This window comes from Drosophila tropicalis, unplaced genomic scaffold (genome assembly GCF_018151085.1).
Source record: "Drosophila tropicalis isolate 14030-0801.00 unplaced genomic scaffold, ASM1815108v1 contig_527, whole genome shotgun sequence".
Taxonomy (NCBI): Eukaryota; Metazoa; Arthropoda; class Insecta; order Diptera; family Drosophilidae; genus Drosophila; species Drosophila tropicalis.
In genome coordinates, this window is record NW_027172999.1 from 1,657,221 (window position 1) to 1,729,309 (window position 72,089).

Below are 72,089 nucleotides of genomic sequence, written 5' to 3' on the forward strand. Positions count from 1 at the left end.
GAACGAGCAGCAATTCTTTTTAATTTCTACTGGTGAAATTCTTTTAATTTCTACGTGAAATTAAATTCACTCTTTCGTAAAGAATTCTGAGCAAATTCTTTAATTCCTACGGTGTAGTAGAGCTACGGAGACCTAAAGAGGAGGGACTAATACAAATCCCAAGGAAAGAACAAATTTAATTTTACCACGCGTAAAATTACGTACATATAGACATGGCAACGACTGGAAACTGTGGTCTGTGCCAGGAGCCGGCCAACCAGGAAATGCTCACATGCTCCAGGTGTGCATCTCAATTCCACTGCACCTGCTGCGGATCGAAAAACAGTGCCACCTCGAGTTCCTGGATGTGCGAGACATGTCGCCACGTGTGTGATGAAAGTGAACATAATCTCGAAACTGAATCCCATTTCAAGGTTAACCACCCAGGCAACAAAGATCAACACGTGGAAGATGAAGCAATGCCGGAAGATCAGCAAATACTTTTGCAACAATTAGAGGACGAAATGTGCCTCGAAAGGGAATATCTGCGCCGTAAGTACGCCCTACTCAACCCGAGAGTACAGTCAAACGGAGAAACGAAGGATCATCCACAACATGCTGCTGGAATACATCGATACATAATGATGACGAATGATAGTGCAACCAATACTCCACAGGCGACGAGTACCAGAGCGCAGAGCATGCCGTGCAAAACCAACGGCATGACACCACAACAAGTAGCTGCTCGACAATCAATGCCGAGGGAATTACCAGTTTTCAAAGGAGATCCAAGAGAATGGCCACTTTTCATAAGCACCTATGAAACTAGCACCCGGATCGGTGGATACAGCAACGAGGAGAACGCTATGCGTCTGCAGAGATGTCTGAAAGGTAGGGCCCTTGAAGCCGTGCGAGACAGCCTACTGTTCCCAGAAATGCTGCCGAGCGTTATAAGTACTTTGAGAATGTACTTTGGACGCCCGGAACACATAATAAAACTGTTGATGGAGAATGTGCGAAATTTGCCTCCTCCAAAGGGCAAGCTAGAACCGCTGATCGAGTTTGCATTTGCGGTGAAAAATATGTGCGCTACCATTAGGGCAAGCAAGCTAGATGCGCACCTGAACAACCCTACGTTATTACAAGAGCTTATCGAGAAGACGTTACCTGATATGATGCTTAACTGGGCTCTACATTCAAAATCCATACCCTACCCGAACATACAGCACCTAGCGGATTGGTTGTTTGAATTGGCGGAAGCGGCGAGTCGCGTATCTACGCCCAACATATTACTAGAAAGCGACAAGAAGAGAATCAACAGAGGAGTGATGCATACACATACCGCAGCGCCTACAGATAGCCCTAAAAACACAGTCTGTGCGATATGCAAAGGACACCACAAACCAGTGTCTTGCGAAAAGTTGTTGCGGATGTCAGTCGAAGCCAGGTGGAACGCGATAAATAACCATCACCTATGTGCTCAGTGCCTCAAAGACATAAATGGCTGCAAAGCAAAACATCACCGTCTCCTTCATAAGGACGTGACGGAAAGCGTTCTGCACAATCATCGTGGGTCACTAACCAACCAGCCAGAATGCTATGTTCGAATCGTTCCAGTCACTTTGCACTCCAATTCGAAATCCGTCGATATCTACGCATTTATGGATGACGGATCGACTCTAACATTTGTAGAAGAAAAATTGGCTGATGCGCTCGAAGTGAAAGGTTTCGCCAATCCACTATGCATTAGATGGACCGGCGATGTTAGTCGGCAGGAGCCGGAATCCAAGCAGCTGAACTTGAAAATCTCAAAACAAGGACTGGGAAATAAATTGTTTAAAGTAAATGAAGTCTGTACGGTTAAGTCCATTGGTCTTTCAGCCGAGACGATGATAGCAGATAGGATAAAACAGAGATATCCGCATTTAAAAAACCTGCCTATCCCGAGCTTTATTAACGCAATGCCTCAAATGATAATCGGCAGTAATAATCCGAATCTCATAGCTTCGCTAAAGGTGCGCGAAGGAAAATGGCAGCAACCAATAGCTGCAAAAACGAGACTAGGATGGACTATATATGGCGGATCGGGACGATCTGGGGGAGGACTCAACCTGCATCGCTGTCAATGCGATCTGGATTTGCATGAGATGGTTAAAAAACATTTGCTAACGGAGGAAAAATCACCGCCGATATTTACCAAGTCCCCTGATGAAGAGCGATCTCTACAGATTCTGGAGGACACTGTTAGTTACAGCTCGCTCAGTACACCACGGGATTGCTTTGGAAAGATGGCCCCCGTGTATTTCCAAATAGCCTGCCGGTAGCAAAACGACGACTCTTATGCATGCAAAAGAAAATGGCAGCAGACCCTCCTTTTGCGAATGAGCTACATAATCAAATACAAAACTTGATAGCCAAAGGCTATGCCAGAAAGTTGCGAGAGGAAGAAATCAGGGAGAAACCCGAAAACGCATGGTACTTACCCATTTTTACTGTACGAAATCCACATAAACCTGACAGGGTCAGATTGGTGTGGGACGCGGCAGCTCAATCATCAGGAGTAGCCCTAAATGACTTTCTTCTAAAGGGGCCCGATTTGCTCGTGCCCTTGCTGCAGATTATGTACAACTTTAGGATGAGAGCAATCGGCGTGAGCGGTGACATCGCCGAAATGTTCCATCGAATAGCAGTACGAGAAGAAGACGCTAAAGCACAACGATTCCTATGGCAAAATCAGACAACCGGAGTCGTAGAAACTTTCCAATTAAATGTGTTGACATTTGGAGCCACGTGCTCACCCTGTATTCTGAATGCTCACCCTGTATAGCGCACTATGTGCGCGACTTGAACGCTAAGAAACACGCGGACGAGTTTCCTGCGGCAGCTAAAGCTATTCAGTCAAGTCACTATGTAGACGACGATTCATGCCATTTAGAAGAAGAAGCCATTACATTAGCGAAGGAAGTTAGAGAAGTCGACGCACGCGGGGGCTTCCATATGCGCAAGTGGTGTTCGAACTCCAAACGGGTACTCGCTGCACTTCACGACACAACAACCTACGACGAAAAACAGTTCTTTAACAGTGAAGAGATACACTCTTATGAGAAAATATTGGGCATGCGGTGGAGCCCACATCAAGATGCCTTCACCTATGCACTAAAGTTTGTACGCCTGAAGCGCAACATAATAGCGACATAGTTGTGATGTCAGTTTTTGAAATACTGCTCCAACAAGTTTGGCGATCGAAGATTGATTGGGATGAGGAAATACCACCCAATCTGCAGGATATGTGGCAATCATGGATGTCCTTCTTACCCTTGATAGAGAACGTGCGAATTCCGAGATGCTATTTTAAAAATTGGCATGCACAAGACTGCCAAGTTCAAATTCACGTATTCGTGGATGCGGGAGAAGACGCCTACTCTGCCGTTGCGTATTTCCGTATCGAACAAAATAACCAAATACTTTTGAGTCTCGTTTCAGCCAAATCCAAGGTAGCTCCGTTGCAGCCGCTTTCGATAACCCGCTTGGAGCTACAGGCAGCAGTAACTGGAGCGCGACTGATGAAAAATATAATAGCACAACATGAAATCGACTTTGAGGAATGTTACTTATGGACCGACTCGAAAACGGTTCTAGCGTGGCTCATTGGAGATCCACGACGATATCAACAATATGTAATGTTTAGGATATCCGAGATATGTGAGCTCACAGATGCCAGAAACTGGAGATGGGTACCAAGCAAACTAAATGTTGCGGACATCGCCACCCAACGACAACATAGGCTTGAAACATATACGCAATGGTTCGAAGGACCCAAATTCCTAAAACTACCGCCGGCTGATTGGCCGACGGAAACTACCAATGAAAGGACAGCCACTGAGGAACTGCGTCCTCGTTTCCTTCACATGCGAAGGGAATCAGTAAGAATCAATTACGAGTACTTTTCAAAATGGAATCGATTGACAAGGGCAATTGCATGTTGGCTTGCCTATAAGAGGAAATTGATCAAGAAAATACGTATATCAAATGAGAATACAAACCGACCGGCATCCCTAATTAATGAAGCCAGAATGTTTCTTTACCGGAACATACAACAAGAATGTTACAACGAAGAGTACACAGCCATCGAAAACGGCCACCACGTTTGCCGGAGCAGTCCACTATGGAGGTTACAACTCTTTCTAAATGACCATGGGGTATTGTGTGTACGCGATAGAGCCAGTCGCTTCGCTGGCATTCCTGAAGGACGAATCGCTCTACCCACCCAACACTGGGTTACAAAGCTGATAGTCCGGCACTACCATGAAAAATATTATCACATGAATCATGAGACAACAGTAAATGAGGTGAGGCAAAAATATTTTATTCCAAAACTAAGACCTCTCCTTAAAGGGATTCGTCGAAATTGCCAACAATGTAAGCTGAGTAGTGCTCCACCCATGGCACCCTTAATGGCGCCCCTACCGAGGGCTAGACTGGGTGCATTCAAGCCAGCGTTTACGTATGTAGGAGTTGATTATTTTGGGACACTAACAGTTATCGATGGAAGAAAGTCATTGAAAAGGTGGGGCATGCTGATAACCTGCCTCACAATGCGAGCAATAAGCATTGAGATCGTGCATAGTCTAACCACAAACTCATGCCTAATGGGCTTAAGACGCCATATATCGCGCCGAGGCATACCAAAGGAAATATATAGCGATAACGGGACTAATTTTCGAGAGACCGATGCCTTTCTTAGAGACAAACTTCAACTGGAAGATGCAAAAATGCACCGAGAATTGTCGCAGCAGGAAATATCGTGGTACTTCAACCCACCGTCAGCTCCTCACATGGGAGGAGCCTGGGAGCGCTTAGTGCGTTCCGTTAAAACCGTGTTATACCGTATAACACCAAATCAAAAATTCTCAGATGAAAGTCTTCTTACCGTAATGGCAGAGGTGGAAATGACGGTCAACTCCAGGCCCCTGACATACGTGTCCCTGGACGACGAAGACCAAGAAGCTCTTACGCCAAATCACCTGTTGCTTGGCTCATCAAATGGAGAAAAACCGATTTGCGATCCGGAACAAATCGACTATAAATGGTCGCTCCGCCAGAGTGAGATGTTCGCCAACCTATTTTGGAAACGCTGGGTCAAAGAGATTCTACCAAACATAACACGAAGGTCCAAGTGGCATAAAAAAGTAAAGCCAATTGGTGTAGGCGATATTGTACTTATAGTGGACGAAAATCAGCGTCGTAATACCTGGACAAAGGGTCGAGCTCCAGTGGCTCGCTTGCTGGGAGGGGAATGTTGCCGAAATTCGGGCCTGCGGATAAACTTCGTACCACTGTAACACAAAACGGAACTCTGTCCGAACAAACAGAATGACGCTCTTTAAAAACTTTAAAACTCTCTCTCTCTCTCATTCTACTCTTGCGGTACTTTATTATACATAAGTAGACACATAAGCGCGAAAATACGCAGCTGCATTGATCTAAGTACATACATAAGAACCGCGTGTTCAGTTGTTTTTTCGTAGCCAACAGGCCAAGACTAGAGTAAGTGGAATGAGATTGTATAATTATTAGTTATAAGAAATTTGTAAAATAACCTGAAATTACTTGCAGAATTAAAAAGCTTACGCTGACCTAACTTGAGGATTAAATGGATTAAATTTATTTCAAAGGCACTGGCGGAGCTAGATTAACTAGTCGAACGAGCAACAAGCAGAATATGAAGAAACAGCTTTTAAAGTCATAAAAACAAAACCAAAAGGGGACGTTAGACTACTGGTAACAATTGAAAACACTATAAATGGTATAGTCCAAACATAAAAAAGATAAATTAAGGGTGAAAGAGTTCAGGTAGCAGAGGCATGATTAATGAATTTAAAACAAAATGGTAAGAACGCAAGCCATTTTATGTCAGAAATAGAAAATCTCACTAAATCATTAAAACGCGCGTTCATAACAGACAACGTAAATCCTGAAACAGCAAATAAATATGCAACTCAGATAGCAGTGAAATCAATTGTAAAGAACTGCGAAAACGAAAAACAACTGAAATGAATGATGTAAATAAATTTGTAAACACATCTACAAATATGGAACAGGATCACAGCGTGTTTTATACTAAAAGAAACAACTACACAAATAGAAACTCGTACAATAATAATAGAAATTATAATAATAATTACCAAAATAAAAACCCAAATAACAATACTAACTATAACAATACTAGGAACTACAATAACTATAGTAATAATTATAATAGAAGAAATTATAACAATAGAAATACAAAAACTAATTATCCTCCTAAAAATAATAATTGTAGACTTACAAACGTAAAAGAAATCTTGGAAAACTCCGAAAGTCCTCTGATGTAAAAAATCGAACAAATAAAATATACAGTTTAAGTCACAACCTTAATAGCTACATAACTTTAAACTTTGACGATGTAGGGACAATAAAATTACTATTAGACACAGGAGCTTACGTATCACTAATAAAACAAAAAACAAAAAAAGATAATACAGTTGACATACACAGACGGACAAAACTTAGTGGAATAGGCAAAGATGTTCTATTTACATTAGGTGAAACCTAACTCAAGGTCAGCAACCTCTCAACGAAACAAACCTTCCAAGTAATACAAAACGATTTTCCCATCCCATGTGACGGAATCCTGGGGCTTGACTTTATAAAAAAATTCAATTGCACACTCAATTATTCCACCAACAAATTGATAATAGATCCGTATAAATCAAGATACAAAATTATAATTAACATAGGGATCAGTCAAAACACACATGTATTCCATGTACCACCTAGAACAGAAAAATTTGTACGCATTGCAATATCCTCAAACAATAATAACACCCTAATCAAGAATTACACCCGGGGGTATTCGTCGCAAACATAATTGCTTCTAAGACTAACCCATATGTCCGCATATTAAATACTAACAACACAGACGTGCAAATTACAAATATAAACCTATTAAATGAAAACCTGTCCGATTATGAAATCCTAAAAATAGACAAACAACGTGATTCAAAACATAAAACCACAATATTGAACAAACTAGCACCTCATTTTCCCGACTTCGTGAAAGAATCTCTACATAAATTATGCTCAGAATTTGATGATGTATTCGCAATAGAATCTGAACAAATATCCTCCAACAATTTCTATAAACAAAAATTAAGACTCAAAGACATAACACCAGTCTACACTAAATACTACAGAATGGCGCACAGCCAAAACGAAATCAATAAACAAGTAGACGAATGGATCAATGATGATATTATTGAACCATCAATGTCTGAGTTCAATAGTCAGATTTTATTGGTTCCTAAAAAGTCGCTACCTGGCAGCAAGGAAAAACGGTGGAGATTGGTAGTTGATTATAGAAAAATTAACAAACAACTAGTAGCGGATACATTCCCACTACCCAGAATGGACGATATCCTCGACCAGCTAGGATGCGCTAAATACTTCTCTTGTTTAGACTTAATGTCATGATTTCATCAAGTAGAATTAGAAGAAAACTTTTGGGATATAACATCATTTTCCACAGATAAGGGCTCATTCAGATTCAAGCGATTACTTTTCTAGGACACAAATGCACAAATAAAGGAATTTTACCAAAGCAAGTTCAAAACGATTCATGATTACCCGACTCCCAAGAATGGCGACGAAGCCAAAAGATTTGTAATTACTACCGCTGATTCATTCCAAACTTTGCATATCATGCACAATTTATCAATAAACTATCAAGGAAATATGTAGAATTTAACTGGGATGCAAACTGTCAATCGGCTTTTGAATACTTAAAAAACAAATTATTAAGTCAAAATTACTCCAATACCCGGACTTCAATAACTGATGCAAGCAAGATCGCATGTGGAGCCGTTCTCAGGAAAGAATTTGATGGACTCCAATTACCCATATCATACGCATCTAAGGCATTTACAAAAGGTGAAAGCAATAAATCAACAATCGGTCAAGAATTAACAGCAATACATTGGGCAATTCAATATTTCAAACCATACATATACGGAAAAAAAATTCCTAATTAGAATTGACCATCAGCCATTACCTATCACCTATTTTCTAAGAAACCCATCGTGAAAGCTTACTAGAATAAGGCTAGATTTAGAAGAGTTCGATTTTACTATAGAATACATCAGGGGACAAGAAAATTTCGCAGCGGATGCTCTCTCCAAATTTGAATTTGAAAATATAAAAAACATAGAAACTAATAAAATACTTAAAATAGTAAAGTAGTAGTAGATCAGAAACAAAAAAATTAACACATAAGGAAAACAAAATTAACAATAATAGAATAGAAACACCAAGAATATATGTAATAATAAATCCTAACGAAGCCAAAAAATACGCGCAAATAAAATTCAAATAATGCAAATGTTTTATTACCAAAAATTACTCTCCTTCAACATAGGCGATTTGATCATTAGTGGAAGAATAGATCTAGATCGATTCCTTCCAAGGCTTGAAAAAGAAGCCGGTGCTCAAAAAAATCTATAAACTGAAGATAGACATGTCAGAAAAACTATTAAGGTCACTTACACCTAATGAACTAAAACAAAAAGGAAAAGACACATTAAAACATTTAGAAATAGCAGTTCTACCCCAAGTAAAAGTTATAACAAATAAAGAAGAAATAAGAAATACATTAAATAAATATCATAATGACCCAATAGAGGGAGGTCACTGCGGGGTAAACAGAACACTAAGAAAAATAAAAAGAGATTTCTTTTGGAAAAATATGTCTCGGGATGTTGCGACATACATCAAAAATTGTGAAAAGTGCAAACTAGCCAAAGTAACCAGACACAACCACTCCCCATTGATCATAACACAAACCCCTGCAACCACTTTTGACACAATAATAATAGATACAATTGGACCATTACCAAAAACAATGAACGGTAATGAATACGCAGTTACTATTATCTGCGATCTGTCCAAATATCTCATATCAATACCAATACCAAACAAAAGTGCAAAAGCGGTTGCAAAGGCAATATTCGAAAAATTCATTTTAATTTACGGTTCAGTGAAAACAATTCTAACAGACATGGGAACAGAATATATGAATTCAATACTAATAGAACTTTGCAAAAATTTTAACATAACTAAAATTAATTCCACGGCCCACCATCATCAAACTCTTGGAACAGTAGAAAGAAGCCATAGAACTTTCAATGAATACATCAGGTCATATATATCCATAAAAAAAGACGATTGGGATGAATATCTAGCATACTTCACATATTGCTTTAACACCACCCCATCCACGGTACATGGTTATGCACCTTTTGAACTAGTCTTTGCAAAACATCCTAAAACTATCCCATTCTCGTCTGAAACGGTAGAACCCATTTACAACATTGATGATTTCAATAAAGAAATAAAATTTAAATTACAAATAGCACAAAATAGAGCGAAACTGCTTATCGAAAAATTTAAAGCATTACAAAAAGAAACATATGATAAAAACACAAAAAAAGTATCGCTAACTGAAGGACAAGAAATACTTTTAAAAAATGATACAGGACATAAATTAGATAACAAATACACAGGCAAATATACAATACAGAGCATAGGTCCTAACAATAATATAGTAATAGCGGATGATAAAAACAAAAAGCAAACAGTACATTTAGATAGAATAAAAATAAAAAAATGTAAACGTTCTCCTATAAATACCGGGCTTGCGGCCCCAATAAATCACTTCAAGTCAAACCTTGCCTTCGCCTAATACAGTACAGTCATTAAATCATCCATGTAGAACTCATCTCGGATAATTTTACTAACCAATTCATCCTGACACCTGTTTGCTATCTCTGCAAATACCCTTGTAGCTAAATAAGGTTCTGATGCAGTACCGTACGTTACCGTTGTCAATTTATATTTTCTTAATTTTTTCTGCTTTGAATTTCTCCATAAAACATGCAAATATTTTTGATCATCTTGATCAATGTTTATCTGTCGATACATTTTCTCAATATCTGCAGACGCTACGAACTGTCATTTTTGCCATTTTAAAATTAGGTCGAATATGTACTTTTGAAGTCGTGGCCCGATCCACATTACGTCATTGTTATTTGTTGTCTTCGCGGATGCGTCAAATACAACTCTTAGTTTAGTAGTCAGACTTGTTTCTTTAACTACTGCTTGATGGGGCAGATAATAGATCCCTTCATCCTTGGTTTCGATCATATGACCCAAGTCCAAATATTCCTTTATAAACTTTTCGAGTCGTTTTGTTAAAATTTTCTTCACATTCGTTAGCTTCTGAACCATCTTTTTCATCTGCCTCCATCTCCCAAAAACGCTCCATATCTGTAACATCTATTGCTGTAGCTACTATAGTGTTGTATGTTGTATGCCAAATGAGCATATGCCCACAGTATTGTAGAGTATACAATATAACAAGTGGTCATATGCTCAACATTAAAGTAAGAGTAACATACCAACACTTTGTTGCTATGTTTATGCACCCATTCATAATAGTAATATGATCCGCCACTTATGCGGACTGGCCGCTGAGCGTGGGATCGCTAGCGTAAGCACTTTTGACTATGTACCCTCAGTACATATATGCTAATACGTACAAACATATATACTGCAACACACTCTCTCTCTCTGCCAGCGCCCTAACATACCAACACTTTGTTGCTATGTTTATGCACCCATTCATAATAGTAATATGATCCGCCACTTATGCGGACTGGCCGCTGAGCGTGGGATCGCTAGCGTAAGCACTTTTGACTATGTACCCTCAGTACATATATGCTAATACGTACAAACATATATACTGCAACACACTCTCTCTCTCTGCCAGCGCCCTACACGGCAGAGTGTATTCAATACATATAAGATGTATAGGCTAAGACTAAAATAGGAATAAACTGTCCAGACATTCTGGATCACTGCTCGAACAGAACAGTTGCGTTTCATTTAACTAAAACGGATTTATTAAAAGAACTTAATGCGCACATAACATGGCAACCGTGACACGTGAAAAAAAAAGAAATAAATGAATTAACATTTCAACATAAACTAAAAAACACGAAAATAATTTGTGCAAATTGTGAAATGTATTTTCAATTGATTGCGAACCCCTGTGCGCGCTATGAACAAAAATGAAACAAAACAAAAAGAAAGATTAATCTAGATACTGGAATTTATGTGATTTTTCTACTATCAACTCTTGGGTACTGCTCCAAGGTGCACTCCCATAACACACACATACGTTTCTCCAATTATTTACAAAAAAGAAGGGAAATTAATTGGAATTTAAAAACAATAATGGATTAAAAAAAAAATTTTTTTTTTAACCAAAGTAAAAAAAAAATTAGTTAATTAAAAATAATATGAAACATTAATATGAAACCAAATAAATCAACAACAAAATACTGATGTCCACGGAACCCTCCTTCAAGACCGCTGTTCCTAATGAACAAAGAGATTTGCCGACGTTGCAAGAGGCTTTGCAGGCAAATCCAATCGATGGACCACGGCCACTAACAATAGAGGAGTACAGAGCCCGGCAGCAGACGGGAATCCCCAAAAAGAGGCGGGATTATTACAATTATTACAAGCATTAAGGTTATGATTTTCAAATCAACCGAGACAGTTTCAACATTATTTATGACATTCGCGGTTGAATCCGCTACTTTAGATTCATGATCTAACATATTGTCAACTTTTTCTATGTTTCTGTCTTTTGGAATCGCATTAGGGTGCATATAAAGAAAAAAATACTAACTCAAGAATATATATATATATTTTTTTTTTTAATTAAAAAAAAAAAAAACAAAACTTTAATTGAAAAATTAAAAAAAAAAGTTGACAATATGTTAGATCATGAATCTAAAGTAGCGGATTCAACCGCGAATGTCATAAATAATGTTGAAACTGTCTCGGTTGATTTGAAAATCATAACCTTAATGCTTGTAATAATTGTTATTCTTTTATTAAATAACGTTTTAACAAAACTATATAAGTTGCACAATAAGTGCCTTAAGAAAATTATTCCAGTAGGGCAGATAACCTAGATGTTGTTTAAGATGATAGACATAGTAGAAAAAGTGTATAATAGAGAACTCAATTTTAGAATAAATTCTTTGATAATATTGAGTAAATATTACGATTTTATAAAAATTTGTGATTTCGAAGACGAGTATATAGATACTTTTAATTGTGCAGCAAGCCCATTAATAATATGTAACAACAAAATAGAAAAGGGCATAGTAATGCGTACATTACCATATGTAATGGTAAAAACAGTAGAAGAAAACCATGACATACTTGGTTCTACAACAATAATTTTGGTACGATTGCACCGCTGAATGTTGTAGACACAATATGGAATGGAATACGTTAGCACGAAAGATTAATGATCATAAAGATAAATTTGAAAAATCTTTCAAATGTATTAACTCAGATAAAGTCATAAGACCTGAAACTTTGATAAACCATGCTCAAATACTGACAACACAGTATAAGAACATATTATCAATAGTAAACAAAGCTAATGAGAAATTAGCAAAAGAGCATAGGCATCAGTGTGAAAAACTGATTAAATCATTGAAAATAAGATTGAACAATATTAGTACTAGACGAAATATTGTAATAGTAATTCCAGAAGATCAAAGTCAGCCAGCTGAATTTGACGAAAGCCAATTAGCAGATTTGGACGAGTCCAAACCAATTATTGATACTGAAAGTGATATCGATAGTGACATCGAAACACTTGAAGAAAGTACAATGGCTAACCAAGTGGAATTAGACAGGCAATATGTTAGACAGGTTTCCACTTCAGTTCCTGAATTTGATGGTAAAAAGTTATCATTAAACAGATTCCTAACTGCATTACGCATTGTGGAAAGAACTAAGGGAGACCAAGAGGATATAGCAGTTGAGGTTATGAAATCAAAAATAACTGGCACAATCCTCTATAAAGTAGAAAATGAAACCACTATTGCAGGGATAATAAATAAGCTCAAAGAAAATGTAAAAGGAGAATCTCCTGACGTTTTAAAGGCGAAACTAATGAACATAAAACAAAAAGGCAAAACTGCTTCCCAGTATGCAACCGAAATGGATAATTTGCGGAAGCAACTGGAGGCAGCCTTTATTGATAACGGATTAGACCCAATCAATGCGGAAAATTCTCTACAAGCGAGTCTGTTTCTGCAATGATTAAAAATTGCGAGCACGAAAAACTCAAAGTAATATTAGAAGCTGGAAACTTTGTAACTTTCAATGATGTAATGGGTAAATATATCCATTGCAGCACGGAAATGACTGGAAGTGCAAATACAGTATTATTTCAACGAGGCCACAATAATAGAGGAGTTAGTAACCATTACCAAAGAGGTAGAGGCAATGGCCGCGGAAACTACAACTCCAACTATAACAATTACAATAACAGAAACAACAATAGAGGTGGTCGAGGTAATGGCCGAGGTAGAAATAATTTCTACCGAGGTAACAGCCAAAACAGATACAATAACAATACCGAAAACAATAATGTCCGAGTAGCCCAAGATGCTTCGGGAAACTCGCAGACACCTCCAGACACTCGAAATTAAAAAGTAAAATATATACTGTAAACTTAAGTCTCAATAATTTTGTATCATTTACAAATGTTCAAACAAATAAAATCATTACATTCCTAATTGATACAGGTGCAGATATTTCAATTATAAAAGAAAATTCCGATGTCTTTCATGACATACAATTCAATAAAATCATAGACATTCGAGGCATAGGTGAAGGAGTAATTAAATCCAAAGGACTAGCCTCAATTGAATTACAAACAGGGAAATACATTATTCCATATAAATTTCATTTACTACATTCAGATTTTGCAATCCCTTGCGATGGAATAATAGGACTAGATTTTATAAAGACTTTTAATTGCCAATTAGATTATAATAATTCAGAGGATTGGTTTATAATCAGACCTCCAAACCTAACGTATCCCATTAATGTACCGATAACATTTAGTTCTGGTAATAATTCAACACTTCTGCCAGCGAGATCCCAAGTGATACGCAAAATAGATTTGTCTTCAGAAGAATTAAGCATTTTCATCCCAAATCAAGAAATTAAGCATGGTGTTTATATTGCAAACACTATTGCCCAAACCAAAAATACTTTTGTCCGATTTTTAAATACCACAGATAAATGCCAACTAGTAGGCATTAATAAAATAAAATTCGAACCGCTCTCAAAATACGATGTGGTTCAAACTTCAAATGACAATAGAATAGAGTCTGTTATTAGTTAATTAAAGAAAAATTTTCCAATTATGTTCAAAAAGCAACTTATGGAAATATGCACCGAGTATAGTGATGTGTTCGGACTTGAAACCGAACCAATCACAACCAACAACAAACAAAAATTGAGACTTAAGGACGAAGAGCCAGTATATGTAAAAAACTATCGATGTCCGCAAAGCCAAACCGAAGAAATTAAAAAACAAGTAGGAAAGTTAATTGAACAAAATATTGTTGAACCATCGATTTCACCTTACAATAGCCCACTCTTATTGGTCCCAAAGAAATCTCTTCCGGACTCTAAAGAGAAAAAATGGCGATTAGTAATTGACTATCGCCGAATAAACAAAAAACTGCTATCAGATAAATTTCCACTCCCCAGAATTGACGATATTCTTGATCAACTGGGTAGAGCTAAATATTTTTCATGCCTTGATTTAATGTCAGGTTTCCACCAAATTGAACTTGAGGAAAGCTCAAGGAACATAACGTCTTTTTCAACAAACAATGGTTCATATCGCTTCACGAGATTACCATTTGGTTTAAAAATAGCACCTAATTCATTTCAGAGAATGATGACAATAGCATTCTCGGGTTTAGAGCCTTCACAAGCATTCCTTTATATGGATGATTTAATCGTTATTGGTTGTTCTGAACAACACATGCTTAAAAACCTAACAGATGTTTTTACACTTTGTAGAAAACACAATTTGAAATTACATCCAGAAAAATGTTCATTTTTCATGCATGAGGTGACATTTTTAGGTCACAGATGCACTGACAAAGGAATCTTACCAGATGATACAAAATTCGATGTTATTAATAACTATCCAGTCCCTACGGACGCAGACAGTGCTAGAAGATTCGTTGCATTTTGCAATTATTATAGACGTTTCATAAAAAACTTCGCCGAATACTCACGGCATATAACAAGATTATGCAAAAAGAATGGCCCATTCGAATGGACAGCGGAATGTGAAAATGCATTCCAGTATTTAAAAACACAACTTGTTAATCCAACCTTGTTACAGTACCCAGATTTTAGCAAAGAATTTTGTATAATCACAGATGCAAGCAAGCAAGCATGTGGAGCAGTTTTAACTCAAAACTATAATGGACTCCAACTCCCAGTTGCATATGCATCAAGAGCATTCACTAAAGGTGAAAGCAATAAAAGTACAACTGAACAAGAGCTAGCAGCAATAATTGGGCAATTACACATTTCAGACCATATATATATGGCAAACATTTCACAGTAAAAACTGATCATCGCCCCTTAACATATTTATTCTCAATGATAAACCCAAGTTCAAAATTAACTCGCATGCGACTCGAATTAGAAGAATACGATTTTACAGTAGAATATCTGAGAGGAAAAGATAATTTCGTGGCAGACGCTCTGTCCAGAATTACAATAACTGATTTAATTGATATCAATAAAAAAGTCCTGAAAGTCACTACCAGGCATCAAAGTAGACAACAAAATTTCTGCGCAGAAAACAAACAAGAACTATTGCCAAGGCAAAGTCTTGAAAAATCTTCTAAGCCCAACGTATACGAAGTCATAACAAATGACGAGGTACGAAAAGTAGTGACCTTGCGAATGACAGATTCGACATGTTTATTGAAACATGGAAAAAAAGTTATAGCGAGAATAAAAGTTAGCGATTTATACTCCAATGGAATTCTAGACTTAGGTCAGACTTAGGTATATAATATCAGCCAACTAAAAGTGGCACCGAGCGAAAAGATCTTTGAATCAATTTCGATAGATACTTTCAAACATATGGGCAACAAGAATTTAAAATCATTAAGAGTAGCGCTACTCAAGCCGGTGACCCAAATATACAATGAAAAAGAAAAAGGAGCTATATTGTCTACATTTCATGACGATCCAATTCAAAGAGGTCACACAGGCATAAATAAAACGATAACAAAAATAAAAAGACAATATTATTGGAAAAACATGACAAAACATGTAAAAGAGTACATTAATAAAAGTCGAAAACGACGAAACACACGAGATCACTTATGATAATTACAGAAACTCCACAATATGCTTTCGACAGAGTGATAGTAGACACAATTGGTCCACTACCACGTTCGAAAAATGGGAATGAATACGCAATCACTTTAATATGTGATTTGAAAAAATATTTAGTAGCAATTCCTATTGGAAATAAAAGTGCAACAACTGTCGCAAAAGCCATATTCGAATCTTTTATTCTGAAGTACGGTCCAATGAAGACGTTCATTACGGACATGGGAACAGAATACAAAAAATTCCATTATAACTGACTTGTGCAAATATCTAAAAATAGATAACATAACATCTACAGCACACCACCACCAGACATTAGGTACCGTTGAAAGAAGTCAAAGGACATTCAACGAGTACATTCGTTCATATATTTCAGTAGATAAAACTGATTGGGACGTATGGTTACAGTATTTCGTGTATTGTTTAAACACAACACCATCTGTAACTCATAATTATTGTCCATATGAACTAGTATTTGGAAGACAGAATAACTTACCAATACAATTTAATAGCGTAGATAAAATAGAACCTATATATAATACAGAAGATTATTCTAAGGAAGTTAAATTTAGACTAGAAAACGCGTATAAGAGAGCTCGAATACTTTTAGAAAAAAATAAAATTAAACAGAAAGAAATAAACGATAAGAAAGTATTAGATTTTAAACTAGAAATAGGAGCCCAAGTTTATTTGAAAAACGAAACATTAGAATCTTCTTATATAGGACCATTTGAGGTCATTAATATAGAAAAGAATAACAATATAATTATATGAAAAATAAGGAACAAAAAGTTCATAAAGATAGACTAAAAAAGATAAATAAACAAAGAAAAAAGATAAGAATATATATATATACATATTGAAAAATAAAATTAAAAATTAAAAAAAAAATTATTAATTTAAAAAAAAAAATTAATATAAATATTTCTAATTTACAAAAAACATTTTTATTGATTAAAAAAAAAAAAAATTAAAAATATACAACATAGTATTTAAGAAAAACAAATAAATAGCTACATAATATTACGTTATTCTTTTAAAAAGGGAGGTGTTGTATGTTGTATGCCAAATGAGCATATGCCCACAGTATTGTAGAGTATACAATATAACAAGTGGTCATATGCTCAACATTAAAGTAAGAGTAACATACCAACACTTTGTTGCTATGTTTATGCACCCATTCATAATAGTAATATGATCCGCCACTTATGCGGACTGGCCGCTGAGCGTGGGATCGCTAGCGTAAGCACTTTTGACTATGTACCCTCAGTATATATATGCTAATACGTACAAACATATATACTGCAACACACTCTCTCTCTCTGCCAGCGCCCTAAGCGGCAGAGTGTATTCAATACATATAAGATGTATAGGCTAAGACTAAAATAGGAATAAACTGTCCAGACATTCTGGATCACTGCTCGAACAGAACAGTTGCGTTTCATTTAACTAAAACGGATTTATTAAAAGAACTTAATGTGCACATAACAATAGATTCATCTCCTTTTGATTTTGTACATCCCGACACGATCCAGCCAAACTGAGTATTTTGTCCTAGCAAGCCATTCATCTTGGCAACTCCACTTTTCAAGATACGGGTATATGTATACGTCTACCCCTATTATCATTTCAACCCTACCCGGTTTATTAAAGGTGGGATCAGCTAGCACGTAAGATTGCCATTTTGACATATACACGTTTCCTATAGTTAAGGGAAGAGCTTTCATTAATTGCGGCAACACAATTGCCCCAACTTTAAGAACCTCTTTTTTCGGATCACGCATCTTTATTTCAACGTTTACCTTATACTTGGACGTTTTAGTTTTTGTCGAAGACACGCATATTATTTCCGTTTGTTGCTTGATCTTGGGTAATTTTAATATTTGAGCGGCTTCTTCATATAAGATAATGCTCTGTGAGCCACTATCAATCAAGGCTCTTAAAGTTTCGTACTCTCCATTTATTTTTTTAACTTGTATTAGGGCTGTGGCCAACAGTTTTTGCTGTGCCGTAACACAAGTATTTACTTTCACCTGTTTTTCCCCAAAATGAAGAATGATGTCCCTTATAACACAGTGAGCTTCAATGCATCAAGCATCGTGTACACAATGCCCTTTTTTTTTTGGCTATTTCCACCCTTTCTTTAGGTGTTAGCACTTTAAAGTTATAGCATAGAAGTGCGCTATGCCAAGGACCTTTGCAAATTGGACAACTATCTTTAAAACCCGCCGCCGATGTTTTTTGTAACGGTTTTTTATCTTCCTTCCTCATGGCACTTGGCGAGCAATATCTTTGCTCTAAGTATTACATGACATCAGACAGCAACTGCATCTGCCTGGTTTTTCTAGTCTGACTCTCGAATAATTGCAGAGCGTCTCTGTCAAATTTCCCAAGTATAAGTTGAGTTTTAATTTTAATTAAGTGCACTGACTCATTAACTATGTCAATCACTCCTTTTACATTTTTTACGGATTCATTGTTGATCATCGGTAAATCAACGATCCGAATTAATTGTTCGGAAAATACCCTCCGTTTATTCTCATACCGTTTGGTTAACAGTTCCCAAACGGCACTATAATTGTCAGCTGAACCTACAAAAAAATAAGCTACCATGCTCCTTGCTTCGCCTTTTAACGCGGGTTTCAAATAACACTGTGCGACACCAAAAATCAAACCGCAACGGACCTTTTTTTCTGAAAGTTTATGTATTGAATAGCCAAACCCTATTTGGGTTTTTCAAAGTTAGCTCGTTTTTTTTTTTATAGCGAGTTGAAATTTTTCATTTTGGGGGTTTTTTTAGTTTGTCATATGAGCTAAATATGACTTATATATCGATTTCTTCTTCATGCATACGACCTAAATCATCCTCATTTATTGTAGAAATATTGTTAATAGTTAAATAAATTTATTTTATGAATGTTATATAACCCAAAATTACTTTTCCAGCTACAGTTCTAGAAAAACTTACAATCAAGCCCTTTTTTAGAGTAGTTTTGGAAGTATTTTTAATTTATAAATATTTTTTGACAGAATAATATCAAGATTAATTTAAAACAACAAATATATTTTTAAATATGGAAAATTAATTTATCAAGATCAAAGTAATCCGATTAGCCATTAGCCAACGGCCAATTCTGCCCTTATGGATCGCATAGTAAAATACGTTCATACGCATATTTTGCATGTTTCTAGTCCGACTTCCGATTTGGTAGTTTGGTAAAAATATATAAGATTAATTGGTCTGCAGAATTCGGTTGCGATAGTCAAAAAATTTTAGTTGGCAATCGTTTATTTCTAAATTATGGAGCCGGAAATTGGCGTGGCAAAATATTAAAGTATACATATTCTGCGCGCATTCTAAAAAATCTACATTTTAAATTAGGTGACTTTAGCTTTGTTGGTTTTCGGGAAAATCTGTTTTATTTTATTTTCGGGGGTGGAAGTGGGCGTGTCAAAATTTGTGGACGTTTTACCCCGGCGAGTGATAAGCACGGATCAGTTAGTGAAAATTTTGTTACGGCATTTCGACATAACTTTAATTGTGATGGTACATTTAATGAGTCGTGGGCGCCAAATACAATTTGCAGAGCTTGTTACGTCGGGTTAGTTAACTGGATGCATAAAAAACAAAAAAAAAATTTCATTTGTTGTACCAATGATATGGTACAATCCAGGAGAACATGACCCAAAAAATTATTCTTGTGCCAACAATGTGACTGGACTTAACAAAAAAAAAAAAGGCGAAAAGCAAAGTCTCCGTTCCGAGGGTGCAACTGCCCCTGGACCATTCCGAAAATATTCCAGTACCAAAATATCCAGACGCAGACAATGTTAGTCTTTAGCCCGATGATTACTCCGATTATATCCCCGAACCATCAGTATCAAATCACCCAATTCTTATAACACAAAGCAAATTGGATCAAATGTTTGCAAAATTAGAGCTAACGTAGAGAAAATCAGAAATGTTTGCATCTTTTTTAAAATCCCATTACTTGTTAGCAACAGGTACAAGAGTCACAGCGTATCGAAATCGCCAGAAACACTTGAAAAAGCTCCAGATGCTATACTGGCCGAAACATGTTGGTGGACTAAGCAAATATTTCAATACGAAGAAGATAAAAATTAAATGAAGAAGTGCAGAAAGATGAACGCGACGGAATGGAGTTCTCCACTAACGAATCGGATTACTTTGATCTTGATTGTTGGCTAATGGCTGCGCCCTTGCGGAGCCCCAAACTGCTCGTCTTATATGATGCGGCCTTCGGATGATTTCCACCGAGGCGGCTTCGAGGCACTTGCGATTGGCAAGAAATGAGATGACCAGGTTGACTTCAATCGGTTGCTTTATTTTCTTAACCTAAAACTATAGTACAATTGTCGGCGGGCACAGAAGGTGCAACCGCATCGACCGAGATTAATTTCAAGAGTAAAAATCAAGTGCAGCAAATCACGCTGTCTTTTACAAAATTCAAAGTTCTGGAAATTTCCATAGAAGAAATAAGAAAGAAAAGAATTGAAGTAACGGATCTCCAAGTTTGTCACTTCAAAGTAACTTGCGCTGTTCTTGGTCTCTCTCTCTCTCTCTTCGTTCGTTTTCTCTTTTTAGCAAAGAGAGTCTGGCTTCAGTTGCAGCTTAAACATTCTCCCCCTTTTGATGATGACGATCTTCATCATCAAATTCACGTCTGGAAGACTCCTGCGAAAAGAAAACTGAAACGAGAAAGTAACAATTTAACGCTTAGGTGTAGGAATGGTGTCATTCTCTATCCAATTCTCCTGAATAGGCAATGGACAGAGTTTGGCTACCGGTCGTTTCATGAGTCCTTTGACTGTCTTCAAAGTCACCACTCTCACTAGTCAATCGGGTCCTGCATGTGTCTCCATAACCCGACCTAGAGGCCATTGATGAGAAGGGAAACGTTCGTCCCTGATGAGCACTATGCATCCAACTGTTAGATTTTCCTTGGTCTGCAGCCATTTTGGTCTCCTTTGTAATCGTGATAAATATTCCGAGTTCCATCTTCTCCAAAACTGTTGTGCATAATATTGACAATTCTTCCATCGATCAATCAGAGTAACTTTAGCCAATTCCGGAGCAAGAGGTGCTAAAGGCGCTTCACCCATCAGAAAGTGACCGGGTGTTAATACCATTAAATCGTCAGGATCATTTGATAGGGGACACAACGGTCTTGAATTTAAGCAAGACTCAATCTGTGCCAACACAGTTGCCATTTCCTCGAATGTTAAAACTTGTTCTCCGAAAGTTCTCTTCAGATGATACTTCATGGACTTCACTCCAGCCTCCCACAATCCACCAAAGTCTGGCGCTGATGGTGGGTTGAAATGCCAGTTGATTCCTTTTCTCAATAATGTTGGCGCAATATGTTTCGTAATGTACGAACAATATGCCAGTTTGTCCACTTGCAATTTTTTGTTGGCTCCAATAAAATTAGTACCGCAGTCACTATAAACGTCTGTGCATAGGCCACGTCTGCCAATGAAACGGTTAAATGCTCCTATAAACGCATCTGAGGTCAGATCTCCAACTGGTTCCAAATGAATGGCCTTTGTCACTAGACATACGAACACAGCAATATATCCCTTCTGGGATACACGTCCTCTTCCTTTGCAGGGCGAAATATTTACGGGTCCAGCGTAGTCCACTCCAACGGATGAGAATGCTCTAGAAGGGCGTACCCGTACTGCTGGTAACATTCCCATTTTCTGACCTGCAAATTGAGGCTTCATCTTAAAACATGTGATACATTTATGAATTCCAAACCCAACTGCATTGCGTCCATTAACAATCCAGAATTTCTTCCTTATAAAATTCAGCGTTAGTGAGGTTCCACCATGCAAGGTGCAAATATGACTGTAAGATATGACGAGATCTGTGAAAGGACTTTCAGGACTTTTGACTTCAGTGTCAACAACCGACAGCGAATCCTGATCAATAGCATTACAAGGCCATTCGATGTCCGATCCTTGTAGCCATGATGGCCCATGCCACCATAATTCACACGATGCCAACTTGGTTGCACTCGTGCCACGGCTTAGATAATCTGCAGGGTTATCTTTCGAGGCGACGTGTCTCCATTGCCTTTCGTCTGAGATTTCCAGGATTTTGTTTATTCGATTGGACACAAATACTTTCCAGTTGGCAGCTCCACCACGGATCCAACTGATGGTTATCATAGAATCTGACCAAAAAATAGTGTTCGAATAATTAATGTTAATTCTTAGATTCTCTTTTAGATACTTATACATTTTGGCTGCTTCAAGCGCAGCACATAACTCTGCCCTAGGTATGGTTAGTTGTTGTTTAGTTGGCGATACTCTCCTCTTTGACAATAGCAACCCTGTGTGATACTTATCCTCTCCAATTGGGAAGCGCAAGTAAGCCGTAGCTCCATATGCTCGTGACGAGGCATCGCAAAACAGGTGCAATTCAGCCACACCACCCGGTAGCCCCCATGTAACATGCCGTGGTATTCGTATAGTTACTATGTTTGGTAACTCTTTTACGAATTTCTCCCATTCTCTCTTAATAGTGTCCGGTAGTGTGCTATCCCAGCCAAGTTTCTCCTTCCACAGTTGCTGCATGAGAATTTTGGCAGTAATCATTATCGGGCTAAGCCATCCCATGGGATCAAACAGTCGTGCAATTGCTGATAGTATTGTCCTCTATGTTGGTGAGCTCATTGGTGGAACGACATGCAAAGCAAAACGGAACTCATCTTCTTTGGGACTCCAGTATAGACCTAACGTGCGAATAGTATCATTACCTTCCATGTGTAACAATCCGCTTGATTCTCGATGCTCAACTGGTATGTTCTCTAATAGCTTTGTGCAATTACTCGCCCACTTCCGTAGTTCGAATGTACCACTACGAAGCATTCCAATCACTTGGTTCTTGACATCCTCCGTTTCTGCAATACTGTCGCCACCAGACAGTATGTCATCTACATACATTTGATGATTTATAACATACACCGCCAGTGGATACTTCTCGCATTCATCCATAGCTAATTGTTTCATAACTCTCATAGCTAAATAAGGTGCGGAGCTCGTTCCAAACATCACCGTCGTGCAGGCATATTCTTCCACATAATCACTTGTGTCCGGATTCCATAGAATACGCTGGTACTGCGTGTCGTCGGGTTGAATATTAATACATCTGTACATTTTTTCAACATCCGCCATAAATACCCATTTTAGCCCTCGCCAATTGAGAATGATTCCTTGAAGATGTACGTGCAATTTTGGACCTATTGCTAGAATCTCATTAAGCGATTTTCCATTACTCGTCTTGCTCGATCCATCGAAGACAACTCGTACCTTCGTAGTTGATGACGATTCCTTTATGACTGGGTGATGCGGTAATCCAATGCAGGATTGCCCGTCTTACTAGCCCGTGACGTTACACGTTCCATTTGACCCAGCTCCAGATACTCATTTATCGTGCCAACATAAGCGTTCTTCAAACTCGCATCGTTACGCAACCGTCTGTCGAGAGAATGTAATCGTTTTAACGCGCTCTTATATGATTCTCCAATTACCATTGATTCGTCCAAGTATGTTAGAAAAGGAAGACGAACAACATATTTCCCAGACGGCATTTGGCTATGTGTCTTAACGAAGAAATCTTCGCACCAGTTATCCTCTACTGAAACCCCACGTGGCTCCTCGTCGAATTGTTCTAGCTCCCAAAACTTACATAACAATTGTTCAAGTATCTCATCAGCTTCCTTCCTTCGTACCGTTATGGTGTAGGACGATCTCCTACCAGCTTCTTGATTCGTTTTTCCTGATACAATGTATCCCAAATGCGTATTTTGCGCCAGAGGCATACCACGTATTCCTCGATGCACTTCTCCCAACATCAGCTCATCGTAGACGTCATTTCCCAACAAAATATCAACTCCTTGTGGTCTGAAGAAGTTAGGGTCGGCCAACGGTAAGCCCTTCAGATGAGTCCACACTTCAAACGGCAGTCGTTTGATTGGCATGCGCTTACTCACTAGAGGTATTACAGACGCGAGCAGCTTGTATTTCGCGTGTGGGTTGTAGATTGATCTTATGACTAGCTCCACCTCTGCTGCCGCATCTGTAATTTTTGTATCTGCTAATCCAGTAATCGTGATGTGAGCCTGTTTGCGCCGTAAACGTAGCTGCTGAGCTGCATTCTCTGAAATGAACGAAACTTGTGAACCTTGATCCAAAAACGCTCTAAACTGTAAGGGATAGCCTTCTATCGACTATACCCACACCATTGCTGTCGGTAATAAAACCTCGTCTTTATGCCTTACCGCAGTTTCTGTTGTACTCTTTCCAATTAAAGCATTCGCAGATGCTGTTGGGATAACTCCCTTCCTTAGTGTGCAAAGCGACCTCTCGCATCCTGACTTGTCCACATGGAGTAGTGTATGATGCCGTCCTTGACATTTTTCACAATTTACCGCACTGTCACATGCATCTATTCGATGATTTGGTCTAAGGCATCTAAAACACAGTCGATGCCTCACTACACATGCCTTTCGTTCCGATAGCCTCATCTCCTGGAATATCTTACATACTCCGATAAGGTGTGCATCCCCTTGACACACAATGCATAGGTCTGTCTCTCGAGTCACAAATGAAGCCTTTGTGTATGTTCGTGGGGGGGCGGAAGGATCCAAATGAAATACAAGGAGTTGGCGGGTGCCAATTTCTTCAGTTTGTGGTGAGCGAGTGGTGAATTAAAACGCACGAAAAACTTCGGTTAAATAAACGTAGGTTTTATTATTTCTATAATATTCACAGGTAACCCGGCACACACGGAAATGATTCGGGTTGAAAGTGATTAACAAATCGTAAAAAATGCAAGAGAACGGGTGTTCGGGTGAAAGGCTCGATTCTTAGTGATGGCGGTGCCCATTGGAAAAAATCAAGTCACTCCTCCTGGTGTGACCGTAGACGCCGAGGATCAAAAAACCCTCCTCACTCCTCACCGCTCACTGCTCTTCGCCGCTCACTGCTGTTCACCCGGTGGCGTGAACATACCGCCCCCCTTGCAACATGTTGCAATTGCCACCCTGGACATATAAAGGATGGGGGACGGCAACGTCCTGGAGCGCCTAGATCCCACAGGAGCCGGAGACGACCCATCCGAACACGGTGCTCTGGGCTGCGGGAGTACCGCTATGACCGGGCACACAGCCTGGTTGGATGACCTCAGGATAGAGGTCTGCCCCGAGCACCACGGATACCGACGCCGGCCGATAGAAGTAGGGGTCGGCCAGGATCAGGGTGGCGAACTTCTCTCGGACCGGCGCCGCCACTTCCCGGATGGGAGTGCGGATGAGCAAGTCCTCTTCGACCCGGAATATAACGTTCCGTCGGAACGTCTTGTCGGACCTCGACTCGAGGACGGCCGTACAGGCTTGGTCGACCCCGACCTTGGTCACAGCTAACCCCAGGGACTGGGCAAAGGAGAGATTGATGCGGCTCTCAGCCGCACACGCATCAAGAAGGACGCGGGTCTCGAAGGATTTCGAGCCATTGCCCAACCGGAGGACTGCGGTTGGCAGGACAGTCGTCGTCCTGGCGTGGAGCAGGGAGGATAACGAAATCTCGGGTGCGCCTTCTGGGGAAGCGGAGCGGTCGGACGATGATCGCGAACGGGGTTGTAGCGGGGGTGCAGCACGCCCGGAGGGGGGTGATCGGCTGCGACGCCGGGCGGAGGCACGTCGTCTCGGCGGTTGGTCGGCCATGTGGAGCAGGGTATGGTGCCTTTGCCCGCATCGTCGGCAACCATGGCGAGTCCGACACGCGTCGGATGAATGCTCGTGTGCCAAGCAATTGGGACAATATTTATTGATGAGCACCGCCCGAAGCCGCTTTTCCCCTCGGAGGTTTAGGAAGCGCTGACACTGCCGGAGTGCATGAACCCCCCGACAGACCCGGCATCGGTACACGTTCGTGCCCTGTGGAGCTCGTTTGCTGCGGTGGTGCGGCAGACGCGTGGGGGCCATGTCGCTATGAAAGGGCGAGCTGAATGAACTGTAACGAAAGAAATTACGTATGGGGGAGTGGATTAGTCTATGCACGGGAACGAGAAACATGCACGGAGACGAGGACATTCGGAGGAAACATAGAGGGATTAGGAGTCACGATAAGGTTTTAGACTCAGGACTCCTGCTGTCTTGCAACAGAATGAGCTTCGCTACGGGTCTTCGGATAGACCCACGCGCGGTGGTGACATCAGCCACTCGGACGAGGCCGTCAGCCCCGGGCAGAGTGCGCTCAATTCGCCCTAAGCGCCACTCGTTGGAGGGGAGATGATCTTCGGACACGATCACGAGGTCGCCGGTCTGGATGCTGCGAGTCGGTGATTTCCACTTGTTTCGTTTGTGAAGCTCCTTGAGGTACTCACTCTTCCAGCGGCGGCAGAAAGCCTGCTGGATTGCCTTTAGTCGCTGCCATCGGTTGATCAGCGACATAGGCTCGACCAGAATTTCCGGTTCCGCAATGGCTAAGAGTGGTCCTCCAATCAGGAAATGTCCCGGGCTTAGGGCCAGTAGATCCTCTGGGTCCTCACTCATGGGAGAGATTGGCCTGGAGTTTAGGCACGCTTCGATCCTACACAGGAGAGTGGAAAGTTCCTCGAAGGTGTATTTGACAGTGGACGAGGACTTGTAAAACAGGGTCTTAAAACTTTTGACCCCTGCTTCCCACAGTCCTCCCATATGGGGCGCGTTTGGCGGAATGAACTGCCAGGATAGGATGTGCTGGGGGAATGCCTTCATTATTTCAAGCTTGGTGGCGTTCAGGAAATCTTTTTCGAGCGCCTTTGAGGCCCCTACGAAGGTTTTGCCGTTGTCGGAGTAAATGCGCTGTGGGCATTGTCTCCGTGCGACAAACCGAGAGAAGGCTGCCAGAAATCTTTCAGTGGTGAGGTCGGAGGTAGCCTCGAGATGGATTGCCTTCGTGCTGAAACACACAAAGACGCAGACATAACCCTTAGTTATGAGACACGCACGCCCGGTGTAATTTTTGATCTCGAACGGCCCTGCGAAATCAATGCCCGTGTGGGTGAAGGGCCTGGAATACGTGATGCGTTCTCGAGGGAGATCACCCATCATCTGGGTCTGTAGTCGTCGACGATGAATGATGCAGACCTTGCACCCCTTGATGTGGGACTTTACCATGTTCTTTATCCGTGGGATCCAGAATTTGGTGCGCAAATACCGCACCATCAGTTGATTGCCGCCATGCAACGTGATGCGGTGGGCGAATGCGACAAGCAGGCGAGTGAAATGAGTACTATATGGGAGGAGAATAGGGTGACGTTCATCATATCGGAGGGACTCAGCGGCCCGGAGTCGTCCGCAGGAGCGGAGTAACCCATGCTGGTCGAGAAATGGGTTCAGATTGAGTAGAGTGCTGGATGATGGCAGGGGTCGCCCTTCGCCCAGGGCCCGTATCTCCGCGAGGTATTCCCGCCGCTGAGAGGTCCGAATCAAGGCGCGCTCGGCGGAAAGAAGTTCGTCATTGTTGAGGCGAACCGTGGAAGGCGTCGAAATCCTCTTGGTGGCGAAGCGTAGGATGTACGCGATGACTCGTAGAGCCCTACCATAATTCGAGAAACGTTCGCTGACGTCCTCGAGTAGGGTGGTCGCGGTGGTGTGGCACTGGACCCGTTGCTCCAGCTGGGTGTCTGGGAGTTCGTTATGGGGAGTTGGCCAATACTCGGGGGCTCTCTGGAGCCAGTCCGGCCCATGCCACCAGAGGCTGCTGGCCGATAGCTCGGCCGCGGAGACTCCACGGCTCGCCAGATCAGCGGGGTTGTCCTCGGAGCGCACATGTGACCAGCTTTGGCCACTAGTGCTTTCGGAGATCCTGGATACGCGATTGGCCACGAAGGTGGACCAACTGCACGGAGGTTTATTGAGCCAAGCCAACACGATGGTAGAGTCGGTCCAAAACTGGGAGGTTGCAGGTCGGACTGGAAGTTCAGGAACGATCGACGCCCAGAGATCGGCTAGCAGAACCGCTCCGCACAACTCTAGCCGAGGCAGCGAGACTGTTTTGACTGGAGCTACACGGGTCTTAGCCGTTAATAAATGGACGTCTACTTGATTGCCGTACCGAACCCGCACATATAGGGCCGCTCCATACGCTTTCTGTGACGCGTCACAGAAGCCATGAAGCTCCCACGAGAGCTTATCGCTGGTGTTTAGCCAACGGGGAATGCGGAGTCGACTGAGGCCTGGGTAATCCTGCAGGAATTCATGCCATTGCTGCAGCAGGAGAGGCGGCAGAACATCATCCCAGCCCAGTTCGGTAAGCCAGATTTGCTGCATGAATATCTTCGCTCGGATGACAAATGGGGCTAGCCACCCAGCGGGGTCGAAGAGCTTAGCGATATGGGACAGAACCTGCCTCTTGGAGATCGACTCCTTCAAGGGGGGGGTCCGCTGTGGTGAAGAAGAAGACGTCCTCAGCAGCTTGCCATCGAATACCCAAGGTTTTTGCGGTGCTCGCGTCTTCCAGCTCGAGAAAGTCCTCTCGCAGCAGGTGCTCTCTAGGAATGGCTTGAAGTACTTCCTTCTTATTGGAAGTCCACTTCCGAAGCGGGAATCCCGCAGATTGGAGGACCGCTTGAAGCTCTCGTATGGCGAGACGAGCGTCGGCTTCAGTGTGAGCGCCGGCAAGGACATCATCAACATACATGTAGTTCCGAAGGATTTCGCTCGCCTGAGGATACATCGTTTGCACGTCTTGTGCCAGTTGTAAAAGGACTCGGATCGCCAAGAATGGCGCGCAGTTAACCCCAAACGTGACAGTTTGTAACTCGTAATCCTGAATATTGCCGCAGCGGTCTCGGTAGAGGATCCGCTGAAAGGGGGTATGCCTGGGATCGACTCGGATTTGTCGATACATCTGCGTTATGTCGGCATTGAAAACGAATTGAAAGAACCGCCATTTCAGTACCTGAAGCGTGAGGTCGGCCTGAAGAGTAGGACCGGTGTGCAAGACATCGTTGAGGCTGATGCCTTGTGTGGAGGGGCTCGACGCGTTAAATACCACGCGTACCTTAGTGGTGGTGCTATCGGGCTTAAACACCGCATGATGGGGGAGATAGAAGTTTTTCCCATCTTGAGGCGGCGTCACCCGAATCATATGACCCAATTCCTCGTACTCTTGAATAATGGCATCGTACTGCGTTTTTAGAACCGGATCCTTGAGAAGGCGTGCTTCATTCCGCAGGAATTGAGCCAGCGCGATCGGTCTTGAGTGGCCCAAGTCAACGCTATTCGGATCTTTGAACGGTAGGGACACAACATATCGGCCGTCCTTTCCCCTTTGGGTGGTCTCCTGGAAGTTCCGCTCGCAGAATGCGTCATCCTCCTTTTCCGGCTTTGCGGGAAGGTCTTCCACCTCCCAAAACTTGGTGAGGAGTACATCAAGCTTTGCTTCGGGACTAACTCGCGTCTGTGCCGCGAAAACGGATCTAGACACCGGGGGGTCAGGAGTGATAGCCCCACACAGAACCCATCCAAAGATGGTTTCTAGCCCGACAAAATCACCAATATCCTTTTTGATCCGTTCTCCGAGGATGTGGGGAAACAGGTCTACACCGATGATCATGTCAATAGGCGCGGGCTTGTTGTAGTACGGGTCAGCCAGGGGGCGATCGAGGCACTGCGTCGGAACCGTATTAAGGAATGGAGCTGTTGGAATGGCCCCTGACAATTTGGATACGACCAGGGCGGAGACCTCAATCTTGTTCAATCTGTCACACGGGGGAGACAGCATTAGCAGACACACCTTGTCGGCGCAGCCTCCATCACTCTGGCCCATGCCAGTAACCGCGGCGTCTACTGGGTAGAAGGGGGGCTGGACCATGCTGAAGACACGTTCGGAGAGAAAAGTTGAATCGGATCCCGAGTCGATCAACGCCCGAATATGATGATCCACACCACGATGGTGCAGAGTGACAATCGCAGTGCCTAAAAGGCCTCTGCCTGGGGTAGATGCAAAATAACTTTGAGCATTTGTGAGCTGGTCGCTCGCGGACGGGCGCTCTGTGGCGCTGGATGGTGGGACTTGCGCAGCGGATGGCGAGGGCACGGACACATCACTAGGATGCAACAGCGTATGATGACGTTCCTTGCAGGTATGGCAATTATGCGCACTGGAGCAGCCCTTCACTTGATGACCGCGGGCAAAACAGTTCAGACAAAGTCCCTGCTGTCTAATGGTTTCCAGCCGCCTCTGAACAGGCATATCAAGGAAACTAGGGCAGAGCCGTATTGGGTGATTTTCCCGATGGCACAGCTTGCAAGACGCCGATTTGAGCTGAGCTTTCGCTGGAAACGCTTGGACTTTCATCGTTGCAGAGGATTTGCGGGGACCAATGGGGATGGCTTGGACACTTGGGGCCGACTTATGTTCTTCGGTGGCATCCAGGACACGATACCGATCGGTAAGAAATTCGTTCAAATCGGACCACGTTGAGACGACAGTCTTATTGGGCACTGATTGCTCCCACAGGAGGATTGTGGCCTTCGGCAATTTACTAGTGCAGATGGCGATAAGTAGGACATCCCAATTCTCAGTACTAACACCCGAACGCTCAAGTGCGGTAAGACACCCTTGAAACGCGGTCTGCAGCTCTCGCAAGGATTTGCCCGACTCTTGTGCCACCGCGGGAATCTGAAGGAGTTGTCTGGCTTGAGTCATGACCAGCAGACGGCTGTTTTCGTACCGTGCGGTGAGGTTCTCCCACGCGGCCTGGAAACCCTCATTCGTCAGGGGGGACTTAGCTACGATGGTTCTCGCTTCCCCTCGCGTCTTGGCGTTCAAGTGATAGAGCTTCTCCACTTGTGACAAATACGGATTGGCGATATAAATGGCGGCGAACAAATCGCGGAATGTGGGCTTATGTTTGCCAAGCTTTCCTCGTCGGCTTGGATTGTCAAGGCCTTGTGACAACGGGAGTATTCCATCTCGACAGTTGACCAAAGGGATTTGAGCTGCTCTAAGTGCATTTTAATGGAAAACAAGGGCACTTCAGAAGTTAGAGCTTCACTCTCGCGAGCTTCAAACAGAGTCAATGCGTCGCACGCTATAACGAAATCGGAAAGGGACATTCTGGAGTGTTCTCTACGCTGTTGTGATACGGATCGGGTGACGGGAGCGTCAGAACAGTGCGTCACAACAACGTGCGGAATCTGGGTCTGAGTTGAAAGCTTGGAACGACCTTTGTGTTCCCTCGAGTCTTTAACCGAGAATCTGCGACCCTCAGGTAAGCTGGACGAAGACGGACGGGACCTTGGGGATTCGCTGCGGCTGCGAACTGACGAGAACTTGCGCGAAATATCCGTACGCTTCACGGTCACCGGAGTTGTCGGAGGCCGAACCTTCTCCGGAGTTGCAGAGGGAGACGAAAGACTGTTGGACTTCGGCGCAGTCTTGGACGGCTCCGTTGACATACTCAGGGGACGACCTTACCGACGAACACCGCGTTTGTGCGCGTCCTTTTTTTTTTGTTTTGGAAGTGAGAAGTGGACTGTATGGGGACGCAAGAACTTCCTCACTGTGCACCGCAGGATTGCGGGAGAATTTTCTCGCGTGTGGCTCGGAAACGAAGCCCCTTTAATGGAGATAGATGCGGAATAATATACGAACGCACGAATGGGGATTGAAAATTACCGATGGGAGTACGTATAAAACAAAACACGGATGAAATATATAAATAAAGATGTATAGGATAAAAGGAAAATACGTTTTTATATAAATCTGGATCTGGATACATATGTGTGCGCAGAATAATGGCCGGAAAAAATTGTATATATAATTTATAAATATGGACGGAGATATAAATATGGGCCCGATAGTGCTGGAAAAAATATATATATATGTATTTATTTAGAAATATGGGCGGATATATATATGAGCGCAAAATACTGGCCGAAAAATTATATATATAATTTATAAATATGGACGGATATATAAATATGGGCCCGATAGTTCTGGAAAATATATATGTATTCATTTATAAATATGGGCGGATATATAAATATGGACCCGATAGTGCTGGAAAAAATATATATGTATTTATTTAGAAATATGGGCGGATATATATATGAGCGCAAAAGGCTGGCCGGAAAAAATATATATATAGTTTTTAAATATGAACGGATATATAAATATGGGCCCGATAGTGCTGGAACAAATTTATATGGGTTTATTTATAAATATGGGCGGATATATATATGAGCGCAAAATACTGGCCGGAAAAATATATATATAATTTATAAATATGGACGGATATATAAATGTGGGCACGATAGTGCTGGAAAAATATATATGTATTGTTTTATAAATATGGGCGGATATATAATTAGGCGAAAAAGGAGAATCGGAAATAATGTGATTTAAATTTGGCGCGCTTGAGCCGCCTATCGATATCACGACTCGACTCACGTGTCACCACTACTCCGAAAACAGCTGTCGGCCGCTGTTTATATATTTGGTTTTTGATTTTGTTGTTTAATTATGTATGTGAATAATTTTTTTTTTTTGTGGTTGTGCGGAAAACCAAGAACAAAAGAACGCTTTTACACACCGCGAGTGTTGTGCGCAAATAAAACAACCGATCAATGCATATGGACAGATGCTTTGATCTATGTGTGTACGTACATGCATAAGTACACAGGTGAGTATAGATATGTATGCACACGCGTTGTTCACAACAACAAAAAAAAACGTAAGTAATTGTAATTTAATTGGATGTGGGGTTGTGTTAAATCAATGCGCGACACCGAAATGTATTATGTGTTGTGGATATGTACATATGTATGTGCAATGTATGACTATGTAAGCATATACATATGTATGTATGTACGTATGTAAGCAAGTGCACCGGTATCCAAAGACGCGCGTGAGGAAATTAATTTCGCACCTAATTCGAACGCGCAAGAAATCGCGGTGCATACGTGAAGTGCTATTTAAAAAAAAGAATATTTTTTTTGCCTTTTGTGTCGTGGTAAATGTGCGAAGGGATTGTATGTATATGGATATGTATGTACATATGCGCGTACATCAACAGGTGACGATGTATGTATGTACGTAGATACGCGCGTGAGGAAATAAGTTTGGCATTAAAGATAATTATTCCAACACATAAGAAAACGCGGTGAACACTTTGATTTTTATTTTTCCCTATTTTTTATAACACTTTAATAATTTTTTTTTGTTTTTTAAACTTTTACGCGGATTTGGCAAACAGCTGTGGAAATTACATGTACATGTGAATGCATATGTAAAAAAGGTGGATTTGGACAAGTGCGAGGAAAAAAAACATAAATAAAAATGGATAATCGTGGAATGTAAAATGAGAACGTTGGACAATCACGCTAAGGATTAGGAACTACCATGAAACCTTGGAACAGGTCAGGTATGTACATACAATATGTAAAAGTGTGTAGGTCGCTATGGAGAAGCGGGAAAACCTCACACTTTTAGTAGTATGTAAATGAAATGAATAATGAAATTTTGTACTTATCAGGAATTCCGCCGATGCAAGCTGGAGGAGCGGAAGGATATCCGGCTCGAAGGACCAATGTTCGTGGGGGGCGGAAGGATCCAAATGAAATACAAGGAGTTGGCGGGTGCCAATTTCTTCAGTTTGTGGTGAGCGAGTGGTGAATTAAAACGCACGAAAAACTTCGGTTAAATAAACGTAGGTTTTATTATTTCTATAATATTCACAGGTAACCCGGCACACACGGAAATGATTCGGGTTGAAAGTGATTAACAAATCGTAAAAAATGCAAGAGAACGGGTGTTCGGGTGAAAGGCTCGATTCTTAGTGATGGCGGTGCCCATTGGAAAAAATCAAGTCACTCCTCCTGGTGTGACCGTAGACGCCGAGGATCAAAAAACCCTCCTCACTCCTCACCGCTCACTGCTCTTCGCCGCTCACTGCTGTTCACCCGGTGGCGTGAACAGTGTAGTTCTGGTTAACTCGTAACCCATGTACACCTGGCTTTGCATTCCGATGTCTATCCCGTGATAGAGTTCCCTCGATATTACCTGCTGACGCCGTAATCATTGTTCTGCTCGCCAGATTCTGCGTTGAAGATATTGACCGCTCTAAATCCACCCTTAATTGATTCGGTAATCTCTTCATCATGTAGTACACTAAAATTTCAGACTGTTGTCGCACATCCACACCAGTCTTCTCCAATGAATTCACACATGAGCGGGAAGTTTGCACAAATCTTCTCAAACTTTCCGCATCTCCATATTTTATTGGTAATTGCTGATCGAACACATCCATGTAATGTAAAAATAACACTCGTTTGTTATCATACAAATTTATCAACATTCTCGAACCCACTTCATAGTTCGCCGCTATTAGCGTTAGATGTTCAATATCCTTAGCTGCGTCTCCAACCAACGAATCCTTCAAATAATGAAAACGATGTAAGTCCGTCAGCTTGTCGCAGTGGTGTACTCTTGTTAAAAACACCTCTTTAAACGCCGGCCACTCAATAAATTTCCCGCTGAAGGTAGGCAGTTTAACTGTTGGGAGTTTCACTTCCTCCATACATGGTCCCATTTGTTCATGCACCGTCTGATGCAAACAAGACTCATCAAATGCAGTCGACGCCGGGATTTTCCGATCCTTATGTCTCTGCAACTCATTTCGAATCTCAGCTACTCCCATTATGTAGGTTTCTTCGAAACAGTCTCTGATGTCTTTGTCAAAATATCTGCCCTTTATTTCCGCATTATCTCGTTCTTGAATCAGTTGGTGATGATTGCGCTGAAAATCTGCGTGAAGGTGGGCAATCGAGTCCAATCTGGCTTCCAGATGACTCTCGGTATGTCCCGACTCCTCCGATTTATATCGCGCCAATGACTTCTCCAGCGAAGTGAGCAATGTGATTTGCTCCGTAGCCAACGGTAACAGTTTTTCAGCCATAATGAACACCTACCCAAACACATCAACGTTAAATTGTACTCACCCGAATCAGTCTATCCACTGGCAATCACACTCTAAATCGGATCGCCAAGATCATTCCTCCCGGGTTTCGGCACCATAAATATGTTGGCTAATGGCTGCGCCCTTGATGATGCGGCCTTCGGATGATTTCCACCGAGGCGGCTTCGAGGCATTTGCGATTGGCAAGAAATGAGATGACCAGGTTGACTTCAATCGGTTGCTTTATCTTCTTAACCTAAAACTATTGTACAATTGTCGGCGGGCACAGAAGGTGCAACCGCATCGACCGAGATTAATTTCAAGAGTAAAAATCAAGTGCAGCAAATCACGCCAAAATCTTTTACGAAATTCAAAGTTCTGCAAATTTCCATAGAAGAAATAAGAAAGAAAAGAATTGAAGTAACGGATCTCCAAGTTTGTCACTTCAAAGTAACTTGCGCTGTTCTTGGTCTCTCTCTCTCTCTCTCTCTTCGTTCGTTTTCTCTTTTTAGCAAAGAGAGTCTGGCTTCAGTTGCAGCTTAAACATTGATAAAAGAAATGAACCACAACCAAAAAGAACTCGTTTCTAATTTTCCATATTTCAAAATATATTTGTTGTTTAAAATTAAGTTATTATTCTATTAAAAAATAGTTATAAATTAAAAATACTTCCAAAACTACTCTAAATAAGGGCTTGATTGTAAGTTTTTCTAGAACTGTAGCTGAAAAAGTAATTTTGGGTTATATAACATTCATAAAATGAATTTATTTAACCATTAACAATATTTCTACAATAAATGAAGATGATTAAGGTCGTATGCATGAAGAAGAAATCGAGATATAAGTCATATTTAGCTCATATGACAAACTAAAAAATACCCCCAAATTGAAAAATTTCAACTCGCTATAAAAAAAAAAACGAGCTCACTTTGAAAAACCCAAATAGGGTTTGGCTATTCAATACATAAACTTTCAGAAAAAAAGGTCCGGTGCGGTTTGATTTTACAAACCTTCATTTTGTTGCATAGTGTAATTGAACTTAAGAGCAAGACTTAAATCTTCTCTCTTTATACCATACACCCATAGGGTGAAATGGTATATTAAAGTCGCCAAAATGTATGTAACAGGCAGAAGGAAGCTTCTGCGACCCTATAAAGTATATATATTCTTGATCAGGATGAACAGCCGAGTCGATCTAGCCATGAACACGCAGATCTCGGAGACTATAAGAGCTAGAGCCACCAAATTTGGTATGTATACTCGTGTATTATGTACATTTACAGAGTTAATTGTAATTTCGGCCACGCCCCCCTACGCCCACAGGAATCACATAAAACTGTTTTTCTTAAAAAGTATGACAGCTAGAGACATCAAATTTAGTTTGTATACCCGATTAGTTAGCGCGCAGAAATTAATTGTTCATACTTTTTGCCACGCCCCCTGGAATCACACAAAACTGTTTTTCTTAAAAAGTATATTAGATAGAGACATCAAATTTGGTTTATATGCTCGTTTAGTTAGCGCGCAGAAACTAATTGTTTAAACTTTTTGCCACGCCCCCTTCCGCCCCCGGAATTTACATAAAACTGATTTCCTTAAAAACTATGATAGCTACCGACATTAAATTTAATATGTAGACTAGCTTAATAGACGCGCAGATATTGGCTATTAAACATTTTGCCACGCCCACTTCCGCCCCCGCAAATTAAACATAACTGATTTTATCAAAAACTAACAAAGCTAAAGTCACCAAATTTAGTATGTATACTGCCTTAGTATGCGCGCAGAGTATATATATTTTCATATTTTGCCACGCCCACTTCCGCCTCCATAATTAAGAAAAAACCGATTTCCTCCTGTATTTTTTTGACTATCGCATTCAAATTCGGCAGACTAATTAATCTTATCTATTTCTACCAAACTACCAAATTTTATTGAAATCGGACTAGAAACATGCAAAATATGCGTATGAACGTATTTTACTAAGCGGTCCACAAGGCCAGAATTGGCCGTTGGCTAGTGGCGGCGCTAGAGTGCTCGTGTGTTAGTAGAGTGAGCGAGATAGCACATAGTATAAGACATGTAAAAACAATTTAATAGACAAACATTTGGTTTTCGAAATTTGAAATATTTCTTTCACCTGATTTTTAAGAAAAATAGTTTTATTTGATTCCTGGGAGCGTAAGGAGGCGTGGCCGAAATTCCAATTAACTCTATATATGTACATAATACACGAGTATACATACCAAATTTGGTGGCTCTAGCTCTTATAGTCTCCGAGATCTGCGTGTTCATACGGACGGACGGACGGACGGACGGACAGACGGACGGACAGACGGACATGGCTAGAGCGACTCGGCTGTTCATCCTGATCAAGAATATATATACTTTATAGGGTCGGAGAAGCTTCCTTCTGCCTGTTACATACATTTTGGCGACTTTAATATACCATTTCACCCTATGGGTGTATGGTATAAAAAAAGGAAAAACCTTTATATACATTGATGCATAAAATAATAACGGTTGTTGGTAAATTTGGTAATAAATCTATTGCCAATTTAATTATTTCAGTGCGTCGCGTCGGAGTGCAATTAAAAGTAAAATAAGCCAGGTCCCAGCGTCTGCTGTAAAATCCATTGTCTGGAGCTGGTCCATACCCTTGTTTAAATCGACGAAAGACTCGACGTCGAACAAGGAGATAACGAAAGTTGATTCCAAACCGGAGATCAAGTCCCAGGTAAAGTGCTAATTGAAAGACATATCTTCTCAGTTGACTTCATAGTTGCTGATTATCCACAAAAATTCGATCGCTGTAAAAAATATATTTTATTTAAATTTTTTCATTTTAACATATTTGTATATTATTGTTTTTATTTATTTAAATAAGTTAAAAATAATAATACAAGTTAACATTTGATAAAAGCACTTAACAAAACAAATAATTTATGTCAAAAATTTAAAACTAGTGTAAACACTAAGAATTTAAAAAAATAAGCCCGTTCGTTGCTCAGTGAATTATTGTCTCGAAAACCGAATTTGGTCACGCTAAAAGGGTATAATATACTGAGAAGAGGACGGGCACACTCTTTAAAAATAGGAAATAGACCACATGTGCAATTAATATAGTAAATAATAAAATCAGAAAATATAATGACAATCCCAAGGGATTAATAACTAAAATATATAGAAAGTCAGAAAGTCTTTTTATGAAATACACCGAGATTATTTAATTAAATAAAACCGCAGAGCAATCCCGAAGAGCAATTAGTCAGCCCAGCAGTGTCTGCAAATGTGCTTGCCGGACAACATGTGGATGTTGGTCCGGAGCCTCCTATTGAGCAGCACGGTTTAGAAAACAGTGAGCAATTGAGTATACCGGCTCAAGTAAGTGCCATCTCTTTGCCGACGATGTCTCGTGAGACCCAGTAGAACCAGATGTGAACGTACTGTGAGGAACATTATAGATAATAATAATGTCCCACACAACAAGCAAGCAGCAACACAATCCAAACGCTGCAATGATATGCCAGATACAAGATACAGTCGAGGCACAAACCTTTAGAGATACGATATACGACCAAGCCTAGCACTGACCGATCTAACCGAATCAAGGCAAATGATTGACGATCAAACATGGCCAGCAACCGCTGGCGATTTCGTACAAGCGGGAAGATGCGTGGGAGGAGGAACATAAGAAATCGGCTGTATAAGAGCGAATGAGACGAGGCTTGAGGGTATAATCACAAATCAAAAGAGGGCATTGGCCTAGTAATAAAATCCAAGAGCGCAGAAAGGCAATGAGAGAAGTACATGCACTAGCATAACATGCGTGTGGTTTGGGGAACAATACGCGGGAGAAGCGTACACCCACACTACACGTATACTATGCGTGTATGACCGCAAGAGAGAGTACCAGTGGCCAATGCAGGTACTCTCTGCCTACGTCACGCATGCGAGACGGAAAGCAATTAGATCGCGAACAGCCGAAACCAAACGAACAAAGGAGAGTAAAAGTTAGCAAGCAAGCCCGTGAGCCGAGTGCGGGGGATGCATGGTGCCAAAACGAAATCAAGTGCGGGCTATGCTTGTGAATCGGGGAGTAGGGGGGAACGAATAAATGCAAGAAACGATAACGGCTTGTGGACTTGTAAGGGGAATATGCAAGCCGAAGAGGGAGGGATGAGCAATGGGGAAGCCATGAAGGGCCCAATTCACTCAAAACCTATGCTCTTTACAATGAGAACCAATGCGCTATATTTATGAAAAGTTCCTTAATAGCAACAGGAATAACAAAAGATCCCCAATTGCCAGCCCTACCACTCAAGGAAACAATCAAACCAAAACCCCTTTCAGCATACCAAGTATAACATATGCCAATGCAACAAGATGCATACCAACTAGGGAACCGCCCAGCAGTCCGAGCAACTGGTGGGAAACTATGCTACATAATCAGCAAAACTATGCTAAGAAATCTAGCAAATACAGCTGAATGCCTTAAGTGCCTTAAGTTCTAGTAAAAGAGCAATCCCAGGAGATTACTGTTCTGGTAGATGCCACTTCAAAATTTTATAAAACATAATGTCTTTTAGAATAAGTAATTGGAACGCGAATGGCCTTCGTAACAAAGCCCAAGAATCAACTGCTTTCCTTAAACTATCAGATGTACATATAATGCTAATGTCAGAGACTTTTGAATGCGCTCAGTTAAAAATATTTGGCTATTAAATCAGACATCCGACATACACCCTTGCCGCAGTGTCCGTGTCGTGAAGTGCAGCTTTCAAGCATTGCTGTAAACTCCAACATACGATCTACTTTAATTGGCGCCATCTATCTTCTCCAAACAAAAATATTTCCCAACAGGATCTTGAGGGCATACTTAATGACAGATCACCTAAAACCTTGAAAACGAGTTAATATAGCCATGTCCGTGTGTCCGTCCGCCTGGATCAACGCAAACTTCACCCAGACCTGAAGAGCTACAGAGTTGAAATTTTGCATGTAGGCTTGTATTTGCTGCATGGGTTGTATCTCCGATATAGCCGGATCAGACTACTATATCATATAGCTCCCATTCCATCGGAAAAGTCACAAACTTGACTTTTCTCAATAACTTCGATTGCTTCAGCCTAAACTTATGATCTGACTTCACACTTTTTATAAATGAGCGCTATGTGTATTGTTTCTGTCGTCGTTTGATGTTGGAGTTGGGTGCTTGCCGGGAGCGTGGGAGTCGCGATTAAGCGAATCCGCCTGCTCCTCCTCGTTAGTTAAGGAATGTGAAAAATAAATATAGTTGTTGGTGTTAGGTGTTTTTAGATTAATAAGAAAATAATAAGACAATCACAATATAGAACATATGGAAATGTATGTCAAGCTTAGAATGTAACCCGATTATAGATATCGTTGGCTCATCAGTCATAAGTAGATCTGATATGGTCAGGTAATAATGAGCTAGTTAATAAATCTGCTATAGTGAGCTAATATCAAAAAATATGTATTTTGCTGACCTAACACTATCTCAAACTATGCACTGGTAAGCTCTTTATTTTTACTATAAAAGAAATGCATTATTCTTAGTAAAATTAGATTCCACTTGTGGCACATCGGGTGTGCATCGCTGTGTCTTGGTCCCTCACCTCTACCTTTGTAATCTCACTCCGAAGTCCACACAATTTATGTGTTGGTTGCGACAACTTTAAGTCACTGTTTTATGTGCTAGTGCCTATTTATATATAAACAAATAAAGATTATCTTTTCTCAAGAAATACTAATGCCTTTCATTGAACAACAGTCAATTAAAAACAAAATAAACCAGTTCCCCGCGTCTGCTGTAAAATCAATTGTCTGCAGCTGGTCCATACCCTTGTTTAATTCGACGAAAGACTCGACGTCGAACAAGGAGATAACGAAAGTTGATTCCAAACCGGAGATCAAAGTCCCAGGTAAAGTGCTAATTGAAAGACATATCTTCTCAGTTGACTTCATAGTTGCTGATTATCAATAAAAATTCGATAGCTGTAAAAAATATATTTTATTTAAATTTTTTCATTTTAACATATTTGTATATTATTGTTTTTATTTATTTAAATAAGTTAAAAATAATAATACAAGCTAACATTTGATAAAAGCACTTAACAAAACAAATAATTTATGTCAAAAATTTAAAACTAGTGTAAACACTAAGAATTTAAAAAAAATAAGCCCGTTCGTTGCTCAGTGAATTATTGTCACGATAACCGAATTTGGTCACGCTAAAAGGGTATAATATACTGAGGAGAGGACGGGCTCTCTCGAAAAATAAGCAATAAGACCATTTGTGCAATTAATATAATAAATAATAAAATACGAGAATATATTGACAATCCCAAAGGATTAATAGCTATTTTATGAAAAACACCGAGATTATTGTTTGAGGTGCTAGCAGCCAAAAAAATACCTTGTGACAAAAAAGTGTCCATTTACCAATTGCGAGAATTGGTAAAAGCAGTCATGTCAGAGAATCAGTGGGAAGTGCCTGGGGAAAATTATGTACCCGAAGCAATCAGTCAGCCCAGCAGTGTCTGCGAATGTGCTTGCCGGACAACATGTGGATGTTGGTCCGGAGCCTCCTATTGAGCAGCACTGGTTAGAAAACAGTGAGCAATTGAGTATACCGGCTCAAGTAAGTGCCATCCGTTTGCCGACGATGTCTCGTGAGACCCATGTAAAACCAAATGTGAAGGTGCATGTTCGTGAAAGCGCACAGGCGAGCGAAGCTGACGAATTGGCTTCGATACTTAGCAGCATCGAATTGTATACCGCACGTAAGAATTACGTGTAATGGAGCCTGAGGAGAACCTAAGCCAACCGAAATATTATTGTCGTACCAAAATTTTCCGGTAATGGTGATCTGTCGATTCACGTATGGATTCGTGAGCTAGAGAAAGCGGCTAGAGTGTATGTTCTGAGTGATGACTAATGTTGGTTGTTGGGCAACTGACTGCTGGAGGGATCCGCTAAAGCATACATGGCATACGAAAAGACTACAACCTGAAAGGAGCTGAAGGATGCCCTTGTGAAGGTATTTTGCCTTTACATGACAAACGATTAGCAAAGGAGAGTCACTCTTGCAGTATTTTATCATTATGCGAAATATGGCTCAGCAGGGTAATTTTGAAGACACCGATTTGGTCAAATACATTGTTGACGGACTACAAGATCGAACAGGATTGTCTGCACCGTTGTAGTATTGTAGTTCTCTGAACGAATTGCGAGAGCAGATGATGCGTTTTCAGATGGTTCATCCACATGTCAAAAACTACGTTGCTCAGGCTCGTCCGTTGATGATAAATTATTTATTCAATTAGTAAGTTTAAGAAAATGTTGTAAAGGGGGATGCACTGATGCTAATAATAGTCTTGCCCTATAAGTTTCCGGAAGCCCAGTAAGTTTTGCAAGTAAAGCGTTGATGCCGCATTTGGATTGCGATGAATTAGTTAAAAGTTTTTTTCATGGGCTGAGCGGTGACTCTATTCTGACTTTTGGAACAGTCAAATGTTTAGTTCTGTTGTGTGAAAAATATTATGAAATTCAAGTTTTAGTTATTCCCGATAATATTATGCCTACGCAACTACTTCTTGGTAGAGATGGGTCTTAAGTTAAAATTAATTGCAAATGTAAGAGAATATAACAAGAATTAAGTATCATTAAAGAGTACTATTTCTTTTGTTTATAAGTCCTTCTGTGCATCCCTGTTTTCCAAATATCCTTAGCATAATACCATTAGTAATAACACAACCGATCTGCATAATAATTGTAGTAACCCTACTGTAAACACGAATGCATCCCCGTTTCGAGAATGGCTAACAGAAAAAAAAATTATTCGTTATCCACAATCGTTTCCACTATCCCCGACGGAACTACCTTTCAGTATTGCTTCATCGGGGGAAACTCCACCTATGTCGGGGTTCGAACTCGAGCACAACAGAATTGTAGTTTTAGTATGGCTAACAGAGTTGGAAACCGTTTGTACAACGATGTCGGATACCGGGTATGTTACTGTTGGTTGTTGTGCATGAGCATTACATTGACGAATTTTCAATTAATTACGGCTCGCCCAAATATATGTTGAGGATATGTCTGACCGATACAACGCCATTTCATAGTAGTCCTAGAAGGTTATCATATCGTAGTGAGTTGTTAGCCAATAATGTAATTCGACCAAGAAACTCCCCCTATGCGTTCGCCATTGTCCTAGTGCGAAAAAAAGATGGCAATATACGAATGTGTGTTGTTTATAGAGGTTTATATAATAAAACTGTAAGAGATAATTTTCCGTTGCCTTTGATAGAAGATTGCCTAGAATACTTGGAAGGCAAAACCGTATTCTCCGTCATAGATTTAAAAAGTGGCTTTTACCCTGTAGGCATGGAAGAGGATTCAATTAAATACACCGCATACGTTACACCCGATGGGCAATTCGAATATCTGAGAATGCCTTTTGGTCTGAAGAATGGACCAGCTGTATTTCAGAGATTTATATCAAACATACTTAGTGTTATGAATAGAGATCGAGTACATGAAGTATATATGGACGATATTATTCTTGCCACCCGCACCGAGGATCAGTATCATAAGTTATTAACAAAGCTGTTAGATCGGTTTAATGAGTACAATTTAGAGCTCAATTTGAAGAAACAAAATAATACACATTTAGAAGCTATTCAGGGATATCCAGAACCACTTAACAGCAAAGCATTACACTCCTGCTTGGGTCTATTCTCTTATTTTCGCAAATTTGTTCCGAATTTCTCCCGCATAGCCAAACCGTTAACTGAGTTGCTTAAACAAGCAATGAACAAATCAGCTAAACTCGCATTTCTTACGTTACGCTTTATCTAGTCCGCCCGTACTAGCTATCTTTAAGACTAATTACGAAACTGAGTTGCATACTGCGACAGTTCAAATGGTTTCGGTGCCTCTTTGATGCAAAAACACACTGATGTCAAAATGCATCTAGTCTATTATTATTCCCGAAAGGCGACAGCCACCGAGTCCCGTAATCACAGTTTCGAACTTGAATCTTTGGCCATATTATATGCCGTTCGCCGATTTCGCGTATATCTAGAACATAAACCATTACCGATTGCAATTCGTTACCGATTGCAATTCGTTAAGTAAAAATCAATTAACCCCCGCATTGTGCGGTGGTCATTGGAGTTAGAAAATTTCCATTATTCTATTGTTCACAGACCCGCTTCAAACATAAGTCGACAAACCGAGTTTTTAGAAGATATTGCAGAAGGTGATTTTGATCCAACAGATTATTACTTTTGAAGAAAATTGCGTTAAACCGTGTGAGTCTGGTAAAGATTTCACCAAGACGTGTGCCATTAAAGATGAAATCTGCGTTGAACCATGTGAGTTTAAAAGAGAATTAATAAAACCGTGTTCCCACTCAGATAAAAATTAGTTTAGTAAAGATTCGATTGGACTGTGTGCCGTTTTAGAACAGAGTTGTCGGTATAAGATTAAAACTTGTGTCGGTTTTGAAGAAAAGTTGTTTAGGTCCGTGTGAGATAAACTCGTGTTCTCCTTTAAGTTAAAATTCATTAAAACCGTATATCATAATATAAAACCGTGTGGTCCTTTGGGGAAAAGTTGTACAAAACCGTATGATATAAAACCGTGTGTTTCTTTGGGAAAGAGTTATTCAAAACGGCATGATATAAAACCGTGTGTTCGTTTAGGAAAAAGTTGTTTAAACCTGTGTGACAGAATTTGCTCAACACCGTCTATGTTAAAACCGTGTGAGATAAAGGGAAAATGTTGTTCAAAACCATGTGAGACAAGCCCATGTCTCCATTTAGGGCAGAGATATTTAAAGCCGTGTGAGCTATGTTTACATAAAAGCTTGTTAAAAACGTTTGGGAATAAACCTTGTGTCTTTTTAGACAAAAATTTTGTCGATCCGAGATTAAGTAGAATAAAAGAAAGTCACAAGAATCTAGGCCATTTAGACGTTGAGAAATGTTTCCATTTAGGGAGGAGATATAGTGTGGGAGGAGATATATAGTGGGTGTATCTTCGCAAAATGTTTATTTATTATTGCAGACAGAACAGATAAGAGATCCGAGAGTAACACTTTGTTCCAAGTATAAACAATTAAACATATACGCATTAAAATATAATTGTGCACTTGAATATGTTTATATATATACATTGACGTATGTACATATGCACATAAATCCACAGCTAAGCATGATCATATATGTATGTACATTTGTATATGCACATACATACATATATTCACTATATATTCACAGTAGAGCCAGGCCAGCGTGCGACCGTGACAGGACTCTGCAAGGAGAAACTATTCTCTAATGGAATTATATATATATATACATACTTGCTATAATTATTCTGCATTGGAGAGAAACTTGAAGCTGCTAACCAACAACAAAAAATAAATAAAAAAAAAAGCGTTTCCCTTTTTTGACTATGCAAATATTATTCAGCAAAACTAGAAAGCAAACAAATTATGATATAAAATACAAAAAAAAGGAAAGAATTTTTTGTTCCAAGTCGATAATACAACAACAACAACGGCATCAAAAATAAAAGAAAAACAAAACCAACAAGAAATACGTATGAACAACAGTGAAGATATTCCCTTTGCGGAATCTGCTCCTATCGAGCAAAGGAATGCACCGACGCTAGAAGAGAGTTAGAGTTAAAGTTAGAGCTGTATCCCAACGATGGACCGCGCCCACTCACAATAGCTGAGTACCAAGCCCGCAACACAAAATCTACAAAGCCAAAGAAGACCAAAAGAGGAGGCCAAGTACGTAAGCTACTCCAGCAAAAGAGGCTGGAAGTAGACTTACTGGCCATTCTGAAGACAGAGGAAGACCGACAACGCTGCATAGAGCGTATTGACATCCTAAAAGCTGAACTTCGCCAAAGAGCGAAGAAACGAAAGGGGGCCGCAGAAATGCGCAAGCCTTAACTTGCCTTTAATTTAATCATTCTAATTATAACCTTAATAGCAAGTTGAAGCACGAAAGTGCAACTTGCGAAATACTAACTGTCTGATAGGCTTTTACTAACAATATGGTTGGAGATTTTTTTTTAAAAACAATATTTATTATTATTATTTATTACACTGTGATAGTCGAAAAAAAAGGCATGGCAAAATTCGATGGTTTCACCCTATTTCGGGTCCTGCAAATCGAACTGCATCATTAGTTTTATAAGTTATCACGATGGTTTCATACAAAATTTTTTGGGGAAGTTTTTCATCAAAGTTGCCATTTTTGCGAAAAGGATGTTTTTTTCATTTGCTTCTAACTTCTAAAATATTTATTCTTTTTACAAACTTTCTTTAGCAAAGTTTGCAAGGGGTAACATTTTTTTCTCTTAACATAACTTTTATAATGCATTATCAAGTAAAGTAAGTACTTGAGTACTTTAAGTAAATTGATTTAAATGCACCCCTCCCCCCTCCCAGGTGCTCAATCCAGGCTAAATCCAGGCTACGCCCTTAACAACTACTATTGTTGTCAAACAATTTATATGCAGTTATTATACCGACTGTATAAATATTTTGCAAAAACTAAAGAACTACAGTTAGTTTAATTTTGTTAACATATCTAAAAAAAATTCAATTTGATTATGTGGTTATATTATAAATCGTAAATTAGATAGGTCTGGTGTCTCTTCTGCTGCCATTGAGCAAAATAAATTCTCATGTAATGATCAAGCTTCAAATGGAATAATATCAATTTTAGCAAAATGCGAGAAAGAAAACATAAAAAAAATTTGGTCAAGATTCGATTTTTTTTACATTTTGTCCCAATGCTCGGGAACGGACGGATTTAGATTCGAATTTTGCCATGTCTTTTTTTTTTTTTTGAAAAAAACTATCACAGTGTTATTAATTATTATACAAAATAATATAATAACTAACGAGTTAAGAGTGCTAGCTGCTAAGGCCATCGACTCGACCGTTAACTTATTTCTTATTGAGTAAGTTATTTACATCTAGAAATTTGATTACTAATTTTATGTTATTGGGTGTGGGTGAAATAAGAAGAGAGGTGGGTTGGGTGTGGCCAAATAGACAAATCCTTGAATTATGCAGTTGTGGGCAGGTATCCAATATGTGTTTGGTTGATAATTCTCCCTCGCATTTCGGGCATCTGGGCATAGCTTTTCCATTTAGCAGATGGTCGTGGGTTAAGGCGGAGTGCCCCGTTCTGAGGCTGGTGATGATATTGCAATGTTTTCTGTGGCATGAAGGTGGATATCGGACTGGTTCCATGCTTGGGTTAAATTGTTTAAGCCTATGATCGTAACTGTCCCATTGAGTGATTTCCTTTTTTCTTAGTATCTCCTTAATGTTGCGCCATAAGTCTTCTCTAACACCAGGGATGACAGTTAGGCAAGGAGAATGTCCTGCCTGTTTGGCCGCTGCATCTGCAAGCTCAAGCTTTTACGCCCATGTGATCAGGAGCCCAAAGGAGTTTTATTTTGCTAGCGTGTTTTATGCAAAGATGTCGAATTTCACATATCAGGCTAGTTTGGTTGTATATGTTATTAACTGCATTGAGGGTAGAAAGACTGTCGCTGCATACTATGAATTTGCCTTTAAGTTCGAGAGCGTGTTTAATTGCTTTAAGGATTGCAACCGCTTCGGCAGGAAATATTGAGAAGTATGAGGGGAGAATTCCAGATGAGACGAGGGTTCCAAATTGGCTAACGACTGCGAAGCTCGTGGAGTCAATTGTTTTCGATCCGTCACTGTAAAGCCAGGTCCAGTTGGGGACTTTTTCCGTTTCGGCAGCTAGCATTTGCTGAAATACATTTTTTGGTGTTTTTGATTTTTATACCATACACCCATAGGGTGAAATGGTATATTAAAGTCGCCAAAATGTATGTAACAGGCAGAAGGAAGCTTCTCCGACCCTATAAAGTATATATATTCTTGATCAGGATGAACAGCCGAGTCGATCTAGCCATGTCCGTCTGTCCGTCCGTCCGTCCGTCCGTATGAACACGCAGATCTCGGATACTATAAGAGCTAGAGCCACCAAATTTGGTATGTATACTCGTGTATTATGTACATATATAGAGTTAATTGGAATTTCGGCCACGCCTCCTTACGCCCCCAGGAATCAAATAAAACTATTTTTCTTAAAAAGTATAACAGCTAGAGACATAAAATTTAGTTTGTATACCCGTTTAGTTAGCGCGCAAAAACTGATTGTTCAAACTTTTTGCCACGCCCCCTAACGCCCCCAGGAATCACATAAAACTGTTTTTCTTAAAAAGTATAATAGCTAGAGACATTAAATTTGGTATGCAGATTAGCTTGATAGACGCGCAGATATTGGCTATTTAAAAATTTTGCCACGCCCACTTCCGCCCCCGCATATTAAACAAAACTGATTTTCTCAAAAACTAACAAAGCTAAAGTCACCAAATTTAGTATGTACACTGGCTTGGTATGCGCGCAGAGTATATATATTTTCATATTTTGCCACGCCCACTTCCGCCTCCATAATTAAGAAAAAACCGATTTTCTCCTGTAGATTTTTGACTATCGCATTCAAATTCGGCAGACTAATTAATCTTATCTATTTCTACAAAACCACCAAATTTTATTGAAATCGGACTAGAAACATCGAAATATGTGTATGAACGTATTTTACTACGCGGTCCATAAGGCCAGAATTGGCCGTTGGCTAGTGGCGGCGCTAGCACGGGGACTGTTTAAGCCGTTACCCGCAGTCGTGCTTAGTAGTAAAAGATGAAATAACAGCGCGTTTAAAGAAGGCACAGCAGACAGATGATCATATTATCGCGATTATAGAGGTACTAAAACAGCAACCATATAAAAGCTTCAACGTGAAAGGTGGTCTGGTATTCAAAGAATTTGAAGGTAATGAGTTATTGGTAGTACCAAAGCTAATGGAACGCGAGATAATACAACGATCGCACGAGATTGGACATTTTTCGACGCACAAGACAATGCACGCTATCCACCAACAGTACTGGATACCGCATTTGGAAAGTAAAGTATCAAGATTGATTGCAAACTGCATTAAATGTATAGTTCATAATAAACAGCTGGGTAAAAAAGAAGGATATTTGCATTGTATAACCAAAGGAGACACACCGCTACATACTTTACATTTGGATCATCTAGGACCCATGGACAGCACCTCCAAGCAGTACAAATTCATTTTGGCAATGGTAGATGGATTTCGAAATTTGTATGGTTGTTTCCAAAGAAGTCCACAGGTCAGGAAGAAGTAATTAAAAGACTCAACGAATGGACAGACATTTTTGGATTTCCCGAGAGGATCATAAGTGACAGAGCGGTGGCCTTCACATCAAACGCTTTTAAAGAATTCCTTCGATCAAACGATGTAGAGCATGTACTGTCAACCACAGGAGTAGCAAGGGGCAATGGCCAAATCGAACGAGTTAACCGTTGTATCCTGTCTATTATCGGAAAAATATCAGCAGATGAACCCACGAAATGGTATAATGGGGTTTCTCAAGTATAGAAGGCTATTAATACAACGATGCATTCATCAACGAAAATGTCACCTTTTGAAGTCCTGTTAGGAACGAGAATGCGTAACCATATAGATTACCGTTTGATGGATATATTACAGGAGGAACAAGTAGATCAGTTCAACGACGAGCGTCAAAAGCTACGACAAGAGGCTAAGATTAATATAGAGAAGGCGCAGGCGACTTACAAGAGGAACTATGATAAGAACAGGAAAAGCGAAGCTATCTACCAAGTTGGCGATATGGTAGCTATAAAGAGAACGCAGTTTGTAGCGGCAAGTCAGTTTTTGGGACCCTATGAAGTGATCAAAGCTAAGCGCAACGGCCAGTACGATGTAAAGAAAGCGACCAATGGTGAAGGGCCAATGATGACAACTACGAGCGTGGACTATATGAGACTTCGGCGATATGTGGCTGAGAACGACGAGTTGCTGTCTTCTGAGTCAGAAGACGATTATCATATTTTACATATGCACACAAGCAATTATAAATCAAGAACATTTTTAACAAAAGATTAAATATATATATATATAAAAAAAATGACCCATGTTGACAGGTACTTTGAAGAAATAAACAACAGGCACCCTACCATAGTACAAGACTTAATTGAGGTTTTTAGGAGCGAGGGAAGTAACTCACCTCAACGCTCCATAAACTTGGTACAAATTAGCTTAGCTTACCTTGACATAACGGGCGAAGATTTCCCAGGCACTAGGGTACAGATGAGTTTCATTCTCACGGTACCATATGTATGCTGTTTTTCAAACGCAGCAGGCACACTGCGTTTCTACCCAATGGAGGAACCACAGCAGTAAAGAACTAAATACATCCATAATCAGTTTAGGCAGTTAGTGTAGCCACCAGGCTGCTACCATACTTCGATGGTGATATTAAAAATCTACCGGGTTTCCTTGGAGCGCTTCGCGTACTTAACAGCATAAAAGAAACGCACGAAGCAGTAGCTATCGAAATCATAAAATCAAAATTAAAAGGTCAAGCGGGTAATACCCTAAGTTCTGAAACAACGATTGATGAAGTATTACGAAAACTATCAACAATCTTCAAGGGTGAATCAGTGGATCTTTTAACAGCAAAAATTAAAAATCTGCAAAGAAACCCCAATAACTGTGTTTCATACACAAAGGAGATTACTGAGTTGACCGACGCCCTTAAAGGCGCATATATTTCGGATGGTCTTCCAACTGAACAAGCAATAAAATACACCATCAAAGTGGCAGTAAATGCTATGGTAAGCCATACCAAAAGTCAAAGAGTCCAGCTATTAATGGAATCAGGAAACTTTGATTTGGCTAAAGAAGCCATTGCTAGATTCACCACTCTTTCAGTAGAGACGGGCTCCACAGAAGGTTTCCAAAATAATACCATTTTTTATGCCCAGCATAATGACCGCGGCAGACGCCGCTATAACAATAATGGTAACTGGAGAAACAACTCGAATTGGAACAATAACAACTCGAATTGGAGCAATAACGATGCCCACAGAGCCCAATGAGGCCGAAATTATTCACGCTACCGAAGAGGCGGCCGTGGAGGTGGACACAATAATAATAGACAAAATACAAATAACCAACAGAATGGTTACAACAACACAAATGTCCGAATTACCCAAAGCGACTAGGGAAACGGACAAGATCCTCCAAATGCTCAAAATTAAAAAATAAAGTCTATTCCATTAACCTAAGTCTTTATAATTTCGTATCATTAAAGAATGTTAAAACAAATAAGAAAATAACATTCTTAATTGATACCGGTGCAGACATTTCAATAATAAAAGAAAATTCTGATGTATTTCACGACATCCAAGTAAACAAAACTGTAGACATTCGAGGCATAGGAGAAGGAATAATAAACTCCAAAGGCCTAGTCTCAATAGAATTGCAGACAGATAAATATATTATTCCATACGAATTTCACATGCTTCATTCAGATTTCGCAATCCCATGCGATGGAATAATAGGATTAGATTTCATAAAAACTTTTAATTGCAAATTAGATTACAGCAATTCAGAAGATTGGCTTATACTTAGACCACAAAAATTAACGTACCCAATTTATGTTCCAATAACACTCAATTCTGGTAATAACTCAACACTTCTACCAGCAAGATCCCAAGTGGTACGCAAAATAGAACTATCTTCAGCAGAAGATAACATTTTAATTCCGAATCAGGAAATTAAACCGGGCGTTTATGTTGCAAACACTATTGCAACAGCCCAAAGTACTTTTGTCCGATTCTTAAATACCACAGATAAATGCCAAATAGTAGGCGTTAAAAATATAAAATTTGAATCACTTTCGAACTACGATATAGTTCAAAATACCAAAGATATAAGAAAAGAATCTGTAATTCATAAATTGAAGAAAAATTTCCCAATACTATTCAAAGACAAACTCGAAAAGTTATGCACTGAGTATAGTGATGTGTTCGGACTTAACACCGAACCGATCACAACAAATCATTTTTATACCCTTGCAGAGGGTATTATAAAATTGATCAGATGTTTGTAACGCACAGAAGGAGACGTTTCCGACCCCATAAAGTATATATATTCTTGATCAGCGTGAGAAGCTGAGTCGATATAGCCATGTCCGTCTGTCCGTCTGTCCGTCCGTCTGTGCGTCGACGCGTTTTACTCAGCCGTCTTAAGAGCTATCGGGCTGAAATTTTTTTTCGTGGGTTTTTATTAAAAATAAAGTATGAAAACCATAAGGATCGGACCACTATATAATAGAAGAACTAGAAGAACCATTTTCATAAAAATCGAGTATACTCATATATGTATGAGAGTAAAATTGTTTTGTTTGTATATTGATGAATTGAGTTGCAAAAAACAAATTTTGAACATGTAAAATGATTGTTACCAAGGACTGCAAGGGTATACAAACTTCGGCATAGCCGATGTTAGCTTCTTTGATTTTTATAAACAAAAATTAAGACTTAAGGATGATTAACCGGTATATGTGAAAAATTACCGGAGTCCGCATAGCCAAAGAGACGAGATCCAGCGACAAGTTGGAAAGTTAATCGAACAGGGTGTTTAAGAATAAACTTCGTGTTCATCTGAAATGGCTTCACCAAATCAGATTGAACAAAGAAATATGCAAAACATACAAGAAAAATAAGTCATAAAGATTTCTATGACAATTATTGCTTAATTCCAAAAACAAAAATAGCTGATACAAATTCATATTTCAAGTATGGCTCAAAAACCAAACAAAAAATGCATCCACACTTTGTGGAAAACACTTAAGATTGTAACAGCGGCGCGGTATCAAGTAACCGACGCTGAGCATGAAATATAAACTATTTTCAACCCCCTAAAAACGTGGGTCATTAGAATAAGATATTTTTAAGAACAATTGTCGCCTCCTAGAGTCTAAGAATTCTTTTATATACACACACGTTTTGTTAATAAAATCAGTTCATATTTTGAATTCAACAGATGAAGATGGTGTTTTAGTTTGCGGTGCTGAAATCCTCTTTATTTCGGTCCTTCGAGAAAAAAGGAACTCTGTAGTTTTCCCCCACCAGTGGTAAGAGACTCAGAGAGTGAATCAGCTCCTTAAGAGTTTGAGATCTAATGCAAGTGTAAATGCTTAGACCAGCTAAAGGTAGCAAAATAAATAACTCTTGTTTTCCCCTACCAGTGGTAAGAGACAGAGTATAAAATAAAAGCAAAATATTATTGCTTAATAAATTAAAAGTGCGTGCGTTCGAATTTAAAGGCAGTTTGGCTAGCGGAGCAACTGTAGTAATTTCGGCGGCGGAGTGTTTTTGTGTATGGCGTATTCGAAGCCCTAATATCGAAAGTTTAAAAAAAACATCCTCGCCTATATATACACTATAGGCGGTTACAAGTCGACTGGCAACAAGAAGCAGATTAACGAGGCAGTTGCAAGTCGGCAACAAGAAGCAGATGAACGATGCATTTGCAAGGCAACAGGATAGTTGCAAAGAAGAGGCTACTGAAGAACAATGAAATCTGGTGCACTGACCGGCACCGGTACCGCCTGAGCCCATAGGCCCTGGACATCAGCAGCTGACAACGCGCTTGAAAGGCAGGCCGTCTTTTACGCCTTCGAGGGAGCATCAGCGTGCCAAACGGCGACGACCAGCTGATGCGGGAAAAACAAAAAAAAGCAGTTGCAGCAACCGAGATTGAAGTGAACCGATAGCGCTACAAAGAGCGCCCAACAAAAATTAATAATATAACTGTGCGCTGCGTCGCATAATTTTTTTAATGCACTGCGATGCATATTTTTTTTTTATACAAATTATAAAACAAACTATGTACAATTGTGCGGCATTAAAGCTGTTCAATTAGAGTGTGGCCTGAAAACCACACGCAAAACTAGTAGGGAAGTTAAAAAATAATACCCAAAACTGGTGATAAAAAAATATATATAACAAAATTTTTAAGAAAGTTGCCCGTTATAAAGTCAAGACCAAAAAGTAAATATACAAAAAAAAAAAAAGTGAAAATATTCCATATACTTAAGTAAATACATATTAACAAAAATAAATAAATATATTCTCGCATACATATACAGACACCATATAAAATGTTCCCTACCAAAATTGAAAAATTGTTAGCGAAGCAGCACGAGTTGCATAAAAGGGTGAAGAAGATAGAAGAAATAGACGCTAGTAAGTTCACTAGCAAAATTCTTAATGAAGTAAGAGACATACAGAAGCAATGGATTAGTTACAATAACCAAATGCTAGAGAGTGGAGCAACCGAACATATCTATTTTACAGATGGAAAATATGAGGAAGGCTTAAATATGATTAATAGATTAATAGCCAAAGGAGAAGCAATCAGGCAGGGCACTGTTGATTCGGAAAACATTGAAGCAGATGCAACGATGTTAGAGAATTTTGAAGACAGCAGCGGAGAGTCGCGGGGAAACGCGACCTCCAGTAATGAGAATGCTAAGGTTAGCCAGGAGAAATTGCAAGAAAAGGTTCGTCAGCTGCTGGAATATTTGGACATGTTAAGCAAAGATTTACGTACGATAGATAATAGAACAGGCGAAATGTATGTTAAAAAAATAAAATTCTTGTTCAGGAAGGTACAGATGTGTCAGGCTTATACAGTTGAGTTTATAGGTAATGATACGTTTAAAGAGGTCATAGAAGAATTAGAGTTCGACCTTCAGAATACCTTGGTAGCATTAGAAGAAAAAAATAAACGATCAGAAAAGTTTGAAAGTTGAGAATGTTACCGTGAGAGGCGAACTACCGGTGTTGCCAAAGATTCAGGTACCCACATTTTCTGGAGAGGCAAGAGAATGGGACCTGTTTGTAGAGTTATTTGCAGAATTAATTGAAAAAAGAGAAGATTTAAGTCTTGCTCTTAAGTTTAATTATTTAAAATCCGCGTTAAAAGGGGAAGCTAAGAGCATGGTAGCTCATCTATTGTCAGGTTCACCTGAAAATTATTGTGCCGCTTGGGAACTGTTAACCAAGCGGTATGAAAATAATCGGAGGGTATTTTCTGAACAGTTAAATCGGATCGTTGATTTACCGATGATCGACAATGAGTCCGCAAAAAGTATAAAGGGAGTGATTGACATAGTTAATGAGTCAGTGCACTTAATTAAAATTAAAACAAATTTGTCCGATGAAGTGGACATAATATTTGCACAAATACTACTAAGGAAATTTGACAGAGAGACTCTACAATTATATGAGAGTCAAATTAGAAAACCAAGGCAGATACAATTGCTATCTGATGTCATGGAATACTTGGAGCAAAGATATTGTTCGTAAGTGCCATGAGCAAAGAAGAGAAAAAACCGTTACAGAAAACGTCGGGTTCGGTGTTCCAAGACAATTGTCCAATTTGCAAAGTTGCAGGGCATAAGGCGTATAAGTGCTATAAATTTAAAGGTTTGACACCCATGGAAACGTATGAAATGGCCAAAGAAGTTCAGATTTGCACAAGATGCTTGAACCATTCAAGCAATAAAGTATGCACAAATGAAATGGTCTGTTCATTGTGTAGTAAGGGACACCATACCTTACTCCATTTTGAAGAAAAAGAGGAGTGAGTTAATACTTGTGTAACGGCACAATCAACACTGTTGGCTACAGCTCTAATACAAGTAAAAATGTAAATGGAGGATATAAGACTCTAAGAGCCCTTATTGATAGTGGTTCACAGAGTACCATTTTGTCTGAAAAGGCGGCTCAAATACTAAATTTACATATTGTGTTGCCAAAGTTAATAAAAGCTCTTCCATTAAAAAGGGTAAGTGTGGATATGTCAAAATGGCAATCCTACGTACTTGCTGATCCTACCTTTAATAAACCTGGTAAGGTTGATATAATAATGGGGGTAAACGTATGTATATACCCAAATCATAAAAGAAGGAGTTACAAAGATTGATGGCCTACTAGGTCAAAATACTCAATTTGGTTGGATCGTCTCGGGATGCAACAAATCAAAAAGTAATAAATCTGTAGTCGCAACAACAATAGATGTCACAGGTTTAAAAAAGCGTTGGGAAAAGAAGAAGAATGGTAATAGTGAGGATAAATACAAGACATTTCAAAACAAACTCAACCACAAAACTCAAGATCCGCACTTGACTCCCCGGCAGGACCTCACCTTAGAGGTAAGATAAAAGCTGAGGTAAAAGAAATAATTTTTGAAAGTAAAAAAAAATTACTTTCCCGGTCCCGGCAGGACCTCACTTTGGAGGTAAAGTAAAATGTGGGGAAGAAAAAGTATATATCCCAGAGCCAGTACAAAATGAAAATCTTCAGATGGCAAACGGTAAATTAAATAATGATCATTTAAAAAATAGTGTCATAATAAATTCAGGTAACAAATTGTCCGAGTCTGTAGTACAAAAAAGGCAGATATTGCAAAATGTTCATAAAGGGGCAACATTTAAACAGAATAAACGCTCAAAGTTCAGCTATCAGCGAAATGTCAAAACATTGGAGCAAAAGCCGAGAGGTAGAAGTTGTTGGTCTTCAAAGTCTCCACCGTATAAAAAGGCTAGAAGTCAACACAGTAATACAGATCAGGAGTGGGTAGATATCCCGAAACAAAAATTTTTACGCATCGGGTGATATTAGTAAACCAATTTGGTAAATCATACAAAATAATAGGAAGTCAGTTTATAAGAAGGATAACATTGATTTGCTAGGGTTAACTTCTCTCATGTAGCTCGTCATGCTTCTTTAACAAGAATTATCTTACTAATGACAATATTAAAATTAATTTGTATAAGACAACTAACTAACTATTTAAATCAAAAACCAAAACGTCACATTTGGCGGCCCTTTGGCAGAATGTTTAAGAATAAACATCGTGTTCATCTGAAATGGCTTCACCAAATCAGATTGAACAAAGAAATATGCAAAACATACAAGAAAAATAATTCATAAAGATTTCTATGACAATTATTGCTTAATTCCAAAAACAAAAATAGCTGATACAAATTCATATTTCAAGTATGGCTCAAAAACCAAACAAAACATGCATCCACACTTTGTGGAAAACACTTAAGATTGTAACAGCGGCGCGGTATCAAGTAACCGACGCTGAGCATGAAATATAAACTATTTTCAATCCCCTAAAAACGTGGGTCATTAGAATAAGATATTTTTAAGAACAATTGTCGCCTCCTAGAGTCTAAGAATTCTTTTATATACACACACGTTTTGTTAATAAAATCAGTTCATATTTTGAATTCAACAGATGAAGATGGTGTTTTAGTTTGCGGTGCTGAAATCCTCTTCACAGGGTATTGTTGAACCGTCTGTTTCGCCTTATAAAAGCCCACTCTTACTAGTCCCAAAGAAAACACTTTCGGGATCTAAAGAAAAAAACTGGCGATTAGTAATTGACTGTCGTCAAATAAACAAAAAATTGCTGTCAGTTAAGTTTCCGCTCCCCAGAATTAATGATATTCTTGATCAATTGGGAAGAGCAAAATATTTTTCTTGCCTTGACTTAATGTCAGGTTTTCATCAAATTGAACTAGAAGAAAAGTCAAGAGATATAACGTCTTTTTCAACAAGCAATGGCTCATATCGTTTCACACGGTTACCCTTCGATCTAAATATAGCACCTAATTCATTTCAGAGAATGATGACAATAGCATTCTCGGGGCTTGAGCCAAGTCAAGCTTTCCTCTATATGGATGATTTAATCGTTGTTGGTTGTTCTGAACAACATATGATTAAAAATTTAGTAGATGTTTTTAAACTTTGCAGAAAAAACAATCTCAAACTGCATCCAGAAAAATGCTCATTTTTTATGCAAAATTTGACGTTTCATAAAAAATTTCGCAGAATATTCCCGGCACATAACAAGATTATGTAAAAAGAATTTTCCACTCGAATGGACAGCAGAATGCGAAAAAGCATTCCAATACTTAAAAGAAAAGCTCGTTCAACCTAATCTATTGCAGTACCCGGATTTTAGCAAAGAATTTTGCATAATCACAGATGCAAGCAAACAAGCATGTGGAGCAGTTTTAACACAAAACTATAATAAACTCCAACTTCTAGTTTCATATGCATCAAGAGCATTCACTAAAGGTGAAAGCAACAAGAGTACTACAGAACACGAGCTAGCAGCAATACACTGGGCAATAACATATTTTCGACCATATATATTTGGAAAACATTTCACAGTGCTAACAGACCATAGACCATTAACATATTTGTTCTCCATGGTCAACGCGAGTTCAAAACTAACACGCATGCGACTCGAATTAGAAGAATACGATTTTACAGTAGAGTATTTGAGAGGTAAAGATAACTTTATGGCAGACGCCCCATCAAGGATAACAATATCCGATCTAATTGACATGAACAAAAAAGTCCTGAAAGTTACTACCAGTTACCAAAGTAGACAAAAGTAGACCACGGAGGGTCTGACTTGGGAGTTTTTCCTATTGGGGTTGGTGTAATACCCAAATTGAAGCAAGAATTTATGCATTTTTGTAATGTTGAATCTCTGTACCCCTTCCTATTATTTTTATTTAATTTATTTATTATTTCTTTAAGTGGGGTGTCGTACGAATTAAGGATTGGGTTAATCACTTTGGTCAATAGCTGTTGCGTTCTGTTTTCAATAGTTGGGATGTTTGCTTCAAAATATAGATTATTTATTGGCGTCGAGCGGAAAGCGCCCAGAGCGACTCGCAATGCTGTGTTTAGTGCGGTCTTTATTGGCTTGATTGTTGTCTTGGGGGCCCGACCATAGATCGGGAGGCCATAATCTATTTTTGAGAGGCATATGCTTTTAACTATTTGTACTAATGTGTATGTGTGGCAGTTAAATTTTGGGCTCGAGAGACATTTTAGAATATTAAGGGATTTATTTAACGACTTTTGCAAATTTTTTATGTGGGAGTGCCATTTGTACTTGGCACTAAAGGAGAGTCCTAGCAATTTTAGTTCCTTGACGTTTTCTATGGTGGCTGATTGGGACGACACTTGAGGGTGGCAATTCTGTTTTCTACAAATATGTAGGTGTTTACATTTTGTGAGAGACAGCGATGCGCCCGAAGTTTGGCACCAATTGTCAATGTTTTTAAATTGACTGTCTAGTTTTATTGTACTTTGTTTTTCTTTATTGAGATCAACTAATATATTGTAGTCGTCTGCGTATGCAGTGAAGTTAATATTTTTGTGCCTTGCTATTAACTCAGAGAGACTATTAAACGCTGTTAGAAACAGTATAACCGATAGTGGTGATCCTTGTGGAATACCGTTCCGAAGAGGCTTGCAATTTGAGTAATTTTTATTGACGCACACTCTAATTTGCCTATTGGCCATGAAGTTTTTAATAAATTTTATTATTGTAGGGCCGCATTGCCATTTTTTTAGTTGATTAATAATGGTGTGGACTCCGACTTTATCAAACGCTTTGGCAAAATCTAACGAGACAAGTGATATGTGTCTTTTTTGCTGAAAGGGATCTACTGATCAGAGCGTCTACAAGGAGTAGACAATCGGCAGTTGATCTTCCTTTTTGGAAGTCTAGTTGATGGCTGTTAAGTAGTTTGTTCGTTGTGACAAACCACCATAGCCGCTTTGAAATTATCTTGTCCAAAACTTTTGCGATACATGAGTTTAGGGATATGGGTCTGTATGCTTCTATTGTAGTTTTGTCTTGTCCTGGCTTTAAAACTGGTATTATTGTGCTGATTTTATAAATCTGTGGGATATGTGTTTCTAGGATGGGTTTGAATAGAGTGACGATTCTAGTTTTAAGTGGTGTTGATACATGTTGCATCATGCTGTAATTGATTTTGTCGAAACCTGGTGTATGTCCTTTAAGGCTGTTAAGTGCTGATGCGAATTCTAAGAAGCCTATCTCTTGTTCCATGAATTTGGCAGAGTTGTGTGGTGGGCTACAGGTGTGGGTGGTATTTGTTTTCTGTTTTGCTTCTACAAATGCAGAGGTGAATAGTTGGTCCTCTGATTGTCTAGACCAGTGGTTCGCAAAGGATGTTGCTATTTCTCCTGCGTCCGAATACGATGTATTTGTGGTCGTGTCCTGCATGCAGTGGATTTGGGAAGATTTGTGGAGTCCGTTAAGTCTTCTTATTTTATTCCATATTGTTTCGGTGGTAGATCTAGGGGAAATGTCAGATGTAAATTCTTGTACACTTCGAGCTTTGCTCTCTCTAATTAATCTGCGAAGTTGAGCATTAAGTTTTTTATATCTGATGATATTCTCTGTAGTCATGTCTCGATTAAGGGCTTTCCATGCTAGTATTTTTTTCCCCTACTGTTAGCTATTTCCTTGTTCCACCAAGGTACGTTATATTGACGTTTGGGTGGTTTACAGAGGGGGATACTTTTGTATGCGCTTTGTAGGATAATTTTGTTGATGTTACTGGCTTCCTTATTAACATTTGGGGATATTGTTGTTATATTATTAAGCTCGTCAGTCAGTCTTTCGAATTTATCCCAATTTGCTTGTTTTGTGTGTGGGTTTTGTATTGACCGTTCGAGAACATTTTTATGGTGATAGGGAAGTGATCACTTCCTTCGAGAGTGTCGCTGATGCTGAAGTCGCAGTTTATTTTAAGATCTGCTGAGCAAAATGCAAGGTCTATGTGCGTGAATGTGTTGTGAGTAGAGAAGTGTGTGGGTTGACCATTGTTTAGGATGATGTTGTTGTGGTCGTGAATAAATTTGGCTAAAATTTTACCTCTGCGATTGCTAGAAGGTGAGCCCCAGTAACTGTTCCAACTGTTAAAGTCTCCTGTATAAAGGGCTGGAGTGCTTGTATTTGGGAATGCTGTTTCAAGGTCTACCAAAGAAAATTTTTGATTAGGAGGTATATAGGCGGCAACAATATAAAACTTTTTTGCTGAGTGAATTTCGACTGTGATGGCATCAAATGATTGGCCGACGGAAATCAGTTTGTGTTGAATTGACTTATGCACTAATATAGCCACGCCGCCCTTTGCTGTGGAGCAGGTAGTGTGGTGCATTGAAAAATTAGTTGGAGTTGGAACTTGACTCAAGTTAGTTAGGTGGGTTTCTTGTAAAGAAATTATCTTCGGCTTGAACCGATTTATGAGGATTAAGAGCTCGTTGTAATTGTTTGAAAACCCATTGAGGTTCCATTGCAAAATTGTTAGTGTCATGTTAAGTTTATAGAGTGATTAGATGTCGATGTAGTGCTAGTTTAGATTTAGATCTTAAATTTTGTTGTTAGATTTTATGAAAGTTTTCAAAGAATATGGAGACGGGTTAGTGTTCTTAGACTTAGTCATGCTTCTTGTTATGATACGTTTCGATCTATTAGATATATTATGTGGGAGTATGCTAGGGTTTTTAGACTTGCTGCTTGTACTTGGTTGGTCGTCTAGGGTGTCGGTTGACATGTCTTCGGGTTCCGATTCGTACTGAACTGCTTTTCGCTTAGTGCTTTCTGGGATTGTTAGGGTGGCGCTTCTGGGTTGTGTTGTATTGTCTTCTTGTTGCGGTTGATTTTTATTGTTGTACAGGTGGGATTTTGCTACTGAAGAGTAGAGCGAGCCATCATGTGGGTGTCGTTTTTTGTAAATCGACCATGCTGTTCTGTTGTCAACTTTTTCGTGCGCTTTTATGGCCTGCACTTCGAGGTGGGTGAGGAAGACTGGGCATTTTTTATCTCTGGGCTGATGGTTATAAGTCGGTAACTTATTGATTCGGCAATTAATGCAACTTGGCTCTTTGTCGCATATCTCTTCTGTTAGAATATCAATATGTTCGTCTTGGCTACAATTGTTGCAGGTAGTTTTGTTGTTGCATTTTGCGGCGGTATGGCCCATTCGTAAGCATTTGTTGCATCGCAGTGGCTGGGGAATGTATGTGCGCACCTTAACTTTTTCATATCCAATGTAAAGATGCTCTGGTAAATTGTGGAGGGCAAATGTAATAATTACAATGCCAGTTTCAGTAAGTACTCCATATTTTTTTGAAAGGATTTTTTTATTTCTTGGACTTTTTGAACTTTTAAGTTCTCTAGGATGGTGTCTTCGTCTATACCTCTTAGCTCGTTAGAGTAGATTACGCCTTTAGTAACGTTTAAGGCTTTGTGCTCCTCTACTTTTATTGGGATGTCGTTTGGCATAACATTGAGCTTCAGTAGTTTGCTTGTTTGTGCTGGGTTTTTGGTTTGGACTAAAAGGTTACCATCACGAGTTTTTTTGCATAGTTCAACTTCTCCTCCACAGGTATAATCAATTGTCTTTTTTATTATGAAGGGAGAAATGTTTGTCATGTTTCCGTTGTCAGTTCACGAAATGGTTAGAAATTTGCCATTACCAGACGGCGGATGTTTTCTCCAAATGTCCGGTGGCTCAGTCATATTGCTGGTTTTGCTGTAAAGCTGCACCGATCTTGTTGATTCTTACACGTAAACAGTTATGTGTGTCCAAAAATAGATTATGTTGTTTGTTGTTGTTGTATTTTTTCTGAGTTTGCTTTGTGCTTTGAGTGTTTATTGTCACCGAAAGTATGACCTACCGCAATGAGAGTCACAATTCAACTGCGACTTCGATTTATTTCTTATTCTTATTTGTGCTACACTTGACCAATTTCAGGAACGAGTCGGAGCGTTCCCTGTCTTTGACAAAATAATGAAACTTCCATCGGGTCAAGTACTAGTACAGATAAGCAATTACATAAGAATATAAAAGAGCATGGAGGAGTTTTATAAACAGCAGACAGAACGAGGAGAGGCAATCCAGGAAAACGAAGCCATCTTATTTGGAGGAGAAACTTGAGCTCCTGGAATACATGTGGGAGAACTTCGAGAAAAATTATTCTTTTGCTTAAGCTAAGTTTACATATATATTCTTATGTGCATACATCAATGTATATATATAAACATATTCAAGTGCACAATTATATTTTAATGTGTATATGTTTAATTGTTTATACTTGCAACAAAGTGTTACAAGTTGAGCTAATTGTATTGAATGATTATTTGTATGAATATACTACACGAATATAATATAAATACGTTTGTGGCCGCAGAAAATACAATGCTGAAATTTTGTGTGGCACTAGAAGACAATGTAGTGATACAACCACCTGTATTGCAATCGATACAATCATTGCAACTACCCAAAATTCCTATTCCAAAATTTGATGGGGATTATCTGAAATGGCAACAATTTCATGATATCTATAAAAAGGTGGTTCATGAGTCAAATGCCTCCAAAATGTGGTACTTAAAATCAAACCTCTCTGGAGAAGCAGAGAGATTGATACTACACCTGGAATTAACAGAGGCCAATTACAACACTGCTTGGTCAATATTGCAGGAACGATTTAATAATAAACGAGTGCTAGTAACAGCCATACTGACAAATCTGTTTGATCACGCAAACGTAGGCGTTAATATGGAATCATCAGATGCTGTCATAATGTTTCATATGACAAGAAAATTGGATAGATTCAACCACGCACTATATGAGCAATCTCTATCCGACACAAGGGATTTGCAAGAAGTAAAGGATTTCCTATCATTCTTGGAACAGCGCTTCCTAACATTGGAGGCGATCGGGAAACCAAGAAACGAAAATTACAGCATTGAAAAACTAAACCCAAAGAAGACATGCGCAAGAGCATCTGGGACAAACAGTACATAGTGTGCTTTCTGCGAAATAGCAAAGCACAAACTCTTCCAATGTGAAAAGCTTAAAATTAAATCCGCAGCAGAGCGGCTTAATTGGGTGCAGAGACAAAAATTGTGTGTCAATTGGTTCAAGCCGGACCATATGACAAAAAATTGCTTCTGGAGGGGATGCTTTAAGTGCAATTAGAAACAGGCAACCAAATTGCTACAACTGCGTCTGCAGCTTCTGCATATGGAATTCTCAGAAAATACACCCTGTTGGTAAAATGGATCAATGAAAGGAAAGGAGAATTTCGAGCACTCCTGGATAGCGGCTCACAAGTAAAACTCGTATCAGAGAGACTGGTAAAGAAATTATTGTTAAAAATTAGCGAGACTCATGTGCACACAAATGGAGTGGCTGGTCAACCACAGATAAGCAAGGCGCGAGTAAGCTTGGTTGTAAGGTCAAGATACAACAAGTTCGCAATGCTAGTTGAGGCATTTGTATTGCCACACATAATAGGTGACCAACCCACAGAGCAAATAACGCAGAAAGTCACATTACCAGACAACATTCAATTATCGGACCCAACATTTGATAAACCAGGAAAAATTGATATGCTGTTGGGAGCTGATGATCACTATGCTATACTGCTACCAGAAAGGAGACGGGGCAATCGAAACCGTCCAACATTACAAAACTTAGAGTTTGGATGGATTATTGCTGGCAGAATTAATATGTCAGCCTCAATCACATCTATGGTAGGCTTAACGAATCCAGAGGAATCACTAGAACGATTCTGGCAGCTAGACACACTAGAGCCAAAAACCAGAGGGCTGGGGCTAACTTCGACCGCGTCAAAGTTTGTATACCCTTGCAACTGTTTTGGTTACTCTTTCCTTACCTATTAGCCATCAATGTGGAAGAACGTTTTATCTAAAAAAGGCTTATGTTTGCGAAAGAATGGCCTACAATCATAGGAAATAACGAAGATATTGATCAAAGTCACTGTTTTCCACCGATCGTTCCTATGGGAGCTATATGATATAGTCACCCGATCTTTATCAAATTCGACACAGTCATTAACAGATATATTAAATAAAAAATGTTTAATTTGAAAACAATCACGTTAAAAGTAACGAAGTTATTTACAAAAGTAACTGTTTTCGCCCGATCGTTCCTATGGGAGCTATATGATATAGTCGCCCGATCTTGATTTAACTTGGCACAGTCATTAACAGATATACTAAACTAACAAATGTTTAATTTGAAAGCAATCGTGGTAAAAGTAACGAAGTTATTTACAAAAGTCACTGTTTTCGACCGATCGTTCCTATGGGAGCTATATGATATAGTCATCCGATCTTGATCAAATTTGGCGCAGTCGTTTATAAGCGTAATAAACCCTCTAATATTAAGTTTCACGATAATAACATAGAAAATAACGCAGTTATTGAGAAAAGTCACTGTTCGTGACTTTGGGGTTTGTATGGGAGCTATATGATATAGTGGTCCGATCCGGCTGAATCCGAAATATACCCCCTGCATAAAAATCAAGCCTACGTGCAAAATTTCAGCTCTGTAGCTCTTACGGTCTAGGAAGAGTTTGCGTTGATCCAGACGGACGGACGGACGGACGGACGGACGGACATGGCTAGTTGAACTCCTCTCGTCGTGCTGATCAAGAATATATATACTTTGTATGGTCGGAGATGCTTCGTTCTACGCGTTGCACACTTCTGACCAAAATTAATATACCCTTTTTGCAAGGGTATAAAAAGGTACAGGAGTCCGGAGGAAGAGTATTGTGAAAAATTCTTCCTTGATAACCTACACACGGCGGCGGACAATCGACTAATTGTAAAGCTTCCATTTACTGATGAGGCTTCATCGCTTGGAGAATCTCGGGAAATAGCCATGAGAAGATTCATGTCGTTAGAGAGGCGCATGAACCCTGACATCAAACGGCAGATATTGAAAAAATGTATCGTCAAGTTTGGATAAACCCTGCCGAACAACTCAATCAGATGATTGTGTGGAGAGAGGATCCAAGTCAAGAAATAAAGTTTTATCGTTTAAAAACGGTAACTTATGGAACCACGTCAGCCCCATAGCGACGAAGTGTCTGGAATATTTGGCACTAAAGAACATGGACAAATTGCTACCGAACGAATTGAGATGGATGGTGACCTACCGCCATATTTGGAGAAGCAATGGGAAGCCTACCGAGAGGATGTACAGTCACAGTTTGACAAACTTACATCGAGTCCTAAAATCAACACTCTTCCCGATGTTGTATACAAGTTCTTCTTTTGCATTGTCTAATAAATTGATTTCTAACACTTCTATCTAAAAATTTTCTACCAACACATTTCTAATATTAATTTCTACATATTTCCTTTTTTTCCTTTATCTACCTTACTAACAATTTTTCTTTCATCTTTTCTAACAACTTGACCGTTTTCATTTTCCAGCATTTCACCTAAATAATTTTTTTGATTTTCTAACAAATTTTGACTTTCTATTCCGTTTTCATTTTTCAGCATTTTATCTGAATAATTTTCCTGATTTTCTAACAAATTTCGTTCGCTTTTTTCCAATGTTCGTGGAGGGGCGGAAGGATCCAAATAAATACAAGTAGTTGGCGGGTGCCAATTTCTTCTGGATATGGTGAGCGAGTGGTGAACTAATAACGCGCGATAACTTCGGTTAAACAAACTTATGCTTTATTAAATATTCACAGGGAGCCCGACACACACGAAATGGTTCGGGTTGAAAAAAGTGACAAATCGTAAAAGAAAAAGAATCAGGAAAAAGAACGGGTGTTCGGGTGAAAAGCTCGATTCAGAATAAATGGCGGTGCCCATTGGAAAAACCAAGTCACTCCTCCTGGTGTGACCGTAGATGCCGAGGATCAAAAAACCCTCCTCACTGCTCTTGTCCTGGAGCGCCTAGATCCCACAGGAGCCGGAGACGACCCATCCGAACACAGTGCTCTGGGCTGCGGGAGTACCGCTATGACCGGGCACACAGCCTGGTTGGATGACCTCAGGATAGAGGTCTGCCCCGAGCACCACGGATACCGACGCCGGCCGATAGAAATAGGGGTCGGCCAGGATCAGGGAGGCGAACTTCTCCCGGACAGGCGCCGCCACTTCCCGGATGGGAGTGCGGATGAGCAAGTCCTCTTCGACCCGGAATATAACGTTCCGTCGGAACGTCTTGTCGGACCTCGACTCGAGGACGGCCGTACAGGCTTGGTCGACCCCGACCTTGGTCACAGCTAACCCCAGGGACCGGGCAAAGGAGAGATTGATGCGGCTCTCAGCCGCACACGCATCGAGAAGGACGCGGGTCTCGAAGGATTTCGAGCCATTGCCCAACCGGAGGACTGCGGTTGGCAGGACAGTCGTCGTCCTGGTGTGGAGCAGGGAGGCTAGCGAAATCTCGGGTGCGCCTTCTGGGGAAGCGGAGCGGTCGGACGATGATCGGGAACGGGGTTGTAGCGGGGATGCAGCACGCCCGGGAGGGGGTGATTGGCTGCGACGCTGGGCGGAGGCACGTTGTCTCGGCGGTTGGTCGGCCATGTGGAGCAGGGTATGGTGCCTTTGCCCGCATTGTCGGCAACCATGGCGAGTCCGGCACGCGTCGAATGAATGCTCGTGTGCCAAGCAATTGGGACAATACTTATTGATGAGCACCGCCCGAAGCCGCTTTTCCCCTCGGAGGTTCAGGAAGCGCTGACACTGCCGGAGTGCATGAACCCCCCGACAGACCCGGCATCGGTACACGTTCGTGCCCTGTGGAGCTCGTTTTCTGCGGTGGTGCGGCAGAAGCGTGGGGGCCATGTCGCTATGAAGGGGCGAGCTGAACGAACTGTAACGAAAGAAATTACGTAGGGGGAGTGGATTAGTCTATGCACGGGAACGAGAAACATGCACGGAGACGAGGACATTCAGAGAAAACATAGAGGGATTGGGAGTCACGATAAGGTTTTAGACTCAGGACTCCTGCTGTCTTCGGATAGACCCACGCGCGGTGGTGACATCAGCCACTCGGACGAGACCGTCAGCCCCGGGCAGAGTGCGCTCAATTCGCCCTAAGCGCCACTCGTTGGAGGGGAGATGATCTTCGGACACGATCACGAGGTCGCCGGTCTGGATGCTGCGAGTCGGTGATTTCCACTTGTTCCGTTTGTGAAGCTCCTTGAGGTACTCACTCTTCCAGCGGCGGCAGAAAGCCTGCTGGATTGCCTTTAGTCGCTGCCATCGGTTGATCAGCGACATAGGCTCGAACAGAATTTCCGGTTCCGCCATGGATAAGAGTGGTCCTCCAATCAGGAAATGTCCCGGGCTTAGGGCCAGCAGATCCTCTGGGTCCTCGCTCATGGGAGAGATTGCCCTGGAGTTTAGGCACGCTTCGATCCTACACAGTAGAGTGGAAAGTTCCTCGAAGGTGTATTTGACAGTGGACGAGGACTTGTAAAACAGGGTCTTAAAACTTTTGACCCCTGCTTCCCACAGTCCTCCCATATGGGGCGCGCTTGGCGGAATGAACTGCCAGGATAGGATGTGCTGGGGGAATGCCTTCATTATTTCAAGCTTGGTGGCGTTCAGGAAATCTTTTTCGAGCGCCTTTGAGGCCCCTACGAAGGTTTTGCCGTTGTCGGAGTAAATGCGCTGTGGGCATTGTCTCCGTGCGACAAACCGAGAGAAGGCTGCAAGAAATCTTTCAGTGGTGAGGTCGGAGGTAGCCTTGAGATGGATTGCCTTCGTGCTGAAACACACAAAGACGCAGACATAACCCTTAGTTATGAGACACGCACGCCCGGTGTAATTTTTGATCTCGAACGGCCCTCCGAAGTCAATGCCCGTGTGGGTGAAGGGCCTGGAGTACGTGATGCGTTCTCGAGGGAGATCACCCATCATCTGGGTCTGTAGTCGTCGACGATGAACGATGCAGACTTTGCACCCCTTGATGTGGGACTTTACCATGTTCTTTATCCGTGGGATCCAGAATTTGGTGCGCAGATACCGCACCATCAGTTGATTGCCGCCATGCAACGTGATGCGGTGGGCGAATTCGACAAGCAGGCGAGTGAAATGAGTACTATAGGGGAGGAGAATAGGGTGACGGTCATCATATCGGAGGGACTCAGTGGCCCGGAGTCGTCCGCAGGAGCGGAGTAACCCATGCTGGTCGAGAAATGGGTTCAGATTGAGTAGAGTGCTGGATGATGGCAGGGGTCGCCCTTCACCCAGGGCCCGTATCTCCGCGAGGTATTCCCGCCGCTGAGAGGTCCGAATCAAGGCGCGCTCGGCGGAAAGAAGTTCGTCATTGGTGAGGCGAACCGTGGAAGGCGTCGAAATCCTCTTGGTGGCGAAGCGTAGGATGTACGCGATGACTCGTAATGCCCTACCATAATTCGAGAAACGTTCGCTGACGTCCTCGAGTAGGGTGGTCGCGGTGGTGTGGCACTGAACCCGTTGCTCCAGCTGGGTGTCTGGGAGTTCGTTATGGGGAGTTGGCCAATACTCGGGGGCTCGCTGGAGCCAGTCCGGCCCATGCCACCAGAGGCTGCTGGCCGATAACTCGGCCGCGGAGACTCCACGGCTCGCCAGATCAGCGGGGTTGTCCTCGGAGCGCACATGTGACCAGCTTTGGCCACTGGTGCTTTCGGAGATCCTGGATACCCGATTGGCCACGAAGGTGGACCAACTGCACGGGGGTTTATTGAGCCAAGCCAACACGATGGTAGAGTCGGTCCAAAACTGGGAGGTTGCAGGTGGGATTGGGAGTTCAGGAACGATCGACGCCCAGAGATCGGCTAGCAGAACCGCTCCGCACAACTCCAGCCGAGGCAGAGAGACTGTTTTGACTGGAGCTACACGGCTCTTAGCCGTTAATAAATGGACGTCTACTTGATCGCCGTACCGAACCCGCACATATAGGGCCGCTCCATAAGCTTTCTGTGACGCGTCACAGAAGCCATGAAGCTCCCACGAGAGCTTATCGCTGGTGTTTAGCCAACGGGGAATGCGGAGTCGACTGAGGCCTGGGTAATCCTGCAGGAATTCGTGCCATTGCTGCAGCAGGAGAGGCGGCAGAACATTATCCCAGCCCAGTTCGGTAAGCCAGATTTGCTGCATGAATATCTTCGCTCGGATGACAAATGGGGCTAGCCAACCAGCTAAGTCAAAGAGCTTAGCGATATGGGACAGAACCTGCCTCTTGGAGATCGACTCCTTCAAGGGGGGGTCCGCTACGGTGAAGAAGAAGACGTCCTCAGTAGCTTGCCAGCGAATGCCCAAGGTTTTTGCAGTGCTCGCGTCTTCCAGCTCGAGAAAGTCCTCTCGCCGCAGGTGCTCTCTCGGAATGGCTTGAAGTACTTCCTTCTTATTGGAAGTCCACTTCCGAAGCGGGAAGCCCGCAGATTGGAGGGCCGCTTGAAGCTCCCGTATGGCGAGACGGGCGTCGGCTTCAGTGTGAGCGCCGGCAAGGACATCATCAACATACATGTAGTTCCGAAGGATTTCGCTCGCCTGAGGATACATCGCTGGCACATCTTGTGCCAGTTGTAAAAGGACTCGGATCGCCAAGAATGGCGCGCAGTTAACCCCAAACGTGACAGTTTGTAACTCGTAATCCTGAATATTGCCGCAACGGTCTCGGTAGAGGATCCGCTGAAAGGGGGTATGCCTGGGATCGACTCGGATTTGTCGATACATCTGCGTTATGTCGGCGTTGAAAACGAATTGAAAGAACCGCCATTTCAGTACCTGAAGCGTGAGGTCGGCCTGAAGAGTGGGACCGGTGTGCAAGACATCGTTGAGGCTGACGCCTTGTGTGGAGGGGCTCGACGCGTTAAATACCACGCGTACCTTAGTGGTGGTGCTATCGGGCTTAAACACCGCATGATGGGGGAGATAGAAGTTTTTCCCATCTTGAGGTGGCGTCATCCGAATCATATGGCCCGATTCCTCGTACTCCTGAATGACCCAATCGATACTATTCAGACTTTTGAACGGTAGGGACACAATGTATCGGCAGTGTACGTCATCCTCCTTTTCCGGCTTGGCGGGAAGGTCTTCCACCTTCCAAAACTTGGTGAGGAGTACATCAAGTTTTGCTTCCGGACTGACTCGCGTCTGTGCAGCGTAACCTAATCGAGCCACCGGAGGATCAGGCATAATAGCTCAACATCACTAGGATGCAACAGAGTATGATGACGTTCCTTGCAGGTATGGCAATTATGCGCACTGGAGCAGCCTTTCACTTGATGACCGCGGGAAAAACAGTTCAGACAGAGTCCCTGATGTCTAATGGTTTCCAAACGCCTCTGAACAGGCATATCAAGAAAACTAGGGCAGAGCCATATTGGGTGATTCTCCCGATGGCACAGCTTGCAAGACGCCGGTTTGAGCTGATCTTTCGCTGGAAACGCTTGGACCTTCATCGTTGCAGAAGATTTGCGGGGGCCAATGGGGATGGCTTGGACACTTGGGGCCGACTTATGTTCTTCGGTGGCATCCAGGACACGATACCGATCGGTAAGAAATTGGTTCAAATCGTACCAAGTTGAGACGACAGTCTTATTTGGCACTGATTGTTCCCACAGGAGGATTGTGGCCTTCGGCAATTTGCTAGTGCAGATGGCGACAAGTAAGACATCCCAATTCTCAGAACTAACACCCGAACGCCCAAGCGCGGTAAGACACCCATAAAACGCAGTCTGCAGCTCTCGCAAGGATTTGCCCGACTCTTGTGCCACCGCGGGAATCTGAAGGAGTTGTCTGGCTTGAGTCATGACAAGCAGACGGCTATTTTCGTACCGTGCGGTGAGGTTCTCCCACGCGGCCTGGAAACCCTCATTCGTCAGGGGGGACTTAGCCACGATGGTTCTCGCTTCCCCTCGCGTCTTGGCGTTCAAGTGATAGAGCTTCTCCACTTGTGACAAATACGGATTGGCGATATAAATGGCGGCGAACAAATCGCGGAATGTGGGCCATGCTAGGCTGTCGCCATCAAATGTCTCTACCTCACACGGAGGAACTCTATGCCCCGGTGGCCCCGACGGAGCGGTTGGCTGACGCCTAAGAGT

The 72,089-nt window shown here is 40.8% G+C and overlaps 5 protein-coding genes and 1 long non-coding RNA gene across 7 annotated transcripts; 3 read left to right on the plus strand and 3 right to left on the minus strand.

Annotated features, from left to right (window-relative positions):
- The first annotated feature begins 212 nt into the window (after window positions 1–212).
- Window positions 213–3,177, plus strand: LOC137575003 (uncharacterized). The gene is made up of 3 exons (XM_068287417.1): window positions 213–2,299; window positions 2,500–2,636; window positions 2,807–3,177. The coding sequence occupies exons 1-3, from the start codon at window positions 213–215 to the stop codon at window positions 3,175–3,177; spliced, it is 2,595 nt and encodes an 864-aa protein (XP_068143518.1).
- A 1,397-nt stretch (window positions 3,178–4,574) lies between these two features.
- Window positions 4,575–5,321, plus strand: LOC137575004 (uncharacterized). Its single transcript, XM_068287418.1, has one exon. The coding sequence runs from the start codon at window positions 4,575–4,577 to the stop codon at window positions 5,319–5,321; it is 747 nt and encodes a 248-aa protein (XP_068143519.1).
- A 17,689-nt stretch (window positions 5,322–23,010) lies between these two features.
- LOC137575005 (uncharacterized) lies at window positions 23,011–23,511 on the minus strand. Its single transcript, XM_068287419.1, has one exon. It carries the CDS (start codon window positions 23,509–23,511, stop codon window positions 23,011–23,013), a length of 501 nt encoding a protein of 166 aa, XP_068143520.1.
- A 176-nt stretch (window positions 23,512–23,687) lies between these two features.
- LOC137575006 (uncharacterized) lies at window positions 23,688–24,726 on the minus strand. Its single transcript, XM_068287420.1, has 2 exons — window positions 24,636–24,726; window positions 23,688–24,514 (listed from the first exon to the last, which is right to left on the minus strand). Exons 1-2 carry the CDS (start codon window positions 24,724–24,726, stop codon window positions 23,688–23,690), a joined length of 918 nt encoding a protein of 305 aa, XP_068143521.1.
- A 356-nt stretch (window positions 24,727–25,082) lies between these two features.
- Window positions 25,083–34,319, minus strand: LOC137574960 (uncharacterized). The gene is made up of 2 exons (XM_068287381.1): window positions 33,877–34,319; window positions 25,083–26,367 (listed from the first exon to the last, which is right to left on the minus strand). The coding sequence occupies exon 2, from the start codon at window positions 26,337–26,339 to the stop codon at window positions 25,443–25,445; it is 897 nt and encodes a 298-aa protein (XP_068143482.1). The 5' UTR covers window positions 26,340–26,367; window positions 33,877–34,319; the 3' UTR covers window positions 25,083–25,442.
- LOC137574961 (uncharacterized) lies at window positions 32,883–33,970 on the plus strand. Of its 2 annotated transcripts, none has more exons than XR_011032088.1 (3): window positions 32,883–33,031; window positions 33,605–33,772; window positions 33,884–33,970. It is a non-coding gene; the product is annotated as an uncharacterized lncRNA (long non-coding RNA). The 2 variants fall into 2 exon arrangements; XR_011032087.1 differs by having other exon boundaries at window positions 32,886–33,082.
- Window positions 34,320–72,089: the final 37,770 nt, after the last annotated feature.

Bases quoted from the DNA above. Each gene is read 5' to 3' on its own strand.
- LOC137575003 (XM_068287417.1), top strand. From the start codon at position 213: ATGGCAACGACTGGAAACTGTGGTCTGTGCCAGGAGCCGGCCAACCAG. The intron at 2,300-2,499 runs GTAGCAAAACGA...TAAACCTGACAG, and splicing joins TATTTCCAAATAGCCTGCCG to GGTCAGATTGGTGTGGGACG. The intron at 2,637-2,806 runs GTGACATCGCCG...CACCCTGTATAG, and splicing joins GAGAGCAATCGGCGTGAGCG to CGCACTATGTGCGCGACTTG.
- LOC137575004 (XM_068287418.1), top strand. From the start codon at position 4,575: ATGCGAGCAATAAGCATTGAGATCGTGCATAGTCTAACCACAAACTCA.
- LOC137575005 (XM_068287419.1), bottom strand. From the start codon at position 23,511: ATGTACAGATGTATTAATATTCAACCCGACGACACGCAGTACCAGCGT.
- LOC137575006 (XM_068287420.1), bottom strand. From the start codon at position 24,726: ATGCGAGAGGTCGCTTTGCACACTAAGGAAGGGAGTTATCCCAACAGC. The intron at 24,515-24,635 runs GTAAGGCATAAA...CGTTCATTTCAG, and splicing joins AGAGTACAACAGAAACTGCG to AGAATGCAGCTCAGCAGCTA.
- LOC137574960 (XM_068287381.1), bottom strand. From the start codon at position 26,339: ATGGCCCCCACGCGTCTGCCGCACCACCGCAGCAAACGAGCTCCACAG.